This window comes from Bidens hawaiensis, unplaced genomic scaffold, assembly GCF_021521415.1.
Source record: "Bidens hawaiensis isolate Kalapana, Puna unplaced genomic scaffold, B.hawaiensis_p1.1 tig00005944_1, whole genome shotgun sequence".
In the NCBI taxonomy this organism is placed as follows: Eukaryota; Viridiplantae; Streptophyta; class Magnoliopsida; order Asterales; family Asteraceae; genus Bidens; species Bidens hawaiensis.
This window is the reverse complement of record NW_027491393.1, coordinates 92,623-164,711: the sequence shown is the minus strand read 5'-3', so window position 1 is coordinate 164,711 and position 72,089 is coordinate 92,623. Positions and strand designations below refer to the sequence as shown.

Genomic DNA, 72,089 nt, shown 5'->3' with positions numbered 1-72,089 from the left:
GTGATAAAAATGAGAACTTGTTTGGGCAATTTGGAAGGATAAGAATCCCGTGAAAAATTGAGACCGATTTGGGCATTTGGCAAATGGGACCGACCATATTTAAATCAAAAAAACATTGTGTGTTTTGTAAGAACACATGTGTCTTGAAGGTAGTCGTTGGTGTTAGGCCCACCAGAAAAATTATTTATTTTTGAACAAAACTGTATTGATAGATTATTGACGGATCCAATCATTTTCATTTCATCCACATAAGTAAACTCATCATAAATGTATTAAATGAGCTTTATTAAGTTTTGGAGGTTTGGATTCACAAATGTTATTTTGACTTGGATTTTCAGATTGTGAAAGTCGCCCTTAGTTCGAGAATGCAACACTTTGAGCAATTTCTTTGGTAGGTGTTCCCCTTTCACACACCTCATTTAACCTGTTAGTTCCTCACGGGAAGCAACCCTCCAATCCAAATCAACCCTGTAGATCTTTCACATCGGCCGATGGACATTCATGGAGGTCGTGATGGAGATACTCCAAGTAACTTATAAAGGTAATTAAATGCATAATACAAAAATAGTAAATACGAATAATTTGTTTTGCTTTGTAAAATACATACTAAATTTAGATGAACTAAGTAAAACATGGAGTCAAATAAAATGGTAATGTAAATAATATTTCTCAAAGTTGGTTAGAGCACGGTTACTTGTTTGAGAGATCAAATGTGATGTGACCCATTTGACCAGTGATCATGAAGCCTGAAACGTGGCTTAGTAAAACATGATGTCACCACTTTTGGTTAAAAGGGACTACGGACAAATGAACCTATGTTTATCGTTTATAACTTTAATTTTATTTAATAAAATATTAATTTGTATGAAGTTATAAGTCGTGTTTGGTGTGTCTAGATTAGAGTATTCTCGGTCCTTTTTTTTTTAAAATATGTGAAAGAGATTTGTAAATTATAAGGTATGGTTATGAGTGATTGTGAGTAGAAGATAGATAAAATGTTATATGAGAAAGTTAAATTTTGGGTTTCACCGTTCATACCGTATAATTTTTTAATATTTTCTAAAAACGGTTGTGAGTGGAGGAAAGAGAAAAGATAATGATAAATGTATAAAAAATTATTATTTAATTAAACAGCAAAAAGAAAAAACAGTAACTTTAGTGTTGTTATATGATATATATATATATAGAGAGAGAGTTGTGAAAACTCTAGAAACTCATTCCCAACCACATGTTTTTAATTAAAGATAAAATCTTGTGGTCCATAATTAAAGTTAATAAAAAAATATTAAAGTTTTCTTACACTTTCTTTCTCCTGAAAACATATATATAAATTACTAAAAAAATATAAAAAAAATAGCAAAACATTTTTTTTATGTTTTCGATATTTTGTATTAAATGTAACAACATATATTACATGTTACGAAAAAAAAAAACCAACGATGTTACATAGGGTTTTCACGGGTTTTCTCAACTCAAAAGGGTTTTCAAACTATACTTCTCATATATATATATATATATATATATATATATATATATATATATGATAGGAAATGGGTTGAGAATGCTCTTAGAGCATGAATCAATAGATTTTCTTTTTTCACTTTTGATGTATCTATAACTTTATTAAAGTTTTTCAGTATTTGTTTTACTTTTAAATTTTAGTTTTGAACTAGCTGATATGTGTCATTATTCGGCTTCAAGCAGGGTTGGACATATAGGCTTAGCAGAGTAGCCTCTGCTACCCCTCAATTTTTCCTCAGTAGTACAATTTTTTATTTTATTTTGTCGGGTTTTGCAATTCGCTACTCTTGAAAAATATAATGTTTCTTCTGTTTGTTTAAAGCCCAACCAAATTAAAAATTCAAACCAACTAAAGCTCAACCAAAGTTTAAAGTCTAAACCAATTAAAACACAATGACCCATTAACCATATTTATTTGTGTTCGTTGTTTAGTTAAAAGTTTAAAATTTATTCTTTTTACCGTACTCATACAATGTAAATGAAACAAAAATTAAAACACGATACTAAATAAATGTATAACACATATGGTGCAGATTTTCCTACTTGGTTAACCACTAGCACAAATATGATTTTTTGAGGTGGTGAAAAAGATTTTATGAGGTGTTTTTTGAACTACCTCATAAAATAACGCCTTATAAAATCCATTTATTTTGAGGCGCTTATTTGAGCTGCTACAAAAAATAAAAAAGACCGCCTCCAAAAGCACTCCAACTAGAGTCACTACTATATTTTAAGGCGGTTTGTGAACCACCTCAATAAATGCATCTTCTTTTGAGGCGTTTTTAAAGACCTTCATAAAATCCTTTTTCATTTAAAAAAATAATAATAAATAACATGAATTCCCAACAAATTTAATTTAATAAATACCTTTTTTCATTGAAAAAATAATAACTAATAAATATCAGGAATTTCCAACAAATTTAATTTAATAAATAGCCATATCCAGTACACCACACGACTTGTCCACAATTTACATTAAATGTCATAAAAACAAAAGTAAACATACTAAACTACAAAAGCTACTGCTCAACGAAACCTAACTAGCTTCTGTTTTAAACTAGTAATGCCTTGATCCACCTGCTCTCGGTCGTTGATCGAGAATTCATCTACAAATAACATAGTGTGACATTATAGAATGGAACTTAAAAGTATCGCATGTGCAAACAATATGAAACTCGAAACCCATAGCCCGTAACCTATAGCACGGGCTCGTAACCCATTATGTCCCGTTGAACATAACCTGTAACCCAATTTGTCCCTTAACTCAACCCTATATTCATTGTTACCGTAATTTGGTAATCGTTTTGATAGTTAGAATCTGTATCCTTATATTTTTCTTAAAACCCGTAACCCATGTTAAAAAATAGGAACACGTTTCAACCGACCGAGTCTAACACATTTAAACTGTTTTGTTTCAACCCATAACCAAGACAATGGATATGTTTACCCTTGTACGCGTAACCCATTTTACATTTGTTTCACATACCTTAGTTCATATCAGGTTAGGAAACATCTTATTAAGAAATTGCAGCATTACATCTAAGGCCAATTCCTTAATTTCTTCTTTTGAAACCCAATCGTTTCGATTCCATAGCTAAAAACAAATTGATAAAAAAATTGATATATATATATATATATATATATATATATGACAAAGTATAAAATGAAAACCCACTTAAGTTGTAAAAACCCTATGTAACATCGTTTTTTTTTGTTACACGTAATATATGTTGTTACATTTAATACAAAACATCGAAAACATAAAAAAAATGTTTACTATTTTTTTTACATTTTTTTACTAATTTTTATTTATGTTTTCATGAGAGAGAAAATGTAAATTATCTTTAACATTTTTTATTAACTTTAATTGTGGAACACAAGATTTAATCTTTAATTAAAAACATGTGGTTGAGAATAAGTTTCTAGAGTTTTCACAACTTAAGTGAGTTTTTATTCTAACCTAACCCAATATATATATATATATATATATATTAACTGGTACATTATTAGACAAAATATATAAAATATATATATACTAAACACTTACAGTCTCGGGAAAAATATGTTGATAAAAATTGATAAACTCTTGCATATGCTTTATCACCATAAACCCACATTCCCAATCTTCTTTTTGTTATTGGCATTGCATTTAAATAACTATATATTTTAAATACAAGAAAATAAACTAATAAAACGTAGAAAACATACCTTTACCACTTGCTAATCAAATGATAACCCAAAGCATTATCAATTGTAAATGAAAGTTTGTATGAACCTTCATGCCATCCTCTATTTATGGAATCAAGAATATATCATTTTCTATTTAAAGGACAAATAATAAATAGCGACCAATGGTTTCTACAAAAAAAGAATATTATAGAATATTTAAGCGTGTAAGTGTATAGGTGTATGTAGGTGAAATAGTATAAATTACCTGGCTACATTTGGTGCAAGAAAAAACTGTTTGTCACAATGACGCAAAAATACGTCTATGATGTGTTGTTGAGCGCGACCAGGATTTGTAATGCACTCCTCACCATTGATACGGGCCGGATTAATGAAAGTGCACTTAGAATTCATGCCCGATTTATAAAAATGCCTTAAATTGTGAAAAAAAATGTTATTGTATCTAAAATATTATTGTAGCATATATAAAAACAACACCTACATAGCAAACCAATGTACGATGCTGATGTCTAGCCAATCATTGCAAAATACTTGTAAAGTCTCCACATATGGAATCGCCGTAACAACTATCTCCCGGTACATCCCAACAGGTGAAGAACTCACAATGGAATGGCGCTCACCCATGCACGTTTGTAACGCTTCAGTCAATTCTTGAATTTCTGGACTCATCATCTTTATTGTTTTCCATGAATTATCTACTTCAAGATCAATAAAACAATCTGGATTCGGTTCAGGAGCGTGTGTAGTTGGCATTACTTGTTGCATCTTCATTAACTAACAAACAACTATGAACACATTAGTACTCATACACACACACACGCATATAAACAAACACACTCGTGGATCATAATTAAAACAAGGTGTTAATTATTACCGTATTAGTAAAACTCGACTGACCACTATCATTGCATGGATCGGCTTCAATAAACTACAATAACAAATAATCTATTATAATATAAACATATCAAACTAACCAAAATATAAATTACACTACGTGTAATGAGCTTGTTGCAAGATAACTGGTGTTTAATTGTGGCGAGATGCGTCCATGCCTTGATGAATTGGAACTCGGAGACTTTCCCGAGGCGCCCACTAACTTGCGAGGTGGCTTTTTGCTAACAAGCTATCATTTAAACAAAATGTTATAGTAACTGTTGTTATAAAAAAAAATAATAATATTGTATCAAATATACCTTTAATGCAAATTTGAGCCACAAAACGAATCCATGAAGCATGTCACCAACTTTTTCAATACTAACGGTTCGTGAAACAGGAAGGATTGACATTTTTTCGAATCCTTCACACACACAATCTACCTTGACTTTGGAATAATCCTTGTTTAATTGTGACAGATGCAATAAGGTTTCTGAAGATGGCTATACTTGACCTTTAGCCACTGTCATATCTAAACTAACATCGTATGGAAATAACATATTACATCTTGCCAATTCCTACAAAAACATACAACATTTTTAATTATATATATGTGAAGAGGTAGGTCCCAGCAGAGCCCAGTTGGACCCGCAAGACTCACCTTAAACAGGGACGTCTGCGCAGAGACCAACTGGATCCGCAGGACCAACCATGCTCAGAGACGTAACGTCCTTACGCGCAGTACGCAAGCTGGTCCCGCAGGAAATGCCTCCCAATGGTGAAGGACTCCGCCTGTCCCCGCAGCCTCGGATACAAGCCATTAGGGAAGGCCACCCGCGCAGCATGGCTACACGCACAAGGCACTTAACTCTCCCCAGTGTCACCTGAAGGAATGAGCAAAGGCGGGAGGGGGAAAACTCCCGCCTAAATGAGCCAGTCCGTATGATGGAGGATCTTTTGTGTGATACCTGACGAGGTACAGACAAAAGATCTGACCAAGAATGCGACAGCTCACTGACAGCAGCATGGCAGGCAGCACGCCACAGCACTGTGACCAATAGCCGCCGCCTACCCACCAACTCCTGCCATACCACGTGCCTAGCCTGTAGTTGGCAGAAGAGGAAGAGTGCACGACACGCCTGCTCTGTGTCAGCCGCTACCTATCCACCACTCACAGGCAGGGCACGTGCATAGGTTACAGTTGGTAGCGTGTTGGGCCGGCTAAACCCCTTGGAAACCTACCTTCGGCTATAAATACCCCAATGGTATGATCATCTTACAACATCTTATCTTATCATATATACCTGATATCTGCTCTAGCAATCTCTTAATATACTTTTATATTTAAAGAGCAATCTAGTCTGATTCTCACGCCGGAGGGTGGTCACAAGGAGGAACCCCCCCCCCCTTCTCAGTGACGAGCTCACGGTGTCTGTTTTGCAGGTTATCAGAAGAACCATCTTCCAAGGGTCTAACCCCTCGTGGGAAACAGCTCTCCAACCCCCAGGTTACCAGTAATCTGCCCGGGGTCTGGTTAGTGTTTCTTCATTGGCGCCATCCGTGCATAAAGCTAGAACTTCATTTTTCTCCAGTTTTTTCAAACTTCTAGAAAGATGGTTAAAGAAACTCCGGTAACCACAACCCCAGCTACTGGAGGGAATACCGGCAACACAGTTTTTACAAACACTACCCCGGTTACCCAAGCCGGGGCAAGTGAAGTAAATTTTACGAACACTACCCCAGTTACCCAAGCTGGGGCAAGTGCAGTAAATAATCGCCCACTGGGATTCACCGATACCCAGTTTGAAAAACGAACAAGACTCCCCCGCCAAACTCTCGATGAAGTTAAGGCATGGGCGGAGGCACGACAAAAGGAATTCCAAGCTGAGTTGGACGAACGCTTGCGTTCCGTCCAACAGGCCGACGAATTCGAAGAATACTTGGACAATGACTCGGAGGAATCCGACTCCGACGCGAACCCTCGCCATAGGGCAAAAGGGAAGCGTAAGGAAACGGACTCCCAACCGAGAAGGCATTTTGGACAAGCCTTCAAACCAAAAAGCACAGGTGGAAGTTCACGAGACTTCTCCAAAACGTTCAGACCGAACGTTGCAAATGCGGGAACGTCCAAATTTGCAAGGGACATTGCGGAAGCAATTGCCCCAAAAAGTGCCAAACAAATGCCCAACATAGGCACTTATGATGGTATGTCCGACCCAGACGACCATTTGAACAGGTTCATAGCAGGGGCAACCGTCAGCAACTGGACGGAACCCACGTGGTGTTACATGTTTCAAATGACGCTGGTGGGGGCTGCTAGGGTTTGGTTTGATCGTTTACCGGTTAACCACATTTACGACTGGGCAGACTTCCAGCAGAAGTTTAGCCAACACTTCAGCCAGCAGCGAAAGTATACCGAGGAGCAATGGACAATCCTCAAATGCATACGGGAAGAAGATGAATCTCTGCCAAACTTCATCACTCGCTTCAACTCAAAGAAGTTAAGTTTGGGCAATATCAGCGAGGATCTTGTTCGCGCGGCCTTCATCCAGGGCGCGCAGGACCCAGAGCTTATCCGCACCCTAACGGGTAAAGATGGAATGCCATCCACATGGGATGGCATCATGACAGCAGCCAAACGCTATGCGGAAACGGAGAAGCAACTGGGTAGAGACCTTCCGCAGAGCACAAACCTTTACACCCAGAGGACGAGAGAGGACAACGTCCTCACCGCCCGATTGAACAAAAAACGGAAGCAAGGCATTTGGCAGTCAAGGGTAAACTTTGACACCTCATCCGGCTTACAGCACCGATTGGGTGAAAGGGATAATGTAAAGCTGCACCGGAACTCCAGATGGACGCCACTTACCAAAAGCGTCACTGACATATTTGCTACTGAAGAGCTCCCATGGCCAAAGCCTCCAGTAATCCGACATCGTCACGATGCTGATCGGAGCAAGTACTGTGACTATCACAGAACAAAAGGCCACAACACTGAAGAATGCATAGACGTAAAAGACATGGTCGAAACATTCGTCAGAGATGGGACGCTCGCACACCTCGTGGCGAAATAAAAGCTAAGCAGGCAGGCAGGTGCGTGTGGAACCATGGCTGGGGTAAACACGAATAAAAAATCAGCTTCAATATGGAGACTACATGCTGCGTAAAGAACGAGATCCCGAAACAGGTGCGTGTCGGCTCGATGGCACTCCTGTCCCAACATGGAAGGGAGTTCAATTACACAGTTTGCATGTAATCAATTCCAATTTGTACAGAAAAGGCCAAAAGCCACTTCTAATGGAAATGATTCTCTTTCAAACGTCGAAGCTGATGATTTACATTTATACTTTTGTACACACTAATATGCCGGTTTTCACCGCATAATTACAAAAAACGTCATTGCATGGGAAGGCGGTCCTACCCGCACGAACCCAAAAAGCATGATAAACCTTCACGCAGGTCAGTTGAAGGGGAAAAAAGTTACCATATGAAAGTGCTGGTCTATCCGCATGAATCATTCGAGGGAACTGCACCAACCTATCAACAACCGCGCGTGGGACGGTTCAAAATTCTTAAGAGGAAAAGGTAAACCTATACGCAGGTCAGATATGGGTAAAGTTATGCCATCCTACTAAGTGCAAGTGACGGGTCTACCCGCACAATCACGAAAGAGGAAGCAAAACTTCACACCTATTATCAGCCACGTTCAAAGGTTAACTTATCCTCAACAGGCAAACCTTCACGCAGGTCAGTTGAAGGAGAAGAGTTCAATTATTCCATTAAATGAAAGTGCCGGTCTATCCGCATGAATCATGAAAGGAAAATGAACACTAACCTATCAACAACCGCGCGTCGAACGGTTAAAACTATCCAACACTGGTGACGGCATTCACATTACGTGAAGTCGTTGCGTGGGAAGGCGGTCTTACCCGCACGAACCCAATAACGTGGCAAACCTTCACGCAGGTCAGTTGAAGGAGAAGAGTTCAATTATTCCATTAAATGAAAGTGCCGGTCTATCCGCATGAATCATGAAAGGAAAATGAACACTAACCTATCGACAACCGCGCGTCGAACGGTTCAAAACAAAATTCTTAAAAAGGTAAGAAAAACCTACACGCAGGTCAGGTATGGGTAAAGTTTTGCCATCCTACTAAGTGCAAGTGACGGTTCTACCCGCGCAATCACGAAAGAGGAAGCAAAACTTCACACCTATTATCAACCACGTTCAAAGGTTAACTTATCCTCAAAAAGTAAGAAAAACCTACACGCAGGTTAGATAAAAGTTAAAGTTTAGCCATCCTACCAAGTGCAAGTGACGGTTCTACCCGCACAATCACGAAGGAGGAAGCGAAACTTTAACCCACTATCAACCACGTTCAAAGGTTCTTATTCTAAACACTTGGAAAATTGCTATTTTAAACTAAGTATGCAAGTCATAAGTTTATAAAGCAAAGAATCCAATGAAAGGAATAACAATCGTATATTTCAATGATATATTACAACAGTGGCCGGGTAACTACCCGCCTAAAAGAAATCTATACAAAGCTAAGTCTATCCTAGCAGTGGGAAGGGATCTTCAGGATCAGGCTTCAGGGCCACCTCCGCTTGGACCAGCACCGTCAGAGAGCGGCTGCCCAAGGAAAGCCTTAAGGATGTTTAGCCCATCATCAGCAGCAGCAGCTTCATTCACCTTCTCCACCACTGGATGCGGGAAGGCAGCGTACTGGTTCACAGCTTGGTCATAAGCAGCTTCAGTATTAACATTGAATAAAGGGAAGTTGGAGGGCGGAAAGCCTCTCTCAGCAAACCCTAGACCAAGCAGGAAGCCAGTCTTCTCCCCATCCTCATGAGAAGCGTTGAGGGCTGCGCTCATCGCATCGTCATAAGAGGTCTCTGAAAGGACCCGACGCACAACCTACAAAAGAATACAAGTTAGAACATTTTCTAATTACGAGCGGAAAGCGTAAAGAAAAAGATAAAGATACCTGAGGCAACGCTTCTCGAAGCAGCCATTGGAGGGTAGCTTGACTTTCTTTGTAAGCACGTTCAGCTCCGCTTTTATCAAGGTTGGCAAGTTGAACTTCCTTGGCGGCAGCCTCTTCGACGCTTTTGAGTTTCCTTTCAGTGCGGTCAAGCACCCCCCTCTGGTCAAGGATCTCCTGCAGCTTCTTGGCATCTTCCATTGCCAAGGCGTCATGAGCATGCTGAAGAGCCTTTAATTTGCATTTAAGCTGCTCAATCTCTTCGCGAAGCGGCTCAGCAACAGCTTCAGCCTTGGCAGCCCTCTCAGTTGAGTTTCGCGCAGTCTCCTTAGCCAGCCGAAGCTGTTCATTCACAGCTTGGGCAGCCTTGGAGCGGGCCTCGAGTCGCGCCTGGACTTCAACCTCGAGGGCCTTGAATGCTCTCTCCTTCTCGGCGGCGGCAGCGGCCAACTGCCGGTTCTCCTCCCGCAGAGCCCGCGTCTCAGATATTTCTTTGGCGCGAGCTGCTTTTAACTTGTCGTTTTCACGACAAAGCAGCTCGACGCGGGGCTGCATCCGGGCTTGGAGAACCCGAAGCTCATTGGTTAGCCTACCCTCCTGGTAGCTAGCCATGGCTTCCCCCAACGCACCATGAGGAGCAGCGTGGCGAGCCCAATCCACGCACTCCACAGGGGTGCGAAGGGTTGTTCCTCGGCGTATGTTCCATCTTGGAACATACACTTCATTGGAATCCGACACTGCAAAAGAAACAAAGGCAGTTAGGAAAAGATGACAAAAATATACAAAGGAAAAAGAACCCTACGTACCTGTAGGGTCAATAACAGGCCGATAGCCGCCAAACCCATCACCTGAACCTAAAGGAAATCCATCCAACAGGTCAGGCAGATGGGAAGGTGGCATAGATCGGCGGGAAGCCCGGCGCGTACCTGATGGTCCGGCCGTCGGTGCCGGTGGCGCAGGTATAGTGGCAGCCGCTGTGGTAGCCATTGTTGGCGTCGCCTCCTCAGCAACAGTAACCGCCGGCTCCGTGAAAGATGCTGTAAAAATTGCACTCACGGCCGGCGGAGACACCTTCTCAGCTGGAACAGCCTCAGGAAGGCTGGAACCAACGGAAGCAGGCGCAGACGCCTGGGTCGACGCCTCGGGAAGGCTGACCGAGCCTTCCCTCATTGGCGGAAGAATACTTGCTCCAACTCCACCCTGGAATGCGTCAACATCCACACCTGCACAAGCAAAAGTGTTAGAAAAATTTATTTGAAACAACAAATCTAGACAAGAATTATGGGGGTACTTACGGGGTTTCTTGAGCTTGAACGTACGGACGAGCGGGGGCGAACCCGATGGAGCCGGCCTCTTGACACCGGTAACCGTCGTCGTCGCTGCCTCCCCGGAGGTAACAGCTACAGCCTCCGGAGCGGTGGTCTCCTCACCACCGGGCTTCCCCGCCACCTCTGCACTATCTGACTCCGAGTCAGATAGGACTACCGGGTCGGTCGTAGAGGCCACCTTCTCCTTGCCTTTCCCGACGGCAGCCTTTTTCTTCCGCACCAGTGGAGGACCTTCTGCGGATTCCTCAGAAGAAGAAATGTCAACTCCAGCAGCAGGCACAGCATTGAGAGGTTCAGGGTAGAAGATAGGCTTACCTGGCCGTCGGTGGCTCAGGATCTCTTGGCCTGGCGGATAAACCTCCACGAACCGACCCGCGGTCTGCTCTAAGATGGGCAACTCGTTCTCGTCCAGAGCACGAGTACCCATCCGCGCGGGACCATCTTCCTCCCGCGGGTTCAGGAGCGACTGAAGATCGTTCCCCTCTGAAATCAACAAGAAAGTTAGAAAAAATCGAAGTCAGCAAAATGAAACAAGACGTACCATAAGGGACAGAGTTCGAACCATATTCAAGGACGATCGGAACCTTATCCGCATTCGCCGCCTTCCACACCCGGCTCATCCCCAGCATCACCATCGCCGACTCCGGAAAACGGAAAACCGGGGACTGGACCCGGGATATCTTCGAGAACCATTCCGCCTCCTCGTAGTTGAGGGCGGGAAGGTTCGGAAGCGCCTGGCCATTCTTGAACTTCATGGCGATGGGGATGGCGCGAGCGGATATGAAGAAGAACTCTCTTCTCCATGAGCGAAGACTCCGCTCGGTGGTACAAATCTTTAAACCCTTGATACGGGTTGTAAGAGTGTACCACCCCTGGATGCACCTCCAAGTGTAGAAGGTCATCAGACGGTCAACGAGGGGCTCAAGGCCCAGTATCCGGCACACCCACTCAAAGTGCCGGACCTTGGCAATGGCCATGGGGTGCACCTCTGTCAGGTGCACACTGTGCCTCTCCAGGACACGGTACACAAACTTTGTCAACGGAAACCTAAGGTTTCCGTAGACAAAGAATGCAGCATAAACCCCGATCTTGCCACTAGGGGCATCGTACACAGTATGGTGGGGTTCAGGAAACTCAGGCTCGAGAGACTCGAGCATGAACTTCCTGACGATATACTGGTACAGATCGACAGGAAGAGAGCACTGGCATTCGCCAGCAGTCTTCTGGTCATCAGCATCATGAGAAGACATGGTGGAAGAAAGATGAAAAGAGATTTCAGAGTAATGCTTTACCGAAAAAGAGAAATTCGCCGGAAATTACTTGAGAAGAAGAGATGAAAGTGAAAAGTGTGAATTGCAAATAACCCTCTCCCCCTTTATATAGTAATCGCAATTAATGCGATGAATTTAATACGGAAGAGAGAGAAATCAAAGGTGCAATGAAACTATGACGCGTGGCAAAAGCAAGCTGGCAACATCTGTCACAAGGACGTATGCCAGAGATTTCGCGGCTACGCGCCCGAAATCCCGTGCCCACGCGCCTGAAAAAGCAACTGGAATGACCATGTTCTGTCACGTCACCATAACTCCCTGCACGTCCTGACACAGTCAGAAGAAACCGTCGCACGACGTTTCAGAGGTTTGGACTTATCTTTTCACCAACTCTTCGAATTTCAAAATTCAAAATTCGAAAATATTAAAAAGTAAGCGGGAAAATACCCCTTACCCCTTGGCAAGCAAGTAACCGTAAGACGGATGCGGGTACAGTGTAAAGGCAAAACCCTTCACATACCTAGCACCCGCAGGGAATTGAAGCCAAATAAACCTTGGCAAACAAATAACCGTAAGACGGCTGTGGGTACAGTGTTAAGGCAAAACCCTTCACATACCTAACACCCGCAGGGAATTGAAGCCAAGAAAACCTTGGTGAACAAGTAACCGTAAGACGGATGCGGGTACAGTGTAAAGGCAAAACCCTTCACATACCTAGCACCCGCAGGGAATTGAAGCCAAGTACCTCGGCAACCAAGTAACTATAAGACGGGTGCGGGTACAGTGTAAAGGCAAAACCCTTCACATACCTAGCACCCGCAGGGAATTGACGCCAGGAATACCTTGGAAGTAAAGTAACCGTAAGACGAGCACAGGTACAGTGTTAAGGCAAAACCCTTCACATACCTAGCGCTCCGCTGGGAATTGAAACCAAGAAGGATCTTCTGGGCAATGCTTGCGGAAACGGAAATAACATCCCCGCATAGCGGGAACGTCGAGAACTACGTTGTTTGAAGCTCCAAGATGGAATTGGTGGTCTTAACATAATTGATCACTATGTTCAAAACTACCAAAACCTCATGGAAAATACATACAACTGGGACTCAATGCTCCTGACTTGCGAGGAGGTTACAGACCTACCCGCATCATACCCAAAGACCAAGCAGGAAACTCGGGCATTTCTGCAAGTGACAAGGACTTCCGCGGAAAGAATCCCCATGGAAAACCTTACAAAACCCTTTTCAAAACCCTTTGCTCAAGTCCAAAAGTTCACCTCATTTTATTAAACACTCATGAGAAGAACATTGGACTGGGGGGACTTGAAGAGGTAGGTCCCAGCAGAGCCCAGTTGGACCCGCAAGACTCACCTTAAACAGGGACGTCTGCGCAGAGACCAACTGGATCCGCAGGACCAACCATGCTCAGAGACGTAACGTCCTTACGCGCAGTACGCAAGCTGGTCCCGCAGGAAATGCCTCCCAATGGTGAAGGACTCCGCCTGTCCCCGCAGCCTCGGATACAAGCCATTAGGGAAGGCCACCCGCGCAGCATGGCTACACGCACAAGGCACTTAACTCTCCCCAGTGTCACCTGAAGGAATGAGCAAAGGCGGGAGGGGGAAAACTCCCGCCTAAATGAGCCAGTCCGTATGATGGAGGATCTTTTGTGTGATACCTGACGAGGTACAGACAAAAGATCTGACCAAGAATGCGACAGCTCACTGACAGCAGCATGGCAGGCAGCACGCCACAGCACTGTGACCAATAGCCGCCGCCTACCCACCAACTCCTGCCATACCACGTGCCTAGCCTGTAGTTGGCAGAAGAGGAAGAGTGCACGACACGCCTGCTCTGTGTCAGCCGCTACCTATCCACCACTCACAGGCAGGGCACGTGCATAGGTTACAGTTGGTAGCGTGTTGGGCCGGCTAAACCCCTTGGAAACCTACCTTCGGCTATAAATACCCCAATGGTATGATCATCTTACAACATCTTATCTTATCATATATACCTGATATCTGCTCTAGCAATCTCTTAATATACTTTTATATTTAAAGAGCAATCTAGTCTGATTCTCACGCCGGAGGTTGGTCACAAGGAGGAACCCCCCCCTTCTCAGTGACGAGCTCACGGTGTCTGTTTTGCAGGTTATCAGAAGAACCATCTTCCAAGGGTCTAACCCCTCGTGGGAAACAGCTCTCCAACCCCCAGGTTACCAGTAATCTGCCCGGGGTCTGGTTAGTGTTTCTTCAATATGTGTGTGTACGCGCATGCATAAAAATAAATATATTTTGTCAATTACCTCGATAACTGGATAGTTGATAGATGAACTGCCAGACGAATAACAAGAGCCAGAAAAACCTGGGCTAGCGTCCACCCTTGGTACCGAGAATCTCTCCTGGTTAACAAGCACTCCACGAACTTTTGTTGATCCTATAAACTCAAAATCCAAAACTATATCAATATAAGTACAAATATTGAAAAAATTCATGTATATTAACATCATTACCTATGACATTGGAAACTGTACTTGTTCGACCCATGTGTTTAGGTGCCAAAACTCTAACTAGAGGATAATCGTTTCCCTCATGATAAGTGCCATTATCTATCATTTTCTACTTAGTACAGGCCTATACAAAAATAAGGGTTTAACCAATCAACTATAGTTATATAAATTTATTTAATTAAATAGATATGTATATTTATTTACCTTTCATGAGCCTATAGTGGAAGTTCATATGAGTTAGTTCCTTTGACTTTTTTGGCTCTGGCTATTACATATGATTTAGTTCGTTCATCTTATAAAATTTTGGTAACTGATCGTTCAGTTTCTATTCCATTGAGGAAGAAAAGAGTACAGCCAAAATAAAATATGGAGTACACGATAATCATTCCTAAAATTGAGCTCTATAAATGGCAGGTTACTAAAATATAAATATGAAGAGATATGACTAAATAATGCCGGGGCGTGATCCGATTGCTCACAGCTCGAAGATACTATCATATATAAAATGTGACAATATCTAATTAATTATTTACAAATATTACACACATTATCCAAATATACAAAACTCAAGTACACAAATATGAGTTCATATTACGATTATCTTGATTATATCCTAAGGTCTTGTCTACGTGTCCAACTTCAATCTTCAATACAAGCACCCTGCATATGCGTAGAAAATAGAGTTTTGTCAACAAACATGTTGAGTGAGTTTACCACCAAGTTTTGACACCAAAATAATGTTAATATGATAAATAAGCAAAACGTAATAAATGCGGCAATGAAATCAAACCATAAGCAAGTAAGTTGTCGACTAAACCATTGCCAAGCGAATCGGGCGCCGGTAAATCAACTATGAGCAAATAATGAGAATAAGGCCGTTGCCAAGCGAATCGGGCGATGGTCAATGAGAATGAGAACCCAATACATGGGGATATGTCAAGCGAATCAATACAATAACACATAAGCATATAACAAGTAGATCTGATTTATCACACACAATTACACGTTTGCTATTTTTGATATGTATGTATATATAGATATGTATATATAGTATTATATACGCATATGTAAAACGTTTATAAAAATTGAGTAAAATAGGGGAATGATAAAACCCTCACCTTAGATTAAAGGCAAGTGAGTATAATTAAGAATAAACAAGTCAACGGATAATCGAGTCGTCCAACACGCGTCAAACGAGATAACTGATTAGAATCTGAAACTTTGTGATATGAAATTATAAATAAAAACGAACTTAATGCCGCTGGAATCAATCCAAACGGATGAGTAGAACTCTAGTTATGTTGAATTAAACGTTTAAGCGAGCTGGTACTGACCAGAATCCGAACAGCGAGTCGGAAGTTGGGTTTTGGGCAGTAGCCTTAAAATTTCGTTACGAGAATAAAAATCTTCTGGACTGAACGTTGAATCCGACCAGAAGCATGAGAAAACGCAAAGTCAAACTTGTTGACTGTTTTACCCTTTATCGGGTTTTAAAGCAATTGACCAGTCAACACCCTTCAACCACTGAAATTGATTGAAGTTTATTAACTAGGGAATATGTATGAACGATTTTACAGTTTACAACTTACCCGGTGCATAAGCAAAGTCAACCGTTTATGAGTGTATCTTCAACAATAATGCAAAAACCAAAGAAGATGATGAAGGTTGGAGGTAGGTGAAGGCTAGGAATTGTGAATTAGGATTTGGGGATGATTTGTGGTAGAGAAATAATGATATGTTTATATAGGATACACTAAATCGAACTAAATATGGTAACTTACTCGTTTTAGAACTAGATGGGCCTTTAATGATCAAATCAACATTATAACCAGTAAATTTCGTTCTTGATCAAGGGTTAATGAGTATGGACATATATCTAAGCTATATTAGTCTTCTTGGGTCTTAAAACACTCGATTATGTCCTAAAATAAGCGATTTCGGGCCAAAAACGAACTAATTATGGGCTTTTAGCCCGTTTAGGTAAGAATATAGGATTTAAGGAAAGAATGAACGATTTATTCATAAAGATCTGATCTTGGACAAAGGAAAACGAATTAGGAATGGTATTTTAGTTGTATGATGTTTACTTGGACCTTAATTCACTCAAACATGCCTAAAATAAACGATTTTATACCTTAAACGAACTAGAAAACGAACTAAAACATAAACGATCTGTCCAGGTGCACCAAGGCGGCACACGACGGGGGGTGGGGATCTGCCTGTGCGGCGCTCCGGCCCCTATGGTGGAGTTTCACTAATTGGCAGATTTGGTCCCTATAGTTTGATTCTTGGTTATTAAATGAACTTTTTAATGATTTGAACATGATTTAAAGTACAAGGGTTTAAAGTGAATTATTAGAAACCTAATTACTTTTAAATATTTGATTTTGATTACTATTAAAGATCTAAAAATGTTTCGGGTCGGGTTATACGCAAACAAATACGGGTTTGAAATTCCGAAATGTACAACACTCCCCCTCAAGTTGGAGCGTGTAGGTTACAAACGCCTAACTTGCCAAGAAGGAAGATCAACTGTTGCGAACCCAAAAGCCTTGGTGAATAAATCAGCGATCTGTAGTTTAGTGTCAATACTTTTCGGCTGAATTTCCTTTGACTCAACCCGTTCTCTAACAAAGAAACAATCCATCTCTACGTGCTTTGTATGCTCATGATAAACCGGGTTGTTTGCAATGTGTCTAGCGGCTTGATTGCCACAAAAAAGTGGTGTCGATTGACTTTGATGTAGACCAAGTTCACTTAATAACCAACGCATCCATAACACTTCACTCACTGTGGTCGCCATGGCACGGTATTCTGCCTCGGCCGAGGAACGAGAGACCACATATTGTTTCTTGGATTTCCATGAAATGGGTGCACCCCCCAAGAGAAGCAAATAACCTGTTCTTGACCTTCTTGAATCTGGACATCCAAGCTAGTCCGAATCACTATATGCCATGAGATCCGATCCACCATATTTTGGTAACAAGATTCCTTGTCCCGGAGTGTCTTTTAAGTATCTGAGAATTCTTGTGGCTGCTTCCATGTGACTTTGTCGCGGTAAGGAGACGAATTGGCTTAACACATTTACGGAGTAAACAATGTTTGGTCGGGTGGCTTGCAAATAAAGTTGCCTCCCTATGAGCCGTCTGTATTGGCAAGCATCCACTCTCGGTTCTTCATCACATTTTCCCAACTTCAAGTTTTGTTCCATAGGAAACGCACTCGGCTGACAGCCTAAGACCCCACAATCTTCAAGTATGTCAAGCGTGTATTTGCGTTGGCTAAGAGCTAAGCCTTACTTTGTCTGGGCCACTTCAATTCCTAGGAAGTATTTTAGATTCCCTAGGTCTTGATGCTAAATCTCTTATCAAGGTAGTCTTTCATCTCATTGATTTTTGGTGGATTGTTTCCCGCAACAATAACATCATCGACATATATAAGGGCTGCTACAAAAATAGTTCCTTTTTTGTAAATGAAAAGAGAATGGTCGGCCTTGGATTGCTTGAAGCCGAGCATTAAGAGAGCCGAAGTGAATTTTTTGTACCAGTTTCGAGAAGCTTGTTTTAGACCGTATAGTGACTTCCTTAATCTAAAAACTTGGTTTTCTTTTCCTTTATTGAAACCTTGTGGGATATTCATGTATACCTCTTCATTGAGATCTCCATGTATAAAGGCATTGTTCACGTCTAGTAGATGGATAAGCCAATCTTTCTTGACTGCCAAGGCTAAAAGGGCACAGACTGTAACAAGCTTGGCAACAGGAGCAAAGGTGTCATGAAAGTCTACTCCTTCCAGTTGCGTGAATCCTTTAGCTACAGCCTCGCCTTGTACCTTTCCACCTCTCCATTAGCCTTGAATTTCACTTTTTAGACCCATTTAGAGTTTATGGCTCGCTTTCCCTCTGGTAAGGTTTCGAGAGTCCATGTTCCATTTTCTTTTAAAGCTCATATTTCTTTTTGCATAGCTTTTGGCCAATTTTCATCCTGTGCAGCTTGTTTAAAAATCTTTGGCTCGTCGATCAAGCCGATGGCCGCCAAGAAGGCTTTATAAGTGTCAGAAAATTGTTTATAAGAAATAAAATTTGCTATGGGATGTACCGTTGAGTGTTCTTGATCAACAGTGGGTAATGCATTATCGATGGATGGTGGGAGATCAACCACGAAATCGTCTAACCGTTTTGGCTGAGTTCGATTTCTTTGTTGTCGTACTGGTTCAGACTCCTCATGGATTGTATCATCCATGTTTTTGGTTTAAAGATTTTGTTGTGTGCTAGATCAACTGTTAATACTAGACTCATGTAGTCCAACTTCATTTTCATTTTCATTTTCAGTCTAGTGGCTTTGGTATGTGGGAAGTTCATTGGTAATAGGAAGCCCATTTTTATTCTGATCAGGCCCATTTTCATTTTCAAGTTGGGATGTCTCACTTGAATTTAACATTTATGGGCGACCTTCTCGTAATTCGCTCACGTTTGTGCTTCCACCTTGGCTTGTTGTTATCTCAAATGTTCCCTCGGTGGCTGCATAATACCAAGGGGAAAAACTAAAAAGTTTGTTATTTTCTTCTTTGTCAATAGGCTTAGAGTTACCATAGGGAAATGTACTTTCAACAAAGGATACGTTCCTTGACACCATTATTTTATCATGAACCGTGTCATATATTTTGTACCCTTTCGTTCCTGGTGGGTAACCCAAGAATACTCCTGGTCTCCCCCTTAATTCAAATTTATCTCCTTTGGTGTCGGTATTTAGGAAATAGGCGAGACATCCAAAAACCTTCATGTGCTCATAATCAGGTTTTTGTTCGTATAGGATCTCAAACGGGGTCTTGTTGTCGATGGTCTTTGAAGGAAGTCGATTAATTATATAAGTCGCGGTCATGACGCACTCGCCCCAAAATCTTGTCGGCAAATTTGCCTCAAATCTAAGGGCTCTTGCGATCTCAAGTAGGTGCCCGTGCTTGCGTTCCACAACACCATTCTGTTGTGGCGTGTGGGGGCAAGTCGTTTCAACAATCATTCCCTTTTTGGCATAAAAATTGTTCATTCGATTTGAATTAAATTCTCCCCCGTTGTCACAACGAATCCTTCTAATTAACTTTCTAAATTGGGTCTCAACCATTTTGTGAAATCTTATGATGCAGTCACCTGCTTCAAACTTATGTTTTAAAAGAAAAACCCAAAAGGATCAACGATAGTCGTCCACGATTGTTAAAAATAGCTTGCCCCCGTAAGTAGACTGATGTCTATTCCTCCCCCATATGTCATAATGAATCAATTCAAAGCATTCCTTGCTTTTAATAGAGCTTATTTGAAAGGGTAATCGGGTATGCTTAGCCTTAGCACACGAGTCACAATCCACTGTTTTAAAAGAAACATTCTTAACAAAATCAAAATGAGAGAGTTTGTTACTAGAGGTATGACCTAGTCTTGTGCCATATGTCAATTGTGGACATCATTGCCTTCCTTTGGTTATCTACCATTCCGATCCGATATAACCCGTGTTTGCATTTACCCACTCCAATCACTTCCCTCGAACGCAAGTCTTGCATGTAACAAAACTCGGGAAAAAAAGTTATGGAACACATGGGTCGAACAAGTACTGTTTCCAATGTCTTAGGTAATGATATTAATATACATGAATTTTTTCGATATTTGTATTTATATTGATATAGTTTTGGATATTGAGTTTATAGGATCAACAAAAGTTCATGGAGTGCTTGTTAACCAAGAGAGATTCTCGGTACCAAGGGTGGACACTAGCCCAGGTTTTTCTGGCTTTAGTTATTCGTCTGGCTGTTCATCTATCGACTATCCAATTATCGAGGTATTGACAAAATATATTTATTTTTATGTGCACGCGTGCGCGCGCGCGCACACACATACACATATATATATATAATTAAAAATGTTGTTTGTTTTTGCAGGAATTGGCAAGATGTAATCTCTTATTTTCATACGATGTTAGTTTGGATATGACAGTGGCTAAAGGGCAAGTATGGCCATCTTCAGAAACCTTATTGCATCTGTCGCAATTAAACAAGGATTGTGCCAAAGTCCAGGTAGATTGTGTGTGTGAAGGATTCGAAAAAATGTCAATCCTTCCTGTTTCACAAACCATTAGTATTGAAAAAGTTGGTGGCATGCTTCATAGATTCGTTATGTGGCCCAAGTTTGCGTTAAAGGTATATTTGTTTTAATATTATTATTTTTTTTTATAACAACAGTTACTATAAATTTTTTTTTAAATGATAGCTTGTTAGCAAAGAGCCACCTCGCAAGTTAGTGGGCGCCTCGGGAAAGACTCCGAGTTCCAATTCATCAAGTCATGGATGCATCTCGCCACAATTAAACACCAGTTATCTTGCAACGAGCTCATTACATGTAGTGTAGTTTATATTTTGGTTAGTTTGATATGTTTATATTATAACAGATTATTTGTTATTGTAGTTTATTGAAGCCGATCCATGCAATGATAGTGGTCAGCCGAGTTTTACTAATACGGTAATAACTAACACCTTGTTTTAATTATGATCCACGAGTGTGTTTGTTTATATGCGTGTGTGTGTGTGTATGAGTACTAATGTGTTCATAGTTGTTTGTTAGTTAATAAAGATGCAACAAGTAATGTCAACTACACACGCTCCTTAATCAAATCCAGATTGTTTTATTGATCCTGAAGTAGATAATTCATGGAAAACAATAAAGATGATGAGTCCAGAAATTCAAGAATTGGCTAAAGCATTACAAACGTGCATGGGTGAGCGCCATTCCATTGTGAGCTCTTCACCTGTTGGGATGTACCGGGAGACAGTTGTTACGGCGATTCCATATGTGGAGACTTAACAAGTATTATGCAATGATTGGCTTGACATCAGCATCGTACATTAGTTTGCTATGAAGGTGTTGTTTTTATATATGCTACAATAATATTTTAGATACAATAACATTTTTTTCTCAATTTAAGGCATTTTTATAAATCGGGCATTAATTCTAAGTGTGTTTTCTTTAATCCGGCTAGTATCAATGGTGAGGAGTGCATTACAAATCCTGATCGCGCTCAACAACACATCATAGACGTATTTTTGCATCATTGTGACAAACAGTTTTTTCTTGCACCATATGTGGCCAGGTAATTTATACTATTTCACTTACATGCACCTATATACTTACACGCTTAAATATTCTATAATATTATTTTTTTTGTAGAAACCATTGGTCCCTATTTATTATTTGTCCTTTGAATAGAAAATGATATATCCTTGATTCCATAAATAGAGGATGGCATGAAGGTTCATACAAACTTTCATCTACAATTGAGAATGCTTTGGGGTTATCATTTGATTGGGAAATGGTAAAGGTAAGTTTTCTACGTTTTATTAGTTTATTTTCTTGTATTTAAAATATATAGTTATTTAAATGTGGTGCCAACAACAAAAAGAAGATTGGAAATGCGGGTTTATGGTGATAAAGCATATACAAGAGTTTGTCAATTTTTATTAACATATTTTTCCTGAGACTGTAAGAGTTTGTCAATTTTTATTAACATATTTTTCCTGAGACTGTAAGTGTTTAGTGTATATATATTTTATATATTTTGTCTAATAATGCACTAGCAATTATATATACATATAGGGGATGGATCATACGAAAAGTGTTATTAGAGCGAGAAACGCGAAAAGTGTTATTAGAGCTAGTTAGGTTTCGTTGAGCAGTAGCTTTTGTAGTTTAGTATGTTTACTTTTGTTTTTATATTTAATGTAAATTGTGGACAAGTCGTGTGGTGTACTGGATATGGCTATTTATTAAATTAAATTTGTTGGAAATTCCTGATATTTATTAGTTATTATTTTTTCAATGAAAAAGGGTATTTATTAAATTAAATTTGTTGGAAATTCATGATATTTTCTATTATTTTTTTAAATGAAAAAAGGATTTTAAGGCGGTCTTTAAAAAGCCTCAAAAGAAGATGCATTTTTTGAGGTGGTTCACAAACCGCTTTAAAAACTAGTAGTGACTCTAGCTGGAGTGCTTTTTTGAGGCGGTCTTTTTATTTTTTGTAGCGGTTCAGATTAGCGCCTCAAAAGAAAAGGATTTTATAAGGCGCTATTTTATGAGGTGATTCAAAAACCATCTCATAAAATCTTTTTCACCACCTCAAAAAATCATATTTGTACTAGTGATTGAAAGCTTAAAATCGAGCCATTACAACCTCTTCTTTGACTTTATCAAATGTTTCTCTTTCGACCGCAGAAATTCAAGCATTGTTCGAATACTCATCACCTATTCTATTGTGCAAATCCGTCTTGATAAGTTTCATATTCGAAAAACACTTTTCAGCGGTTGCGGTTGCAACCGGTAAAACCAACGCTAGCTTCAATATAGATAAACCAAAGGAAAAGTGGCGTCATTTCCTGTTTACCGAATATTGAAGCTAGCATTGATATTACCAGTTGCAACCGCAACCGTTAATATTGTTTTTCTAAAATGAAGCTTATCGTGACGGATTTGTGTAATAGAATGGGTGTGTATTTAAACAACATTTTAATTTGTGCGGTCAAAATAGAAACGTTTGTTAAAGTAAAAGAAAATGTTGTAATGGCTCGATTTCTAGCTTCCAAAAATTGAAGATGAGAAATCTGCAACCCATATGTTTAAATTTATTTATTATCATATTTCTATTTTTGTTTCGTTTACATTTAATGAAACAATTACCCACGAGAATTTCAAATCATTACTGAATGTTGATCGAGCAAGCCCACAACGTCAATCAATTGGGCTAAATGGGTGGTCCAAATGGAGAGCCAGTAAATGGAGTTAAAAATGAAACCACATCAGCCCACATGAGGATTAACGTCGAAAGTTCGTAAGAGAGCTGTGCCTGTACCGGCTGTACGAGGAGATGCTTCGATGGAGCAATTTACAATAATAATCCCCTCATCTATATATATGTTCCGCTAGTTTTCTACAACGATTGATATATGGACCCGGGTACTTTATTGTGTAACTTTGATGTGCGGTATTCTTATTAGACACTTTGAAGTAATCGGTTTGTGACAAATTGAGTTAGCACTTATTCTTTTGTTGTTTGTTGGTGTTAATTGTAAGACATGGTGCGGTCTCACCCTAGTTAATGTAGTTAGGAGATGTCCGGTTGGTGGTTTTTTTGCTATCACTCTAACCAATCAACATAAGTTATGTCTATGTAGCCAATCGAATATTTATATCACGCGTCTAGTTAAAAAGTAGCAAGTCAACTTTACTGTTATGAACTAATGTTTAAGCATTTGAATCATCATACTCATGTGCTTGTGTTATTGATTCGTGTCCTAATATTTGGAAGAGGGCTTATTGCTACTTACATTGCTGTGCCATCTCACAATAGTTAGTGTATGGTGTGACGAGTGAGAATTATACGATTGTGCCATTCCACTATAGTTAGAATAGTTTCGTTGGTGTGGTTTGACATATACTGTGCCTATGGTTAATCTAGAGTCAGTATACACTATATCTATGTACTAGATTAAAAGTTGTTTCATCACATTTGAAGTATTGAAACTAAGTAACCAATATTGAAACCGGAAATGATATACATATATTGTGCTTTTGTGTTCATTGCCATTCAGTTGTTTCTTAGTTTGATCTTCAACTTAGTTTTAGTTTATTCTTTTCTATCAATCTAAATCAACGAACTTATTTTTCTAATTATCAAATGGAACGTGTTTTACTAACCATGAGCTTCTTACCTGGCCTATCAAGTTTATTTTGTTTCTATTTTCATTTTCTCATCATGTAAACTGCTAGAAATCATCCATACAAAACTAACAAAACATCAATTACACAGGAACAAACTAAAAACCAAATTACAATCCTAACGTGATTCCATCCTAGGAGGAATTGGAGTTTTGATCACTTGTAATATCTGAACAACTTCCGCCATTGATGGCCTGCTTGAAGGTATCTGAGAAGTACACACCAATGCCAATTTAAGAACAGGCAACACTTCGTCTTCCGGGTATTCGCCCATACTCTCCTCAACACACTCCAACACGTTCCCTTCTTCCAACATAATCTTCACTTGTTCATTGAGTATCAACACATTATCTTCACCATACTCAATCGGTCGCCTCCCGGTCACTATCTCCAAAATCAAGACCCCAAACCCATAAACATCACACTTCTCATTCACCCTTAAGCTCTGGCATGCAAGCTCAGGCGCCACGTAGCCTAGCGCACTTTGAAACCGATTATTCATAACATGCTTGTCTAGCTTTGATAAAATTCGGGTCAGCCCAAAATCAGAAATCTTGGGGTTCAAATTTTCGTCTAGAAGAATATTATTAGGCTTGATGTTGTAGTGCATGATTGGTGGGCGGAACGAATGGTGCAAGTACGCAAGTCCTTTTGCGGTTCCTTGAAGAATCTTGAACCGATTCCGCCATGAAAGAGGTGGAGTGGAAGGTGGCCGTTCATGAAGTTTGGAATGTAAGCTACCATTTGGAACATAATCAGTCAACAAAAGCTGTAACTTTGGAGTCCAGTAGTACCCTTTTAACGACACGAGATTCGGGTGTCTAACTTTCCCCAAAACACTAACCTCTCGATCGAAATCTTCCGGATATGGAATCATATTCGATACCACAAGATTCTTGATCGCTAATGCATTATTATCATCTCCCACAGAAGCTTTATAGACAGTACCAAACACCCCAACGCCAATTTCATTCGCCTTATTTATAAAAGATTCAGGGTTAACAATGCAATAATCATCAGGGTTTGTTTTCGAATCAAACCAGACAATCTTCCCCATAGATACACTTGCATTTGATCTAGAAGAACTTGAACAACTCTCGAGTGCATTATCGACAAAAGCGAGTCGTCGTCTAGAGTTGATATTGAGCAAAAGTGTTATCAAAACTCCTATAAAGATGGCTCCAGCTGCTAAGATCACGATGATGGAGGAAACACTTAGGAGTCGATGGTGTTTGAATCTTTTTGAAGATTCATCTCCTCCATGTCTTCCATTTTGATTACCGTATGCAAACGGATTAAGATAAAGCGGTTTGGGTACGTTCATCTTACATGGTCCTTGCAATAATGGGGAGCAAATACCTAAATTTCCTTCCAAAGAACTTTTTCCTAAGCTTTGAAATACACCACCAGATGGAAGTCTTCCTTGCAGTCTGTTGTAAGATATGTTTACAGACAGAAGGTTTTCGAGTTGGCTGAGCTCCGGTGGTATCTCTCCGGTTAGTTGGTTGTGTTCTAACTTCAAAATCTTGAGCTTTTTAAGCTGTGAGATTGATCTTGGAATGGAGTCATTCAAGCTGTTGTGAGACATACTCCTGCATATTCATGTAGATTATAAACATATTACTTGGAATTGCAATAATACTCTTATAAAATGTTAGAAATGTCATTGCAAATAATTATATGCTATTTAGAAACGCTTTTTCTCCATGTCTGTTAGTTAGAGTTGAAAACAATTTGACCTAAAATGATCACGTTGACCGAGACCAAACTAGACAGTTTTACAATTAACAAACAAACAGTCTTAGATATTTTTCTGCTGGCTTAACTGATTTCTACTCTGGTAAAGCAGAGTTATGCATGACACACTGCTGCACCAGGGCCACAAAACTTTTTTTTTGTTTTTTCATTTAATTATTCCTAATACTTCATAAAAATATGCATTTTAGTTATTTTTATATATTTAATAATTTTGTTTAATTTAAAAGTTATATTATGTAAAATAAAAAAAATTAAGTGTATGTAAATATGTAATAAAGAAATAAATCAAGAAAGATAAAAAACATTGAAAAATAGTAACAAATATAAATATAACTTATATTTTTTAAATTTTATTGTTGTATAAATAAAAGTTAATAATTTTTCTACCAAAAAAGTTAAATAATAATCTGATAAATGGAAAGGCCAACAACCATTATTATCAATTAGTCTCAAAATGGCTAGTTTTGGATCTTTTTCATAGAAGTTAAGGAAATGAAAGTTACTTTTGAAAGAAAATAGTCACAAGTTTTGAGTTTTATATTTCTAGTTTGAAATGATCTTTTTTCCTATAGTTACAAGCATGAATATGTGTACTAGTTTTTATACTTACAGTAAGTAGAGGGAAGTACAGTTTCCAATCTCATCAGGTATTGCTCCTGTGAAGGAATTCCAATCCAGCTGAAGGATTCCAAGCCGACCCGAATCACAAAGATTATCCGGAATCGACCCTAGAAATGTACCATTTCTGAGATCTAACACAGTTAGATTCTGGAAGTACCCTAACTCTGGAAGCATTCTTGTCTGAAAATTGTTCCATGACAAATTCAAGTATCTTAACTTAGACATTAATTTGAACGGGATATCTCCGGTGAGGTGGTTGCCCGAAAGATCTAGCGACTGAAGAGACTCGAAAAGTTTACTCGAGCCCAATGGGATCGAACCTGTGAGTTCGTTCCTAGACAAGTCAATCTTGTCAAACCCGAGTTCGAACAAACCATCTGGAATGCTACCATTGAGGTTATTATCAGAAACACTTATGTAAGTTAATGATGTTAATCCTTCCAATGTTTCGGGTAGGGTTCCGGTCAATCCATTGCCGGAAAGGTCCAAATGTTCCATACTTGTCAAGCTTCCAATCCATTTTGGGAATTCACCGGTTAACATGTTGTTAGCTAGACCCAAATAACTTAAAGAAGAAAGAGTACTTAAAGATTCAGGAACTGTTTCTGTGAACATATTATTGCTAAAATCTAGCTTCTTTAAATGTGGGCACAAATTAAGATCAGAAGGTAAAGCTCCAGTGAAGTGATTATTATTCAAACATAGCTCTTTTAAATCATGTAAACCGATCACACCATTCGATATGGATCCGGATAACAAATTGTGGGAAAGATCCAATGTTCGGATCCGGGACATTAACCAAATACCCGAATCAAAATCTGGATTACCGGAGAAACCATTTCCGGAAAGATTAAGATGGTTTAGGGTTGTGCAGTTTGAAAGTGAGCTAGGAATAGGACCTTCAAGATTATTTGAAGATAAAGAAAGTGATCTGAGTGATAAACAGTTGATGAACAGCTCTTCCGGGACCGGTCCGGATATCAAGTTTTCGGACAAATCAAGAAACTTTATGGTTCCGAAGTTCATTAAGGAACCCGGGATTCGATCAGAAAAACCATTTCGACTTAGATTAAGGTGTTCCAGATTGGCTAGAAGTGATAAATCCGGGTTAATGTTTCCTGTGAAGTTGTTATCAGCTAGTGATAGTACCTTGAGGTTTTGCAACTTCTCGAGCCCTTCACCAACCTTCCCGGAAAGATTTAACCCGTTGAGAGCGATTCCCGTGACCTTACCGGTCACGGGGTTGCAAGTTATGAACTTCCAAGAACATGGGGTGTTATCATCTTGGTTCCATGAGGAAAGATGTGATGAAGGGTCGGTAATGAATGATTTAAAGAGTGTTAGACCTAAAACCTCTTCATTTAGGTTGATGGATTCATTGGCATTGATGGATATTGAAACAAGAAAGATGAACACAAAGATGAAAAGATGAGGACGAAGAAGGTACCTCATTGAAATGGGAAAATAGGGTTTTTAGTGAATATTGAAATGGAAATGTGGGAAAGAATGTTTTGGGGAAGCAGGAACAATCAAGAAATCAAGTATAGTATAAAATAATATGAATTTGTGGACCCACTTCACCACATGCATACCCTTTAATGTCCAAAGGAACCCGTGATCAGAGTTTGGATCTTCTTCTATTGTCATCCTAATTATTGCATCTTTTTCCGTGTTTGTTGTCCCCCTTGTAAATTCTGACAGAATCTTTGCAAAGCCCGGTTCAGACTTACCAAACCGGTCAAAATATTCCAGACCGGTCCAAAACCGGCCCCGGTATGCAAGAGGTGGTCCAGTCTTTGGTTCTACAATTTAGAGAAAATTCGTATTTGATTCGGTTCGGTTTGGTTCAATTGCGACTCATGAGAGCCCTACCATATGTAATTGCTATTAGAATTTTTCATGGGTTCTTAATGTTTAAAATGTATATAATTTAAGGGTTAGGTTATAATAAGAAATATAGTTTTTGTAGGAAGGATAAGAAGTAATCTTGGCCATTGATTTTGAACATGGAAGGTTAAGATTAGTTTATGGAGAAATCAAGTGTGAACATAAGGGGAAGGGTATAAAAGGAATAACACATTTGTTGTCTTTCTCTCTCCACATGCAAGGCACATGCCAAATTCCCCAATCATTTTAAAACGTTCATAATTTTTTTTTACTACGTTTTTTTTGAAAAACAAATTCACCATAATAACGAGTGTCTTTTTATCTTTAATATGAGTACCATATTGTAATATAAAAATAAAAAAAAATTATTGGGTTTTTTACAAATTGTGTTTTACCAAATTGTGTTTTACAAAATTGTATTATATAATAGTATTTTTCATTGTGTTTTTTTCTTTGTGTCATGCAATTATGTTTTTTATTGTGTTTTTATCATTGTGTGTTTTTTCATAGTGTTTTTTTCTATTGTGTTTTTTCCATTATGTTTTTCATAGTATTTTCCATTGTGTTTTTTCGGACTTTTCCGACGAGGTGGTGGCGGTGGGTGACGGGTATGGTGGCGGTGGGCGGTAGAGTGGTGGTGGATGTAGGAGATGAGTGAAGATGTAAGTGGGTTTTATGTAAGTGGGTTTTTGGAATTAAGTTAAGTGGGTTTTGATATAAAAGTGTTAAGACAAAAATACCCTCCTTCTTAGCCTTTTTAGAAAAATCAAACTTTTTATTTGAACCTAACCCTATAATTTAAAATAGAGGTGGCTTATATGTTGAATAAATATTATATGCTCATATGTACTTTAAAAAAATAAATTATGGACAACTATGATTATTTGTCATGTGCTAGATTTTATGGATTCTGGCATTAAATTTTATCAAAGGTATTCGTTTAAAGACAAGACACTTATATATATATATATATATATATATATATATATAGGGTTAGGTTCAAATAAGAAGTTTAATTTTTCTAAAAAGCCTAGGAAGAAGGGTATTTTAGTCTAACACCTTAATATCAAAACCCACTTACTTTAAACTCAAAACCCACTTACATTAATTTCAAAAACCCACTTACATAAAACCCAATTACATCTTCACTCAACTCCTACAACCACCACCACTCCACCGCCCACCGCCACCACAACCGTCACCCACCGCCACCACCTCGCCGGAAAAGTCCGAAAAAACACAATGGAAAACACTATGAAAAACACAATGGAAAAAAACACTATAAAAAAACACAATGATAAAAACACAATAAAAAAATACAATTGTATGACTCAATGGAAAAAAACACAATGAAAAATACTATTGTATAACACAATTTGGTAAAAAACACAATTTGTAAAAAACCCGTTAATTTTTTTTTTTAATTTTTATATTACAATATGGTACTCATATAAAAGATAAAAAGACACTCGTTATTATGGTGAATTTGTTTTTCAATAAAACCGTCGTAAAAAAAAGTTATGGACGTTTAAAAATGATATGGGAATTTGGCATGTGTCTTGCATGTGGAGAGAGAAAGTCAACAAATGTGTTATTCCTTTTATGTCATTTACCTTTTGTTCACACTTGATTCCCCCCTAAACTAATCTCAACCCTTCATGTTCAAAATCAATGGACAAAATTACCTTTTATCCTTCCTACAAAAACTATACTTCCTATTATAACCTAACCCTATATATATATACTAGTAGGTGAACCCACACGTTGCAGCGGGGACACAATAAGGATTCGGTTGGTACAAGTATCATTTTCTATCTTGTCCCTCGTATCATAGTACCATAGCCCATTATTCTTAAAACTTAAAGGGGTTCTCATTTGAAATCTCTCATATACATATATATATATATGTGTGTGTGTGTGTTTATGACTGTTGGCACTTCTTCCTGTCGTTTAAGCCTAATGTCTAATACTAAGACGTTTTATTTTAAATCCACTAGCCCATTATTAAATATCCAAACAATAAAATAAGCAAATATATATGAGATGGACTAACGTTAAATCATTAATTAAGGAATATAACAAACACGAGACACTGATAAACCCTACAAACCGGACAGTTTTGAATTCACGGTGAAACAAGATAGAATAATTTCAGCAAAAGATGATTCTTGGAAAGTCCGTGGTGAAAGAGGGGGCTGTCTATAATCGCCATAGTCCATCAAAATAACCTTTTGGGAAGCGAACTTATTGATGGTAATTATAAACAGACTTTTTCAATGGATCAATGACGGATGCTGTCCGCTAAAGATTACCCATACATTTTAATGGCAATTCACGGGATGTCACCATAGGATCACAGACAAATTCTATCAAGACATATTACCGTGTGAATTAACTGATAGCTCACAGACTAATATACATCACAAGGGATCACAGACAAATACTTCACCACGGGATAACTAGTATAGGTAAACCAACAAATTATGAAAAAATAATTAAAATATGCCATTGGTTTCTATAAATGGGAGTAACATGTAGGGCTGAGCACGGTTCGGTTTTTAGATGAAACCGAAAAATCGGTTTTTCAAATACACAAACCGTTCGGTTTTCAGTTTTTTGGTTTTTCAGTTTTCAGTTTTTTTAGGTTTTGGTTATAATCGTTTTTTTAGGCATTGCAAAAAAATTCCAAAAAAATGAAAATGCATATTATATTCAAAACACAAAAATAGGTATTTGTTATATAGAACCAAACGAATATAAACTTACAAGAGTACTAGAGTTTAAAATTCAACAAAGTTTTTAATAAAAAAACACTAAAAGTTTAGTTCCAATCTTCATTCTTCATCTTATTCATCTTCAAAGTTTACTTCCAATGTTCATCGTCTTCATAATCTTCATCGCCATCAATGGTAGATGCTTTTGGTGTTGTGTTTCCGGTCATAACATCTAAAACGCACACATATAATTGTATTAATATTTAAGTAAAAACATATATCGGTTCGGTTTTGTTTTTTTCGGTTTTCAAAAATGGAAAACCAAACCGAAACCGAAAATTTGATTTTTCAAAAAAACAAAAAATTAACCGCCAGTTAATGCTTCGGTTTGGTTTTTTCTGTTAATTCGGTTTCGGTTCGATTAATTTGGTTTTCTGCTCACCCCTACTAACATATACCAAATAATTAAAAAACAGTACGTGATGCGGAATTGGTAACTCGAATGAGTGACTTGTATGTGAACTAGTGGAAAAATGGTAGACGAGCGGAAAAAAAAAACAAAACAAAACTCGATGCATAAACTCACAAAATAATCTATCATAAAAACCTTTTTAATAATATGGAAAATTGGATTTTAATAATCTCACCTTTCTGTTATTGGCCGATAATAATCCCAACTTAGTTTATTCCTACCAGTTGTCCCAAATTTAAAAAAATTGGCTCTCAATGGTCCCTCGTTAAAAAAAATCTAACGGCATTAAGTTTTTTCCGAGTGTCAAACGGATTTTTTAGGGCTTTTGATTGGAAGAATGATACGAGTCGATTGATGTAAAACTTAGCTCGGAACGATACTTCAAACAACTTAATTTGTTAATTTTAAATTCAAACACTCGATTTGAAGCACTAATCAAGCCATTTGAAGCATCCTTTCGAGCTAAGTTTTACGTTAGTCGACTCGTATCCTCCTTCCGATCAAAAGCCCTAATAAATCAGTTTGAAATTTGGAAAAACAACTTAACGCGTTAGGTTTTTTTAACGAGGGACCATTGAGAGCTATCTTTTTAAAATTTGGGACCACTGATGGAAATAAATAAAGTTGAGATTATTATTGGCCAATAACAGAAAGTTAGGATTATTAAAATCCAATTTTCCTAATAATATAGGGTTTTTTATTGCCTCTATAAGTTATTATGGTTTGACAAAATTTAATATTTAGGCTAGTTGTAAATAAAGACTCATTTTTTTATGTTTTGGACAACTTTTGATATATGAATATATGTTTCTCTTATTTGAGTAGTGTTGTGAAAATCAGTTTAGGTGGCCGAGTAATTCTTGAGTGCTCCCCGTTTAGGTTGGGTACTCGGTAAGTAATTCCCGAGTACTCCCAGACTAGACTAGGCAGAGTGCTAACAACTCCCCAGTCGAATAACCTTGCAGCGCCTAATAACTCATGCAACCATGAATTTGGGTTCTTTATGCATTTGTTAGAAAGTATCTTGCACTTAACTTGCTTCCCTCCCGTGCCAGTGCCATAGATCAAAAGTGTTCTCATTACATATGAACCATAATAAGATGTTTGTACATTAACAAACTACCTAAGTAGGAACGGAGAAAAGTTATTGGAGAAAAGTTATCGGAGAAAAGTACATTAACAAACTACCCAGAAAAGTTATTGGGAATGCTTCTACCCAGCATCCAGGGTAATAGTTCATAGAAATGCTTTCATCCATCATCCAGAGTAGCGTTGATAGAGAAGTTCTTGGAAATGCCTTCGCATTTAGTAGTTTTTGAAAATGCTTCCACTCAGCCTCCAACTTTGCACTCATCGTCATTTTGTGCAGGAAAGTGAGAAGGTTTTTCTGACAAAAAAGTTTTTGACAGAAAATTGTCGCTAGTTCTCTACGCATTTCTGATGAGTTGCTAATTGTTGTTTTCTACGCGTTTCTGATGAATAGCCGTTGGAAATGCTCCAGTTAATTTCTAGTGGTTTCAGGAAATTTGATATCACAATATACAAATTTATTAAATATATACTAAATACTTTGTATCTAACATTCAAGTATTTTTTTTTCTTTTATAACCTAAAATTAAAATTTAGTCGTTTCAAGTTCGTTCCATAAAAACTGAGGATGTGTTTGTACATTGTACGTCAATATTACTCGCCACCAAGTACAAGGTAAACACAATACAACATGCTATTGCATGTTTGTGTACGCACACATACCAAAAAGAAATCAAAATAACGGGAAGATAACGTGGCATTTGGCTCATTGTCTTGTAACCAAGCGTGCTTCTTTCTTTGGGCACTTGTGTCACAGAACCATAACCGGACCCATATGCTAGTGACACTACACAACCGGTGTTTGAAACATAGCCAACGACCCAACGACCCATCAGTAAGTACTTTTGGATTCTATCAAGAATAGATTACAATCAGTCCTAAATCATCAAACGGGCTCAATATCATGCACACATTAGACCGTGCGTAGTGGGGCGCTTCCCCCACCAAAACGCCAGGGAACGCCACCCCCCCCCCCCCCGGGGCGCTTTGGGGGGGGGAGCACTTCCCACAAAGCACCGGAAGGAGGAAGAGGTGGAAGGTGATTGGTGGTTTCCTTATTTGTTTTTTTATAAAAGATAATAATAAAATAATAATGATGTAATGATTGAAAGCGTATCCATCTACAACATTCCTTTTAGCCAGAAAAACCCTATAGTGACATGGCGCCACATGGGACAAAACACCACTATAGGAACTCCATCCATTACGCACGATATTAGCGGCTTACAATACAAGCGACAAAATGAATAAACCAATAGTCTTCTGGATGGGTCTCTTTACTTGGTTTGGACCATAACTTTTCATTAAGTCAGCAACTCCAAAATCGGATGCCACCCGTGAACCAAATTCTACTAAAAATGAACCAACCATGACCTTATATTATATCCTATGGCTGTTGTGGGTGGACCTAAAACTGTTGTGGGTGGACCTAAAACACAATCTTGATCATGCTTCGAGCAGGCTTTTCCCGGGATATTTTATTATTTTGTATTCATGTTCTGGTGAAAAGGTTTTTAAAATATAATAATAACTAGATTATGTTAAATTCGTGCGTTGCAACGGGACACAATGGGAAAAGGGTCGGTATTATTTTGTTATGGTAATTTCTTGATGAATTTAATTATTATTAATTTCTTGGTTGATTATTATTCTTATTAATTAAATACTTAATTCAAGTTGAGAAGGATGAGATTTAGGACTGTTAACCCTAAGGATCTGAAATTGCCAAATGAGCAAAGTTGTACAACAAAACAGGGATTAAAACGACCCTAGGGGAAATCGAAGCCAAGTCAAAGCTTTGCCAAACCTTAAATATATAAAGCACTCCTAACCACTTCATCAACTTATTGCTTTCGTTATTTATTAGTTTTCATTTGTATATGTGTAAAAGCTGGTGATAACAATGAGACAAACTCCAAATTACGATATAATGGAACTTTTCTAACGATGGAATCATTAAAACCCAAGCAAGAAGCTTGAGGAAAGAGCACACGCAAGGGAAAAAGAAATAAAAAAGTGATATTTATAACCAGGAAGTCGCATGTAATTGAAACTCAATTTTTACAGAACTAATATTGTTTAAGAAATTCTCTTTACAACTAACCATGGGTTTAAAAATTTTTCAAAATTAATGCAATCTCCATTAGTAATGGCAACTTGAAGAAATCCTATAGGGTTAGTCAGGTAATGTAAGGGACTGTAAGACTTAAATTATTGGGAATGTATAACTTGCCGTTCGGCAACTTCTGCCATGTTTTTTGTCAAGTTGCCATAACTAATGGCAACTTCTGAAAAGTTGTCATTAGTAATGGAAACCTATGAAAGGTTGCCGTTAGCAATGAAAACTTATGACAGGTTGCCATTAGCAATGGAAACTTCTGATAATGTGCCGTTAGTAATGGCAACTTCTGCCAAGTTGCCATTAGTAATGGCAACTTCTGATATCACTTCTTTGCTTTAATTCACGGGTGTTTGTTTGAAATAATAAATAAGTGTTTGTATTATTGTCGTTACTATTGGCGATTCGCTATACTGCTAGGCCCTTAAACAACGATTTGTTGCTTCTTAGGATGGCGGGTTATATTTTCTCCGATCCTTCAAAAATAGAAGATGGTGGGTTATTAAGAGTCAGAAGGGGTACCGAGAAGCTTTGGCGTTTCATTCGTGAAAATCCCATTCCATTAAAAGTTATGGAATACATGACTTTGGCCGCTTTATTGGTAAAACAAATGCACGCATAGTATTTATTATGACATTTATCTTACTTATTGTTTCAAACCAACATCCGTGAATTAAAGCAAAGAAGGGATAACAGAAGTTGCCATTAATAATGGCAACTTGGCAGAAACATCAACGTGCAAGTCATCTAAACAATTTCATGGTTTTGCTTTTTATACAAACCGCTGCGATTTATCTTTTTTATTTTATTCGTTGTGACATTCTTCTTTTCATTTAAAGTTCTATAAATGGTTATTAGCCACTCTTATTATACATCATTACCACATAAATTTTAATTGAAACATAAACGTACAAGTCATCTAATATACTTCGCGGTTTTGTTTTTCTTTTTTTATATATAAAGTTTCACGATTTATCCTTTTTTATTTTATTCTTGCAGTGTTCTTCATTTTGACATGTCAACAGGGACCATTGTATATTTCTCCGGATTCTCCCACCATAACTTGTTAAATACATATTTACCCGCCCCTAAATATTGCCCTTTTAAGCATTAAAACGTACCCTCATGTAAAAGAACTTGAATAATCGTCCGACAATCCAGACACGATCGTCCGTCACGCCCACCAGCAGAATTCCGTCTCACCATTTGTTGTTCAAAGTAGGGTTGGTCCAGAACTCGTTTGGCAATTGGCATTCTCTCTGGTTTCGTTCAGTGTTTAATTTTGATACCAATTATTGGCATGTGAATTAGTATCCAAATCGTGTTAAAAATAATATGTGAATTAGGAAAGTACCTTAACTGGTGGTGTTGGGCGACGGCTATCCCGAAATGAAAATTTATAAACATTGCTTAAGGTTTATTTTTTATTTACTTTTATTATTAGGGGTGTAATTCCAATTTCTATTAGAAAACATCGGGGATTTCTTATAGCCAGGGCCGTCCAAACCGTTCGTCGTTCACTCGGAAATTGTACGAAAAATGCTCGCTCGGTTTTTCGCTCAATTGTAAACGAGTCGCCCTGCTCGGTTTGGTTTGTAAACGAGCCAAACAACAAGCAAAGGTCTGTCCGGTTTCGTTCGGCTCGAATATTTTTAATTTATTTTATATATGAACAAATATATAAATGTATAGACAACACACATAAATGTAAGTATACAATTTTCTAATTAAAAATTTTCCAATTCTATCAGTCTTATAGTTTTATTTGTTCGCTTCAAGTTTTCATAATACCAAAAGTTTTTTAGCATGTTCATTATATCTTAGTCCAAATATATTTCTCATAAAAATTTACAGCATATTACACGTTTGTCTAAAAACTACTAATTTGTTTATAAAATATATTATTTACAACATTCAAACTTGTTTTTCATTGAAAATTTTAAAGTGAAAAATAAATATATAATGCTCGAAAATAGCTCGATATTCGATCAAAAAAATGCTCGATTCGATTTTGGCTCGTTTTGAATTTCGCTCGGTTCGAATTTCAACCGTTCAGTTTGGTTCGATTGTAAACGAGCCAAGCAATGAGCAAGCCTTTATTCGGTTCAGCTCGGCAACAGCCCTGGTTATAACATATTTATTGTTTATCTAAATAAAATTGAAAAAATGAATAAAAAGAATAAATGATTAGTGAAATGTAAAAAATATATTATGGTAAAAACGCAATTAAAGGATAAAACACCCAAACAAAAAATATTAAAATGTGTAAATAAGAATTCGTTAGTCTTAGTAAAAGCAAGGGTATAACGGTCACTCTCTAAACTATTTATAATAAAATAAATTAAAATAGGTATATTTGCAGTTTTTGTAAATAACGAATGGGAAATATACATTTAACAAATTAGGGAGGGGGAATATGCAATTGTACCTAATTTTATTTTAAATTGAGTTATTGCAAATATTGCCAAATGAATAGCCCGCCACAACACGTGTATTTTACTTCTACTAGTTGAGACGTTGAGTTATATTAAGGAACCCAATTATCCAATCATATTTGATTAATTACTTTTCTTATCAAACTCCTTAAGCATAACCCATACTTTGATTTAGGTTATAGTATTGATCTCAACAACAGCTATATTAGTCCACCTGCAGTATTGATACTAGATAATTTGTATCATCCGTTTAAGAAAAAGAAAAAGATAATTTGTATCATGTCTGTCAAGAGAAGCTTTTATCAGGAAGAAATGTAAAGTCGTTGTGTTAACACGGAGACTACATGCTATTTGTTGGTCATGGTCACTTACCACTCGTACGTAGAAGCTTGGGGAAGGAAGTTGTAAAAAACCTTGATTTATTATTTCAAACAATCGATTGAGGCTTACAGAGACAAATCGAGGGTTACAAATAGAAAAACAATCAAAGAAGCTAATAATATAGCTTTTGCAGATTGAACAAAGAAAGATGTAACACGGTGATTCTGTAGCTAATCGAGTCGAATGCTTGGATGAGATTAAATAGCAATTGTGATGAAAAATGGTGAATGGCTTCGTTCTTTCAATCTGCAGTGAGCCATAACTTAAATACCAAAACTAAGAATGAAAGACAGCACATATCCAGCCCTTTTAATTTCCTTGAATGCAGCAACGGTCCTATCTTTCCTTTATTGCCCAAGTCAACCTTCAACTTTCCTTATTATTAAACCTCACAAAAAAGGAAAAGCAATATAAAAAAGAATTAGAACATTTCATAATTTTAACACCCCTCCTCACTTTGATTCCCAAAGTGGTCTTTTAATCCCAGTTTCCCACATACCAGGTTATGTTGGGCAACACCTAATCCTTTGGTAAATATGTCGGCAGGTTGTTGAGAGGTGTCAATTTTGTTTATTTTGAAGACTCCTGCCATGACTTTTTCCCTTAAACCGAAAAGATCAATTTCAAAATGTTTAGTACGTTCGTGAAAAACTGGATTTGCAGATATTAGAATTGCAGAATTGTTATCACAGTATATTGGCACGGGAAGGGTGTAACTGACCTTCAAGTCTTCTAAGAGTTTAAGAACCCAAATAACTTCACCTCCGGTGATATACATTGCTCTAAATTCTGCCTCGGTAGAGGATCTAGAGACTGTACTCTGCCTCTTACTTTTCCAAGAGATTAGACAGTCTCCTAGATATAAACAGTAACCTGTAACACACCTTCGTGTAACCAAACATTTTCCCCAATCTGAGTGGGAGTAGGCTTTTAGGGAGAAGTTTGGTGACTTTTTAACCCTTAACCCTTTTCCAGGAGAACCTTTTAGATATCTTGGAAGTCTTAAGGCAATTTGAAGATGAGAGTTTAAGGGTTTGTGTAGAATTGACTTAGACATTGAACGGTGTAGAAGTTATCAGGTCTGGTAAGGGTTAGATAAATTAATTTACCAATCAAGATTTGGTATTGTGTGATGTTTTTTAATTCAAAATCGTTTTTTTCACAATTAGTACTGTCATGCAGACTGATGTTTTGTTCCAAAGGATTCCCTACGGGTTTGCTTGCAAGGAGACCAAATTCATGAATTAGATCAAGGCAATATTTCCGTTGTGACATATACATTTCATTCCCATTTTCATAAACCTCAATCCCAAGAAAATATTTTAGTTTTCCCAAGTCCTTAATTTGAAAACACTAACTTAGCTTTTGTTTAATGTTATTTATTTCTAAGTCATTGTTACCGGTTATGATTATGTCATCTACATAGACAAGAAGAAAAACAGAGGTTTCTCCGGTTATTTTCATAAATAAGGATGGGTCATTTTTGCTTTGTAAAAAACCGATGTTGGTAAGGGTTGAGGTTAGTTTTTTGTTCCACTTCCGGGGGGCTTATTTTAGTCCATATAGGGACTTAACAAGTTTACATACCTTGCCAAGTGTGATGTCTGAATTATTACCATACCCTTCGGGTATGTTCATGTAGACATCTAGGAAAGCATTGTTAACATCAAGTTGAAACACATTCCAATTATTTTGAATAGATAGGGAAAGTAAAGCACGTATGGTAACCATTTTGACAACGGGAGAAAATGTTTCGTCGAAGTCAAAGCCCTCACGTTGATTGTACCCTTTAGCAACTAGTCTTGCCTTATATCTCTCAATCTCTCCATTTGACTTATATTTTATTTTATAGATCCATTTACACCCTATTGTTTTTTTATTAGGGGGTAAGTCAGTGATGATCCAAGTTTTGTTTCTGTTTAAGGCTTCCATTTCTTGATTCATAGAATTTACCCAGGTAATATCCTTAGATGCATCAAAATAAGTTTTCGGTTCAATGCTTTTGTCAAGAAGAGAAACAAAACATTTATTGTTATAGGATAGATTAGAGTAATTAACAGATTTTTCTATACCATATTTAACTTTTCTGTTTAGCATGAAGTCGGTGTATCTTTTTGGAATATTGCTAACTCTACTTGATTTACGAGTGCTTTCATTAGGGTCGGTTGAGGTGCCCTCAGGGAAGTTAGCATCAGCTATTTCCTCATTACAATTTTCAACCTCAACTGGTTGCCGAGTGGGAAGAGTGTTGTCAATATAAACATCGGCTTCCAACAGGTCCGCGTCAATATCTAGGGTAACGGCTTCCTGGCTGCTGCCTAAGTTATCAACAGGACTTTGTTGGTTCCCAGAATTGTCATTGTGACTACACCCATTTTCAGTCGAGCCATCCAAGTTTAGGTTGTCATCTTTGGTTTCCCTCCCCTCATCATCGGGCCTTTTAATCTCAGTATCATTTGGTTCAAAACAAAAGTCAAAAAAATTCAAGTGATTTACTCCATTTTCTTCAGGTAAAGTTTCTTTTTTATCTTTTAAAGGAAAATAGGTTTCGTAAAACTTTACGTCACGCGAATAAAAAACAGTTTTGTCGTCAAGAGAGAGTAGTTTGTAGCCTTTTTTATCGAAAGAGTAACCAATTAGAACACATTTGAGGCTCTACTGTCAAATTTAGTTTTTGGGTTTAGATTTGTTGCAAAACACAAACAACCAAATGATCTGAGATGTAGCAGAGAGGGTTTTTTATTTACTAGCAACTCATAAGGGGACTTTCCGTTTAACACGGATGATGGAGTCCTGTTAATCAAGTAGGTAGCTGTTAGAATACACTCAGGCCACATGTATAAGGGAATGCCACTTTGAAAAAGTAAAGATCTAGCAATATTTAAAAGGTGTCGATGCTTTCTCTCTACTATCCCGTTTTGTTGTGGGTATACACACAAGTCGTTTGATGAAGGATACCATTAGTTTTAAAATAGGTTTCGAACCGAGTGTTAACAAATTCAGTACCGTTGTCGATTCTAAAACATTTAACTTGTTTGCCAAACTGAGTTTTAATTAACATTAGAAAATTCATGATGTTTTGAAACACTTCATCTTTTGACTTGAGAAGGTATACCCACTTAGCCCTAGAATAATCATCCACCACAGTCAAGAAGAATCTAAAACCATCTAAACTTGTTATTTTAAAAGGTCCCTATAAGTCTAGGTGAACGAATTCACCTACCGTTTGGGTTTTATGTTCGCTTAGAGGAAAGGGGCTTCTAGTTTGTTTTGCCCGGTGACATATTTCACATGGAACATTTGAGTCATGGTTTTTAAGATTTAGTTCGGGTTTTAAGACGAATAAAACTTGATGTGAGGGATGACCAAGTCTAGAATGCCACAATTTCAAAGTATCATTAACGGGCCAAATAACGTTGTCACAAACGAACACACCTGGAGGAACATCCCCAAAGTAATACAGGCCATTGACCTGTTTACCAGTCAGAAGTGTCGTCTTGCGAGTTAGGTCCTGAATTAAGCATTCAAATTCATTACACCAAGAACCAAGTTTGTTGTCTTTTGCAAGTTTGTAGACAGACAAGAGATTAACACAATACTCAGGAACAACCAAGACATCAACAAGAACAACATTTTTTCCAAGTCTAAGTTTCCCAATTGATGTTATTTTTGCATTAGTCCCGTTGGGGTGACCAACAGTCATGTTGTAGCTTGACACGTCGACAAGGTCAAACATGTTTTTACTAGACAAGACCATATGTTGGTTAGCACCCGAGTCTATTACCCAACCCCTATAATTTCCTTCTTTAGGTGGAGAAGCACAAGTAAAAATTGGGAATGTACACGCGGATTGAAAGTTACCTGCCATATGTGAAGAGTTTTGATCCGAAGCCATAGATCCATTTAGCATGGTCATGAGTTTAGAGTATTGTTCAGGAGTCAACTGACACAAGACTTCACCAGCAGTTTTTGTCTCAGACACAGCATTGTTGCTTGTTGTGGCTTTTAACTTGGTCTTATAATTTGTTGGATACCCAACCAATTCATAACACTTTTCAACCACGTGACCATTTTTGTTACAATGGGTGCATTTCAGTGGACTTCTAGGTTTCTTGTAATTAGAAGTTTTAGATGCAAATGCAGTAGGCTGAGATTTGTTAGATAATGTTATTGTCCTGTGAGATTCCTCTCTAGATATAATGGCAAAGGCACCCTTTACCGTAGGTAAAGGATCTTTAGTTAAAATGGAGGTTCTCACAGATTGATAAGCATCGTATAACCTCATTAAAAATTGCATCAGTCTCATATTTTGATTAAATTTACTTGTTTCATTAGCTGCATTACACGTACATAAAGGCAATTCAAACAGTGAGTCAAATTGTCTCCACATAGATGTAAGTTGATGATAATATTCAGAAATAGGGCAGCCATTTTGTTTAAACAAAGAAATTTTTTGATGAAGGTTATACATTATAGAACCGTCAACTTTTGTATAGGTTTCTTTCAGTTCCTCCCAAACAACTGATGCAATTTTAGAAAATACTTGACCCATAAATAGTTCTTCAGAAATAGAGTTTAAAATCCAAGACAACACAACCGCATTGCATCTATCCCATTGTTTACCTAGGTGTTCATTTGTAATGGGCCTATTACATGTTTTGCCTATAAAACCTAATTTGTTTTTTACATTTAAAGATAGTTCCATAGAATTGGCCCACATGCTATAATTTTCTGTCCCTTTTAGCTTAATATTAACAATGGTCAAATTGTTGGTGTCAGAAGCATGAAGATAAAGCGGATCACCAAAATCAAGGTTACTCATTTGATTATTGTTATTATTAGTGTTAACAATATGTGAATTTGAATTAGTCATGCTGAATTCACAAAACTCACAGAAGCACTAACAAAAAATAATGATAGTAGTAATAATAAGCAGCGGAAATGAAAGCAATAGGGAGATCACACACTTCCTAAAAAGCTTAAATGCACACAAAAAAGCACTCCCTGTTAACAAAGTCAATTACTAGTACTCCTTACCCACCCAAAAAAGGGTGTCTAATGCAATACTAAAAAGACAAAGAAAGGAGTGATGGAAAGATCTTACAGTAAGAAAGCAGGGAGACCTTTTACTTTTCTTTCCTTTTTCTCCTTTTTTTTTAATTATTGAAAAGATGCACAGCAACTTAATATTAGAAGCCTAAGGTAGCAGCCCAATAAAGTTTCTGTTGACCAAATGAGAAGCCTATTGTTTGAGGTCAGTAATTTCTATAATTGAGCCCATTCCTTAGGCCCAATAACATGACTGACCGTTGGTACTATTAAAGCAGTTGCAGAGGCGACTTGAAACCCTAAACCAAGTTCCTCCAGAAGGCCATCTCCGGGACGGTACCGCCGTCTGTGCGTAACCACCACCGTCTCGGAACGCTGTCTTCCATTAAGGTAGATCTTGGAGGAACACATATCAATCAACAGAGGCACCTCAGAAAGCCATTGCTCTGTCTCTATCAGCTTATGGCTCGCTATGGTGCCCACATCTAATCTTATTTCACACACAACACAATACAGTATTAATAACAACTTTATTAAAGTTTCTATCATTGAATTGCTGACTCGTTAGCCGGTTACTGTTGTTGAAACGGCTAGTCGGGTGGGATCAAGGTTGTAAAAGTTGCTAGTCGGGCGGTTGGGTGAGGGATAGTGATTAATTGGATTTAATCAGGATTAATTGAATCGGACTTTATAATTTTCAGTTTTATATATACACATTTTTTACTTGTAGATTTCAGTTTATTTATAAACATACACACTTTGGCTGGAAAGCGCTAATTTTTGCTGGAATCTTGTTAGAAACCGCTGATTTTGGCTGGAAACTCGTCATAGAAGACCAACTATGTTAGATTAGTCCTGATTTTAGCTAGATTTGACCATTGACTGAATAGTTGACTGACTTTCCTAAAATTAATTAGCAAGGTTTTTACAACACTGGTAGGGATTAGTACTTAATCAGGAGATTAGTAGGATTAATTGGATTTGAATTTATATGTAGTTTTTGAAATATATGTATTTATACCAAGTTTTATTTATAAAATTTTCTATTTTAACTTATCTTGACCAAATAGTGATTAATCGGCAACTAGTTGATGGGATACCGACTAATGATTAATTGGGGATTAATTGATGCTTAGTTGGGAATTTTAAAACCATGTTTTTGTTAGCTATTTAGGACACAGATCTCATTTTTCAATACATATTTTTGTTCACATAATCATGAATATATGAATTGAAACAAAATTAGATCTACAACAAAACAGATAAGAATCACTTAAGTTTGGATCATTGTTGCAGAAATGATACAAATATGTATTTAAGTGTTTCTGGTTGGGGATAATAGTGGTGGGTTGTTCTCTGATTGTGCAGCCATTGCATGTTCAAACTGTTTGAGTGAAATAGAAGGAAATGAATGTATTTCCGGTGTTTCTATATTCTCCCAGTTTTTCATTGGGTTTGTGGTCATGGATCCATCATATCCTATGTGTGTCACATGCTTCACATCTGTTGGGTATCCAATTTCCAGCTCTTTTTCCATCTCTATTTCCTCCACATCGCTGTATTCTGAAACAATTTGTAACACCAAAATCAACCATAGTTTCCATCTGTGTGTCATAAGTTAGAGCTGTAAATGAGCCAAGCCTAGGCTTGGCTTGTTTTGAGCTCTTTTCTAAAGCTTGAGCTTGGCTTGTGAGTATAGGTGCACAAACAGGTTAACCGGTTAGTGGTCAATGGTCAAATTACCTGGTTTTGAGTCAAGAAACCTCTACGTGGTATAACCGGATTCAGTTATAACTGAACCGGTTAACTGTTAAATAATGGAAAAAACCAGTTTTAAAAAAATAATAATAATAAACCAAATAACTGGTTTGTAACCGGTTTCGGAGATCAATACTATAAACCGGTTTCTAACCGTCGGGTTGAATCGGGTACTAACCAGTTGTTTTGGACCAGGTACTAACGGGTTAGTGAATCGTGTATAAACTGGTTAGTTTGTGCACCTCTACTTGTGATTTGGTTTTTTAATCTTGGTTTTGGCGCATTTATTATTTGTTAATTAAATGTGAATACATTTTTTCTTAATATTGTTATATATTTTGTAAAAAAATTCGTGATAAGCCGAAGTGTGACTCCGTGTAGCACATTAAACGAGCCAAAGCTTGGCTCGCGGTTGGCTGTGTAATGTGAAATTAATACATAGAAGTCTAAGTTAGTTCAAACTTGAAAATACACTAAATAAGCTTTATTCAAGACTCGGGCTCGGTTTAACCTATTTTGAGCCTTTTATCAATCCGGCTTAGATAGTGTCACTTACTTAGAATTCTTGTAAAGCTTTTGAATGTCTCCAAGATTAGCCTTTGGATCCCTCTTGAAATGGTAGATCTGCTTACAATTCCCCAAGATTTCTTGGATTTCATATTGGATGACCTTTTTCCATCTGGTTGGTATCCATGAGAAAACAAGTTAACTCCAACACAATATAAGCTTACAATGAAATGATGTTTAGAGAGAGAGATGTATATAATAATACATGTTACATGATGTTTTGGAGTGTTTTGTGCCTTGCATTTGTTTGATTCAATTGCACCTGTGGTTGACTTTGAGATGCATCCCATAGAAATTGGAAGAACAAGAAACCTTTCCATGACTTTGAATCTAAGATGAAACAACTAACCACCACTGACATTTAAGAGGTTTTTGGTTGAATGTAATAGGGTAGGTCTTCCTAACTTGGGTTGCAAGCTATAATCATGGTACATGTTACAACTGTAATATAACATTTGTAGAAAGTTGATTATGCTGTTGGGTTGGGTTTGGTGTGGTTAGTAGGTAGGTTAAGCTGTACAACTCAACCTACCATGTAAATGATTGATGGGGTAATTGTGGATTGAGTTCTTATTATGAGCCCACCAACCAAACTGTTTGTTGTTGAGCTTTTGGTGTCTCTGACTTTGCATCTAGTTCATCATTTGGGCATATATTATATATCTCATTACATTGGTTTTGACTATATTATTCTAAACAAGTCAATTTGACCCTAGTGGTATTTTAAACTAAATTGAACTTTTCTTTAAGATGCAAGGAGCCTGAGCTTGTTTGTTGTTAAGGCTCGGGACGTGGTCAAATATAGTTGTAGCTTGCTAAAGTTATGGCGTAGGCTCGACCCGTCTCGGCTCACATAAACAAGTAGAACAAAATTACAAGTCACCACAAATAAATGCTATGGGCAATCAAGTACAAATGCTTTAAATCAAATCATTCTATAATAATTTGTTTAAATCAACATACTTTTTGCTTGAAACTCACAAATCCATAGATTAGTCAACAATTATTCTGGGATGCATCACGTATTCACATGAACCACAAAAGACAGAATAAGATAAAAAAGTTAAAAAGCTATTGACTATAGGTCTTATCATTTGATTGGGATCATTAACTTACAATTTTAGGGTTGGACCGTGGCATGATCATGTACCATCTTTCTTTAATTTGTTTAATTTTTGAAAGACTATTCAAGGACATTCCACCGCTAGGGGCGTCGTCAGTTCGTTAAAGATTTAATCGATTTGTTCAAATTAATTTGTTTGGACTTGATCCCATATCCAAAACCAAATTCATCAATGGGCCAAATCGAATTAAAGCAAACACCTTTGCCAAGATTTAATTTATGTTGGTGTTTAAGACAACCATTTTGGTTCAGTGTACCGCATCAAAATATTCAAACAAACACAACATATCCTAAACCAAAAGTTTACAACCATAACAAAAACATTCAAACAAGAAAATAGTCATAAAACGTACAAAAGCATAATAAAACATCCAAACCAGATAAGAAACTTAACATACTAAACCATAATAAAGCATCCAAACTAGATAAGTCTTAACATACTAAACCATAATAAAACATTCAAACTGGATAATAGTCTTAAACATCCGAACTTGACTAGACAAACATGGGCTATTTTGATGAAGATCGGACTGAATCATAAAAATAATTAATAAAGGCCCATTTTTAAACAAAATCCGGTTAAACCGAATGAATCATACAAATCGCATTAAAAAAATACCCAATCCAAAAACCGAATTCCGAATTCAGGTTCGGTTGTTAATGACTCAAAAAACTGAATCCCCAATTTGAATTCAGTTTTTGGGTTATGGATACGATTCGATTTTTGATTTTTTTTGGCGCCTGTATCCATCAGTCGACTGTAGGGCTTCAATGTAAATTCCAAAAATCTTTCTTTTATCCCCACCTTTATGTTGTTTTCATACTGTGTTTTATTATGATATCAAAGAGTAAATATAAGTAACATTTTTTAATAGCTAATATTTCATCATGTTTCAATTGAAACTAGAACCCATAATTCTTTGGTTAAAAGTCATACACATTTGTCCCTAGACACGTCACATGCTTTTACTTTTAACATAAAAAAAGACTAATTTCCCAAAATAACCTATTTTGACCATGGCTTTCCATAAATAGCCTAAGACCAAACAAAACCAAAATTAGCCTAAAAATCCTGTTGGATCCGACGGAAACCGTTTCTGATCCGACGAAATTTCAACACCGTCCGATGGAATTTTTGAACCTTTAAAAATCATGTCACGTGTCAACGTATTAATAGATACGACGGAATTTCTTAAAAAAATCGTCGGATCCGGCGGAATTTTAGCGAGTCCGACGGAATTCTTCATCTTCTACCTCTCAAGCCCTAAACCTCCGTAATCAACCTCTATCTCCATTTTTCTCAATTCTACACAAAATCAAGCAAATCAATAGTACAAATCGCTTAATTTTTTGAGGAGAACACAACCATCGTGTTTAATTTCACTTTATAACTCAAAATCAAAACCCCCCCCCCCCCCCCCGAATTGAAAAATCGGGTTTGTCGGACAAATTAAACAGTCGGGTCCGACGGAAGCATGAACTGAACCGTCAGATCCGACTGTTTATTATTACATTGGTTTGTTTCATTAATCCATCAGACAAAACGGTAAACCGCCGGAGCCGACGGAATAGTATGCTTCGTGGGATGTCCTGATAGGCCCATTAATCCGTCGGATTAGAAACGAAACGGTTGACGGGATTTTTAGGCTAGTTTGGTTTCTTGGTTCTTGGTTTTTTTTTTTTAGGCTATATATGGAAAACCATGATCAAAATAGGGTATTTTGGGAAATTTCCCTAAAAAAATCTATATATGTAAATATTGATCCATGCACAGGGACGGATATACCTGGGTTACCCCTCAATTTCGTTGCGTAGTGCAAAATTTTATTTTTTTTAATAGTTTGAAACATCGGCACCCCTGAGCGAAGATTAGGTTACCCCTGAGCAAACATTATATATATAAAAAACGTAAAACGTTTCATCGGAAAAAATTTTCAATGATATATAGTTGCAGAAAGAAAAGTGGAAGAGGAGGATAAAGGTAGAAGATGGGGTTTTTTTTTAAGTTATCGAGGGAAAATGAAAATAAAAACTGAAAAGTTTCTTTCATATCATTTCGTTTGATTTTTTTATTAAATTAAAAATATAATATATATTTTAAAATGATAACTGAAAGTTCCATCTGGATTTCTTCTATTAAAAAAAAAAGTAAAATTTTGGATTTCTACTTGTTATGTATTTATACATTTATCGGTAACTTGGTATATTTAATTTAGTTGATCCTGTTTGTTTTATTTTTTTTAATTTTATTAACGACTAATGAATAAAGACCCGTTACCCGAGGTAATACAATAGCAAAATGCGATCTCATACGCATGCGATGGAAGACAACATTGGGTAGCCCGAACCAATCATCTTATGTTACGACGTGCTTATTTTTATCTACGTATTGATATAAATTTTTTATTCACAACAATCCAGTCTATGTTTCGAGGTAAATTTTATTCAACACGAGTTGGGTCAAACATTATGTTATATAAACAACTAGGTTCGTTAGACGTTAAACCCAATTTAAAATTTGGAAAATAAAAAAATAGGGGCTCGCTGTTACACCCGTACAGGACCTCGAGGGATTTTTTGAATTCTCATAGACGATCCTATATGAATGTACGGTAAAAAAAAAAAATAGGTTACCCCTGAATTTTTTTTCTAGATTCGCCAATGTCCATGCATGCACCCAGTGGTTGGTTTAAACAAACTATTGGAGAAATTTGAGGATGTGTTATAATCACCCACGGGTTGTCGCCTCATCATGATTGTGATTACAAGATACTCAAGGATGAGAGCATGCATGATAATCAGTCAGAAAACCAAGCTGCCCCAAAAGGATGTTATTCTACAGACAGTTGAATAATTGGTTAAGACTGCAGGTGTTATACAGGATAGCTCAGCCACTTTCTACTGCTCCAGCAATTGGCGTCTATGAAGTTAAATGATGTTGCTATTAAAAATGGTGTCCCAATTCCACCAGAAGAAATTGGGGAGCTTTGATATTTTATAAACTAGGTGTGAGATCCAGGCACCAGATTCGAATGAACTCTGCTGATGTTCCAAACACGGCATTCCAAACCCATCAAGGCCACTATGAGACCATGCAACCATTATCAATTCCAGAACTTATATTCTCAGACATCTACCACAAAAAGCATCCCCCAAACAATGCAAGAGCAATCAATATATGAACTTTGTTTCAAATAAAATCATATTATAAAAAACATAATTTGTTTCAACCAACATATTTTTTATGTTTTAAAATTCACAAACTCAAAACTATATTATTCTAGATGCACCACATGAGCTACATAACAGAATCTTAAATTGAAAAAAAGAAAGAAAAAAAAAACTTAAAAAGCAATTCACTACACCATTTGCTTGCGCTGATCAACACTCACTTTTGTTCTTAATCTCTTTGAGTAGTTTAACAACATCAAGCATAGTCGGCCTCTTCTGCGGTTGATCACTCGTGCACGCTTGTGCGATAGCAAGCACATCCAGCATTTGATCCTTCCACTTCCACGAACCATAAAAGCACGGGTCTAGCACCTCAGACTCCTTCCTTTTTGCCACCTTGGCTCGAACCCACCCAACAAGATTCTCACCCTCACCATCCGAGGGTCCAGTCGGTTCTTTCCCAGTTACCAGTTCCAACATCACCACCCCGAAGCTATAAACATCCCCCTTTGTAGTCGCCATCATTTTCTGACCATATTCTGGTGGGATATATCCAAACGTGCCCGCAAGCATTGTACTCACATGACTTTCACATGCACTGATTATCCTAGCCAGCCCAAAATCAGACACCCGTGGCTCGAGCTTGCTGTCCAGCAAGATGTTACTCGACTTAATGTCTCGGTGAATGATATGTGGAACGACTTCATGATGTAAAAAGGCTAGCCCACGAGCCGAACCGAGACAGATTTTGAAACGGGCAGGCCAGTCAAGTGCTTCAACCGCATCTGCGCGGTTTCTCAACCAAACATCAAGACTTCCATTTGCCATATATTCATAAATCAAAAACCTTTCATCTTCAAACACACAGTATCCCAACAACTGGACCAAGTTTTCATGTTTAACTTTTCCAATCGTTTCCATCTCGGCGAAAAACTCACGTTCACCGTGCGTTCGACCACCGTGCAGTCGTTTGACCGCAATGGTTTTACCTTCTGGAAGTAATGCTCTGTAAACCGTGCCAAAACCACCGTCACCTATAATGTAGGCCTTGCTAAAATTCTCTGTGGCAGTTAATACATCCTTAAGATTCAACCTTAACAAAGACTGCTCAAATGTTGCAATGTTGATGCTTAAAGGTTCTTTTGGTCTTTTCATTAACAGCCCGTATTTTGAATTTGTGTCAGTTGGTGGAATCTCAGTTTTACCCCTCTCAAGAACTTCAGATTCTTTTTTAAACATCTTTTGTCTCATAATAGCAATGAACACGACCATGAAAACGAATGTGGCACCAAGTGAAATCCCCAAAACATAGGCATGAGTTAACGTGTGTGCTGACGTGTACACACGTTCAGAAGGATATGGGCTACCAGGGCTGCTAGTGTTTGGTTTGTTACAAGAATCAGGAACCGGGCCCGTGAATTGGTTGCCATAGAAGCTAACAAATGTTAACCCTTCTATATCACAAATGCTGTAAGGGAAAGAGCTTTGGAAATTATTTCTTGAAAAGTCGAGATAAGTTAATGCAGCATGGTTGGAGAGAGAAGGGAAACTACCATTGATGATGTTGTTATGAATGTCCAAAATGGTCAAGGCAGTCAGATTTGAAACAGAAGGGTCAAGAGCACCAGAAAAGTGGTTATTACTTGCATTTAATGAAAAAAGTGAGGTGCTGCTGATATGGCCAAAGGAGAGTTGACCAGAAAAACGGTTCATGCTAACATCAACATATTGTAAATCATTGATACTGAACATAGATGAAGGCAAAGAGCCACTGAAACAGTTGTTTGATAAGTCTAGTTTAACTAAACTTGGCATCATTGATCCAAAATTATCAGGAATTGAGCCCGTCACCTGGTTATGTGAAATTATCAAGCCCTGAAGATTTCTCATGGAGAAGAAGTTTGGAACAACCGGGCCAGTAAGACGATTAAAAGACAGATCAAGTGAAGTCAAGTTGGTTAATCCAGATATTTCATATGGAATGGGCCCATCAAGTTGGTTCCTTGATAATATAAGTTGATTCACAATGATGCATTTCTCGATTGTAACAGGAATGGGCCCGGAAAGCCTGTTGTTGGAAAGATCAAACATGCCATAATGCTGCATATATTCAGAATCGGACAGCGTGACTTTCTGAAAACCCGTACAGATCTCGTTTGGTATCGGCCCCGAGAGCTGGTTGTTGGATAAAACAAGGTTGTCAAGCAGTTCCAGTTGAGATATGGCTTTTGGTATCCGACCCGTTAACTTGTTTGATCCGAGATCCAAAGAGACCAGACTTACACAGCTGAAAAGCTCCAATGGGATGCCACCGGTCAACTTGTTACCATTAAGTGACAAATTGGTCAAATTTTTTAGTTGACCGATTGATCTTGGAATAGTTCCTTCAAAGAGATTATTATCCATAAACAAACTTCGAATTGTGGAAACTTTTGCAATTGCATCTGGGATATGACCTTCAAGCAAGTTACCACCGACTGAGATCCCCATTAACGTTTTCGACTCCCAAAGCTGACTAGGAATCGTTCCAGTGAATCGGTTAGATGATAAGTCCAATGTTGTTAATTGTAGTTCTCCTAAATAAGCAGGTAATTCACCATACAACTTGTTTGCAGAGAGTTTCAAATCTGTGAGAACAGAACAATTCTTGAAACTGCTGCCTATAGTACCATTGAATTCATTATAAGATAACACTAATATCTCCAATGCATTGTTTTCACAAATGCCAGTTGGCAGCTCACCAGAAAGCTTGTTGGAAGTGAGGTCAACAACGGTCAAGGATGGGAGGTCGAGTGGTGGCAGACGCCCAGTAAATTGGTTCTTTGACAATGTTAGTGATGATACACATTTCCAGTTTGAAAGCCACTCTGGCAACGGGCCGGACAGGTGGTTTGCGCCCACAGAAAACGACTCTATTGCTTCAAGATTAGCAAGACTATCAGGTAACGAGCCGGATAATGTGTTGAATGAAAGATTAATTACCTTCAACCTTTTGCAGTTTCCCAATGAGGATGGGATTGACCCGTTTAGTCCTGCATTGTTGCCAAGAAAGTAAGTAAGATTAGCCATCTCCCCTATTGTAGAAGGTAATCCACCTTCAAAGAAGTTATATGATATTTCCAGTGAGCTCAAACGAGTCATCTTTGTAATCTGAGCCGGGATGATTCCCGTAATCGAGCAGTTTATGAGGTTGAGAACCGTGAGAGCTGTCAGATCACCAATGGTTTCTGGTATAGGACCAGTTAACGAGTTTTTAGCAAGATCAAGTCCCTGAAGCATCTTCAAATTCCCAATTTCTTGAAATATTGGTCCTGTGAAGCGGTTAACACTAGCATCCAAGAACAACAGATTCGTAAGATTACTTAACTCTGAAGGAAGTGATCCAGAGAAGAAGTTATTACTGAGATCAAGAGACTTCAACTTCTTTAAATTCCCAACTTGATATGGAACACTACCCGAGAACGAGTTTGATCCAACCGAGAGCTCGGTCAGGTGTTTAAGCTGCCCGATTGTCGATGGCAGGTTTCCTGAAAAGCCATTGCTATCAAGTATAAGAACTTCGAGGTTTTTCAGATTCGAAATCGTTGATGGCAGCTCACCTGATAACCTGTTATTACTCAGGTCAAGCGTCTGCAAGTGTTCTAGAGTAAACAGTTCTGAGTCAATATGGCCACTGAAACCGCAATCGCTAACATCGAGATGCTTTAAAGTCTTGAACTCTGTTAAAACCTTGGGGAATTGAAGACTTATAGGTGATGATGTGCACGATAGAGATATATGGTGAACTACTGAATTCTCACACTGTATGCCAGTCCAGTTACATGGAGGCATATTTGAATCAAACCAGGTGGATTTAACATCCTTTCTTTGCAGAAGCAAGTTTCTAAGTGCAATCAATGATGATGTGTCAGTTGAGTAACACAATTGCACAAGACAGAGGAATAGTAGGACGAGGGCATCAAATGGTTTCAATCTTGAAATTGAGTTTGTCATTATACACTAAACCAGATGATTAAGTTACTCTGCAAGTAAGGAAAGCAAAAGATGTTTAATTTAAGAACATTAATAATAATAACAATAGTATTGAATGTGTAGAAACAACAACTTTGGAAACTATATAACAAATTATGGTAAAAAAAAAAGCAGTCTTGACTCTATGAAATCAAACTTGTTTGATGCAAGAATGGTGTTGTCCTTGTGAATGATACTATGATACAAAAGCCAGTAAAGCTACTAGCTTTCTCACAAAAAGAAGTAATTATGCAACTTAAGTTAAAATGCCTTTATAATGAAAACCTGAACCAGATGCTGATTACATAACGATGAATTAAAAAAAATGGCACTTTTGTTACTGATTACACAATGATGAATAAAAAAAGGCACTTTTGGGAAATCAATGGGCTCAAGAAACATTCATAATAATCATATGGTTAAAAAATAAAAAATCTAATAACTTGTTTATGGCCTGTAACATAAAAAGTTTTGAGTATGAAATTAATTCATACATCTCCTTTGTGTCACGGCCACTTAAAAATGGAATCAAAGCTAGCTACCAATTGTTGTATAACCTCCCTAATTAAGCTACCAAAATCCATTTTTTCTATAATAATAAAAAAAATGTTATATCAGGTTTTCAATCCTGGAAATTAAAAATGAAAATGAAAACCTAATTTATCGAAAGATGAAGCAAAATTACTAAAAATAGAAAGTTTACTGTTGGATTTGGATCAATGTCCACCGAAACTCAACAATTTTCAACGCAACAAAACCTAGTGAAATATGCAGGCAGCAGCAAATGATTTGATGATCGGAGTCACAAAAACACACACATTGATTTAAACAAACAGATACAGATACAGACGCTGCTTTAATAATAATAATAATACCTAAAAGTTGTGAAGAAAACAAAGAGCGTCCGTCTGCTACGTGCTTCAACGCTAAAGCTTTCTTCCCGTACGATCGATGTGCTTTTATAATTAAACACAGACAGAGAGTTCTCTCCCTAGAAACTGATGATGAGTTTTCAGTTTTCTCTCTCTAGAAATGTCATAATATCTTTGTGACAGACAAGGGGAGGTGATACTGTACGTCGTCGTTTCGGTAGGGTGGCTGGCGGTACTACTGGTGGCAAGGAAGGTGTGACTTGTGACTGAGTTTTAAGTTTTTTTTCCGTTTACATGCAAATAAAGATATTATATAATCAGTCCGTTAGGATTTCATTCACGCGCCGTTAACTTTTCCGTTAAGGATTGTGTCTTGATTGACGGCGCGTGGTTGGGTATGCGAGTGGTGTCTGATGATGGTACGCTGGGTAAGAATGAGGATATACATTTGACCGGAATGTATTTGTTTTATTTATGTTAAAAATGGTAATTTATTACTTTGTTAGTAGTTGGATCATTAATAGGATGATTTCATGAAATTATTTTGTTGTATAATAAATAAAGATAATTAAATTCTGAGTTGTCATACGCAGACAAGCCACCTAGTTGTGTAAATTTCTAGTCATGTCTTCTTTAATTTCTTCGGTCTGGTTGGTGTTTATCGAAGGTAGATATATCTTGGGCGGGACCGTAAGCAAATGATGCTTTTCAAGATCGATTTTAAGAAAGCTTGTGATACGTTAAGCTAGGAGTTTCTCTTATATGGGTGTTGGAAGGTATGGGTTAACGGTAAGCCTGTGAAGAAATACTAGCTGGTTGAATAAAGGGATTAGACGGGGCGACCTGCTCACCCCTTTCTTGTTCGTCATTGCTGTGGAGACTCTCCAAACAGTAAGGAGAGGGTGAGAAATGTAGGGCCCTTTTCCGCAGACTCTTTGGCTTTAAGAACGCTAGTTTTAAGAATGAGTGGATGGAAGGAGCATTCAAGACTCTCGAGGTTGGACAAAGGCGCCTCTTCTCAGTCGTGAGTGAGTTGTGAAGATCTCCGAAATCAGTTTACCTAATAACTAATGAAGGACTTTCCATTTCACACATGTGTTTTGCTGATGATTTGATATTCGTAAAAATCTTAACTGAATGGTTACTGGACCGTTTACTAAGATGCTTCTTCCTTCTATATGGCTTAAAAATCAATTTTTGTGTTAAGGATAAGGAGCTTAGTAGGAGGGAGGAGGTGGTACAATACAGTGCCAGCGAATTTCGGCTTACCTATCTAGGGCTTCCGATTGTTGTGAATATGAAGCGAACAAGATTTTGGGGCTGCCTTGATGTGCTTTTATTCGTTCATTATAAAAAAATTATGACAATAATAATTTCAATTAACACTTTTAGTCTAGTAGAAAAGTGAAAGCAACGTATATTTATGTTTAGTACAACTTCGCACAACCTCTACATTATTTATTTTTTCTTTTACCACCGGTCGTGTGTCATTCATGAATTAATTTCTATTTAGTCCAACCTTGCCATGGGCATAGGAGACCAATCTCCGTTTCAGTCCAACCGTGACGCTTGTTAAATAAATATACATTTAATTACTTTTTATGTAACAATCATTGCATTATCTTTATAATACGTGTTGGTATGCCATTCGAAGAAAAAAGGTAAACATGTTAATACTCGTTGGATGTAAGACTTCAAATTTAGGGGTGTTTGGGATTGCTTATTTTCATCCGCTTATGACTTATTAACTTTTTAAAAAGTTAAAAGGTGTTTAGGATTGCTTATGTGTGAGGGAAAAGTTCTATAAGTTACAACTTTATAACTTATGACTTATGGAAAAGTCATAAGGAGGCCAAAATAAGGAATCCCACACACCCCTTTAATAAGTTTTTACATGTAAAACGGTAAATTAAAATATAAAAAGCCTAATTCATAAATTAATTATTATTTAGTCATTTACACTACTTTTTCTAAAATAAAATTTTAGCTTTTTTGTTATAAGTTGTGTGTTTGAATAGCAAATCAAATTGTTTAGTCAAATTCCAAGGTTTTAGCTATCAAATATAGGGATCCAATAAAAAGCTGATTTTGTTCAATTAGGCTAAGAAACCATATTGTCTAAGGTAAGTGAAACCAATAGTTGAGATAAGATGAAGAAATAAAGAGAGAAATACTATTTAGGTATAACCGTTTTGTTAAACTTTTCTTAAATATATGCATTTTTTAAACGTACCATCAATTTTTCATACGATATTATTTTTTAAAAAAATACACATGACCATTGATTTTACTTAAAACAAAAACATCAATTTTTCATACGATGTTATTTAAAAAAATTACACATGACCATTGATTTTACTTAAAACAAAAACACGGGTGCATAGTTGTAAATACATGAAAAAATATGGGGCGCATGATTATTTTATAACTTGCGTAATTATTTTACTTCATCCGGAATGATTTTCTTCATGCGTAATTATTTTACTTCATGCATAATGATTTTCTTTATGTGTAATTATTCTACTTCATGAGTATACATGATGTAGAAGAACTTTGAATTCTTTGTACGTTAGGCATTCTTTGCATGGGGTCTTTCACCATAAAAAAAAAGACAAAGAAATACAAAATGTGGGTTTTATTTCTATGTTGTATTTCGTTTTTGTAATATATTTTTGCGTTGGATTTTTTTTTTTTTTTTGTGAATTTTTTGTGTTGAACTTTTTGTACTACATTTTTTAAAGATAAATATTTTAAATTAATTTTTTTGTGATGAAACTTTTGTAGATTTTTCGTGTTCGAATTTTTGTGTTTTATCTTTAGAAAACAAAAGGATAATGGTTCGTGTTTTAGGACTAAAATGTCTCTTAATCCCAATGAAGTGGAATATAACTTGTTTCTTAGGTTACTTAGGCAAAACAACATTTTTATAGGATCCTCACCTACCAAATCCAATAGTTATTTTTCACTTCATATTATATATTATACAATTAGCAACTTACTTGGCTTATTGAGTTCTACGCGCTGCTTATTGGGTTGTACACTCTGATCATAAAGTTGTACCACCACAATCGCTTTATCACCTATTTGTCACCAGTTTCTTTCTTTCTTTCTCATCTTTAACCTTTATATGATATTGATGGCGACGGCGGTAGTATGGTCGTTGTCGTGTTCTTTTTTTTTCAGTTGTTATCGCAACGATAGTTGAGGTGGTTTGATTCGATTCGCCATCATTGTCAGGTTCGATTTCAAAATCCCAGACAACGGCTGAGGTCGTTTGGATCCATTTTTGCCATCGTTGCTGGCTTCGATTTCAAAACCCTTGGTGAGGGTGGAGGTCGTTTGGTTCCATTTCTCATCGTTGAGGGGTTCGATTTCAAAACCGTAGGTAGTGGTGGTTGTTTTAATGTCGATGGTGGAGGTCGTTTGGTTTGATTCACCATTATTGTCAAGTTCGATTTCAAAACCTCAGATGACGGCGGAGGTTCGATTATCCATCGCTGGCAGGTTCGATTTCAAAATCATAAGTGACGTGGCAGCCAATTGGTTCCATTTTTTCGATTTCAAAACCCTAGGTGGCGGCGGTCATACTGCTTTGTTGAGGCATGAATGATATTCAAGACCATATTTGGGTTTCGTTTTGCACCTTTGGTTTGTTTTTATCTGTTTATGTTACGATGATGGTTTTAAACTGATATGAACATCGAAGCTTCAACAATGTTCAAGACCATAATTGGGTTCATTTTGCGCCTTTGATTTATTTAAATTGTTGGTGCTATGATGATGGTTTGAAACCGATTTGAGCCTTGGTATGGACATTGAGGCTTGAATGATGTTAAAGATCACAATTTGATTCATTTTGCACCTTTAATCTATTTTAATGTGTTTGTGCTATGATAATAGCATGAAACCAATCTGAGCATAGAGTTTCAATAAGATCATTGTAAAAGGGATATTATGTTGCCATTAATGTTTTCGAAGCTGATTCGTAACTCGTCATGAAGCATGGTTTGCTTAATCTTACATTCTTACATATAATAATAATAATAATAATAATAAGTAATAAAAAAAAAACCCCTAATGCCATAAGACAACTTCTAACATCTCTCTATTCTACGTGTCACTTCAAAAGACTTTCTAATTCTCTACTTTACCAAGTGTGCACTAATAAATAAAAATAAATAATAAATACTCATAATTAATAAATATTAATAATAACAATGAAATAAAAATAATACTATTATTACTAATATTATTTATATCATCATTATTACTGTTATAAGTAGTCTTTTAGTAATAAAAAAGAGGTGTGAAAAAGAAACAAAGTAGCTAAAAAAACAAGAATCGATCAACAGAATTTTATAAGTTCTGAGTATAAAAGAGTATTTTGTCATAGCCAATTTTTTACAGTAGATTAGTTAAAACTGAATCAAGTGTTTTGGACAATATGGAAAAAAAAAATAGATTTCAGGTTATAATCTCTAGCAAGGGCGGTTTAGAAACAACGTGTTTTTACTACAAAATATTATTAATCGATTCCAAAATTGATACAGGTTAAAAGCATTTTCATCTAAAAAGAGTTAATGGGTCAAAGTATGTTTCAACTTTCAGTCATGACTTTGGTGACAAATCTTTAGGGTCATGACTTTGGTGACAGATTAAAAGATTGATTTTGGAAATTTAAAATTTGGTTTCGGGTTATATTCAAATTCAATATTATTTGTTATATATTTTTTATTTGATAGAAGTCAAATTTTAAAAATAACATTTTACGCATCTTGGTTTCTTTTAAACTATTAATGGGTCAAAGAAGAATTAAATCGTGTAGAAGTTTGAAGAGGTACATATGGTACTCTATTTGGATTATATGCTAACCCATAATAATATCTCATTGTATTTGTAATTTGTCTAAGTTGTTAAAATTTGTGACATGACATGATGATATAGGCCACAAAAAAAAATTAATAATGTCATCTATTTATAGAAATTTGAAATGATTTATGGTTCAAATGTAATTTGAGGATATACATGTTTATTAAACATTTCATATATGTTGAGTTATTTTATTACTTACATAATTTAAATTGTTAAACCCGTGTAATACACGGGTAGCTAAGCTAGTAATTTAATATAGGGATTACTCTATAAAATATTATCAAGTTTTGAAATTGTTTTAATTAAGTTACTTGTAAAATATTTTATTTCAATCAGATCACTAAAATTTTCTTTTTGTTCCAATCCTAGATATTTCACTTGAATAATAGTTTATCTAGTTTTTTTTTTAAATATTATGATATTACATAATATTTTTTAAAAAATTGAAAAATTTAGTAAAAATTAGGAAAAATAATTTTAAATTGTGAAATGGCAAAAAAAAGGTAGAAAAATTTAAGTTATTATTTTTTTTTGTAAGAAACCACCATTTTTTTAGAAAAATTTCAAAAAGATAATTAGGTGATATTAAAATATTTAATAGCACAATTATTAATTGTCTTCGATACAAAAAAATATATATATGAACATATTAATTATATTGTAATTTTTCACAATTTGCATTTTTTTCAATTTTTTTAGTTTATTTTTTATTTTTGCAATTTTTCGCACATTAAAAATTATTTTACTCAATTTTTACTGTTTTGTTCAATTTTAAAAAAAATATTATGCAATGCCAAACTATTTAAAAATAAAAAAAAAACTATATAACCTGCTATACAGGCTAGGATTTGAACAAAATTAAACTTTAGTGAACTGATTGAAATAAAATATTTTATGAGTGATCTGTTTGGAACAATTTCAAAACTTGATTACTATTCTATAGAGTAATCCTTTTTGATATATTATCAATCACTAAAGTAAAGAAGACATGTAATTAATGAAACAAGTGTTTTATAGACCGCATAAGTTACTCCATCTCCTATTGTTATGACAATAAGCATTCTAAACCATTTCTAACATCGTGGTAAAAATAATTAAAATATTTATGACTCTTACGTAAATAAGGAGCTACGAACTCAGAATTATCTATCATTTTAAGACCTAATTTGTATCCATGTGCTTCATGTTCATACGGAGTTCGTTCCGGAAGCTCACCATATAATAAGAGGTATACATGTTTTAAAAATGTATACAACCAGACGGGTAACTTTCTCCCTATCTACATTTAACCTTTTTTTTAAAGAAAAATAGAATTTGTTATTGTTTTTCCTATTTAAACATCTAAAATAAATTATACGTTAAAAAATTTCAAACACGAGGTTACTAAATAATTGTGCTACAAAATATATAAAGTAGATTGAATATTTATTGTTTAAAACAAACACAACAAAATTTTAATTATGAAATTCAATCAACACTTTATATTTGTTAAAGATTCTTCACTTAGTATCATAACACAACGTGAAAATTACACATGAAAATAGTGATATGATAACATTGTTGACGATTTGGAGTGAAGTGCTCGTTCACATGAGTCATTACTAGTTCTCAAAACAATTGAAGAAAAACTTTTGATTCCTCACCTTGTTATCTTTTTATTTTAACGACTAAATGTTGCAATCTATATCGATCAAACTCTTAACCTTTTATTCTACACCCTAACCGCCCTGTCAAAATGGGAATGAACTCACCTGGTTACTACTCGACCCTTTCTTTTTTTATTTATTTTATCTTATTACTATTCTCTTATTTAACAATTAGGGGTGCAAACGAGTCGAACTGCTCGGAAGTTATTCGAGATCGGCTCATAAAAGAGATCAATCAAGCCGTGCTTAAATAAGACCGAGCTCAAGCCTAAAAATAAGTAAGCTCGTTTAATAAACGAGCCCGAACCTGGCATTCACTTATCGAGCTCGAGCTGGCTTGCAAAATTAAACGAGCATGCTTATATAATTTTTATAATTTATAATATATATATATATATATTAATAAAAATAATAAACTATTTGATATATATATATACATACATATATAATGTAATGAAAAGAAAATGAGCAAATATTTAATACATATTATGTTATATATTTACCTGTAATTGAAAATAGGATATATCAAAATAATTATAAATATATAAAAGTTAATTAATAAATAGTAAAGGAGCTGAACGCGAGCTTTATAAATAGAGATCAAAATGAGTCGAGCTCGGCCTCTGCTTGACTCGTTTGCACCACTATTAACAATTAGTATGTTATTTATTCAACACTAATTGAAGTGGTTTGCCTTACAATTTGTGGACTCTTTGATGTCTAAGAAACAATATCGTTTTTTCGTCGAACAAGGTTAGATGTATAGAAAGATTTTTGAGAATATTTTTTATTATTCTTTTATATGGTACACTAGTAGAAATTGTGAAGTTAGATTTGCTTGGATGAGTGAATCAAAAACCCTTTTCCATTGATGTAAATGCTTTTTTCGGCTTCGTCTGGTTCGAAACCTGACTACTTTATCCCAAAACAAAATTAAAAGAAAAACACACTATAATTAGATAGTCACGTGACGTGGTTTAAGTTTTTTAGAGCTATAAGCTCATCTCTATACTATAAATAACTAGGGTAATAACTCGTGTTACACACGGATGGAAAACATATCAACAAACAATATAAAATATAAACTACGTATTCAGTCAACACAATTATTTGACATAAGTTTTTTACCCTCAAATGTCTAAAAGATGTTAAACTATGTCTATAACATAAAAAGAAAACACTTTATAAATAAACAATGCAATGAATAAGAAATGATATAACATAAATAAACCATTAGACCTGAAAAAAATAAAAAAACACATATTAGTAAAAGATTTTGTAATGTTAATTGAAAACTATGTTTACAAATAGAAAAAATTACAAATTTTGTCCTTTTGAATTATTCAAATTATGGAATGGGTCATTTTTGAAAATGAGTTTCACTCTTTATCCTTTATTTGCATATTTGCCTCTGTTTTAATCCTTTACACTAACGACTGTTAAGTTTTTCAGTTAACTAATCTCATTTGCTAGGCACTTGAGGGTATTTTCGTCCTTTTACCTTTGAGGGGATATTTGTGTAATTAACATTACTATTTGTTTTATTATTATTAATTTTATTTATTAGTATTACATTTATTTATTATTCATTTAAAAGCCCATATTAAATATAGAAATCCATATTCCAATCTCACCTCAACTTACATCATCGCCATTTCTGTTCAACCTAGTTACATACTTAAATAGCTCACATTCACACCTAAATAAATCACCATACCAGTTTCGGTCACACCTAGACTACCATCTATGCACCTAGTTCACCATCACCCTTTAACACAAATCACCATTTCTATTTAACCTATATCGTCACCAACACCAGCTACTTCCGGCGAAACTGCACCGTTTGTTGCCATAACTAACAATAGTACATCTAACTTTGGGGGTTTAGGTAAAATCGTACCTAATTTGGGGTTTATCAACGGAACATGCCCTAATTCTTTTTGCAAAATCATTCGGCGATATCATATATTTCGACAATCATACCTCGTAATAGGTCATCTTCTTGGAAAAATCAACCCCGATTCTCCGACGACCAGCCGACCATCAGATGTGGTGGTTCTTGATGAATACAATGGTGGGGGAAAGCATTACATGAGATGGTGGGTGGTTATGAATTCGGTGGTTGGTGCCTGATTATCAGGTCTCTCTACACACAACCCTAGATCTAAAATTGTCTGATTCGGATTTGGTGCAAACTTGAGTTTGGCGTCTGGTTATCAGATTTTGATTCTCAAACAGAGAAGGGAGAGGGAGCGGTGATGCAATTGGTGGTTGTGATGGTCGTGAAGAATGATGGATGGTCTGCCAATGGTGGCTGTGTTCACGCGGTAATGCGAGGGGGGGGGAGAAGAAAAAGGCTACGTTTTGTCCTGATGACAGTGTTGGTGTGCCGGCCGGAAAAGTGAACATTATGGTGGTGATTGGAAACAGGTGGTTATGTAGGGGGAATGTGGTGGGTCCTACTTACCAAAGGTTACATAAATAGTCCTTATAAATGGTTTAATATGTTACAATCTGACTCTTAATTTTATTAATGTTATAAAAATAGCCCCTCAAGGGTATAGGACGAAAATACCCTCAAGTGCCTGGCAAATGAGATGAGTTAACTGAAAAACTTAACAGTCGTTAGTGTAAAAGACTAAAACAGAGGCAAATATGCAAATAAAGGATAAAGAGTGAAACTCATTTTCGAAAAGGACCCATTTCATAATTTGAGTAATTCAAAAGGACAAAATTTGTAATTTTTTCTTACAAACACATACCAGTTTAAAACCGTATCATATTAAGTTTCCGAAAATCTCTTTGTAAACAACGTTTGTTGTTTTATTTGTAAGCTGTGATTATTTGTCGAGTATGACTAACTTAACACCGGCTCTACTCTTCACTCTTGACAAAGCTATATAAAGTTGACCATGTGAAAAGACTGGATCTTTTAAGTATAAGCCAACTCTAGATAATGATTGACCTTGACTTTTGTTGATGGTCATGGCAAAACAAAGTGCAATAGGAAATTGTCTTCTTTTTAACTTGAAAGGAAGTTTCTTATCCGATGGATTCAGACTGATTTAATTTTTCAACAACTTTTTTCTTTTAACAATTTGTTCGTCAACTTAAAAAGAAAAACTAAATACGTGATTATGGTTATTTTTGTTCTCAGCTTCCTAATATAGTTACTATATATAGTAAATGAGAAGTTTGGTGCCGCTAAACCCTTATTGGGCCAAGTGGCGGCACCAAACTTGTCTATACACCATTTTGATTTTTTTTAGTATTGGTAGCATAACGAACATAACGAAAGCCGATCGGACGTCAATTTTTACGTGATGGAAACCAACTGAGTTCGCTTAAACTCATCGCATCAACATTCGGGATGACAAGGCTCGGGTTTTGACGCTATTTGTTTTTTTTTCGTTTTAGTTCCGGCACTATAACGAATGTAACGAAAACCGACCAGATGCCGATTTTGTTTTAGTTCCACTACCGTAACAAACGTGAAAGAGACCGATAAAATTCTCGTAGAGTCACTGCGTTTTGTTTTAGTTCCGGTACCGTAACGAAACCGACCGAATTCGCGTCCGCTAACAGTTTCAACGTCCGAAACCAACACCGCTTGAGTTTTATCATCATCCGAATTTTACCGACCTATCCCGGCAACACGCCGGGTAACATCCTAGTTTATATTAAAAACGAAGCGTTATTCGAAATATCACATTTTTTAGTATCGTAAACTATAAACTATACTGAGTGTCGGTACTATGACATACTAAACAAATACCAATCAACCCAACAACATTGGTAATGGTGCCGGCATAATCAGAACCGATATTGTTATTCATTTATGGTTTTCATTTTGATTTCCTTTTGGACACATTACTAATTTATTTCACAGATTACGCGAGACAACTCTAGCATACTTTTTATAGTTTTTGTTTCGATACGGTAAATTTACACTATCGATACATAAGCGCTAAATTGTTATTTTATTTGATTAGATTGCTTAATATATATGTGTGTGTGTGAGAGAGTGAGTGAAGTTATCGTACAATAATCCTTAACGTACAAAAATGTGCGAGAATTACGCTCAAGCCAAAAACAAAACGCTCAAAGCCAAAACACAAGAAAAGCCCAATTGAATTCCAAACCCTAATAAGCTAAAAAAAACCAGCTACACTCAGGTCAAAAATTGATTCAGTTGAAGATCCAGATGTGTTTGTTTGGATAAATTGATGATAAATTTGATCAATTTCAAAGTTTAATTGATCAATTGCTAAAACAATTGCTTAAAAAAAACCCGAGAACAAAAAGAAAGGTTTAGTTATCGACGCCAATGATGATGATTGAGGAGTGTCTGATGCCGACGATTGGTTGACCTGTGGTGATGGAGATGGCTTGGCGAAGTGGTGGATCAGTGGCGGTGGAGATCGCTGAGCGTATTTGTGATTTAGGGTTTTCTTTATATTAGAGGTTGTGGGAGCGCGTACGATAATGTACAATAAGAATTATTGCATTCTATCTTTTATCTATATGTGTGTGTGTATGCTTAAGTTCACTCGAGAAATGATCTTAGTGCGAGAAATGCGAAAAATAATTTTACCCAATCAAAACTTTTCTTTTTATTTGTGTATTTAATTAATTAGAAGGATGTATGTCTCAACATTTCAGCTTTTTTTAACAAATAAATAGTTTAAAGGTTTCAAATTATATTTGTGTTCTTTTCTTCAATTTCATATTATTTTAATTCTTATTATTCATCACCATTTTATATTTCCATATTCCTGATTTATTCGTTAAAATATTGACGCAATATCAAGTAGCATCAAATGTCAAATTGCCATAACTTTTTCTGATACGCAATTACGCATACATCAAAATCGTCGTTAACTTATTGGTCATATTTTTTTAATCCATATCACACCTTTTTTAATTATTTAAATCGATATTTTATCCAAATCTTATTTTTGTATTTTATTTAATTATTTTTTAATCGATCTTTTATCGAAAAGTTATATATATTTTTCTATTATTATATTAAATTTTTAATCAATTTTATGTGTAAGCAAATACGAGTTATGTATAAGTGAAATTAATTATTAACTAACAATTTATGTATGCGAATATAAGTTATGTGTAGGTTGATATTAGTTACGTTTTTGCTGAAAATTAGATGAACTAGCAATATGTATAGAAAAGTTGTAAACTTACACACAATTAACAATCTCTATAAGCAATTTGTAATATCACCTACGCAATACATTTATAAGCCTACACGTAACAAAAGAAATTATTTTTTTATTATTTTAACATAAGACTAAATATAATATAGGACAAAAATATCAATAACCTACATTCGTAACATTTCCATATATACATTCATAGCCACCAACACACTAGATGAATTTGTGTAGGCAATACATTAATCTATGTAGGATATACATGGATCTAGTATTTGACGCATTTTTTTAATTATAAATGAAAATATTATTGTATTTAATTTATAAAATTTATTATTAGAATAAACTAATAAAAATAAAATCTAAACAAATTGATTTCTAACTTTAAGTTAATTGGTAATAAATGTCAATTAAATGCTATTGATAACTCCATTTTAATTTTAAAAACCTTCAAGACAAAACTACTCTTTACATTAAAATCCTGGTCAATAATATTCTTGTTAATTATAAGTTTGTCATTTTAGTTTTGGACCATTGATTACAATTAATCAATGTCTAAGATCTATTTCTCGCACTTCTTGAACCAATATCATTTCTTGCCTAAACCATCCCCTATATATATACATATATATGTTGAGTATTATAACTTTTAAATTATTCAAGAACTTTTAAAAAACTCTTAATAACTAACTTTTTTTTGTAAAATTTTTGTATGCCAATATTAGTTTTTACACAAATTAATGTTTTTCTACATATATGTAAATTTGTTATTATATAAATTTTACATACGTGTAAACTTGTTATTTATATATGCATCAAAAAATTATTTTAAAAATATGATAAAACTACTCTTCAATAATGTTAATATATAAAAATAATAGTTTAAAAAAATGTTTGGTTGTTAACAGTTCTCAAGATTTTTAACTTTTCTGGAGTTCTTAAAGGAACGTAGGAAACCAGTCATATATATATATATAGAGAGAGAGAGAGAGAGAGTTAAGTTCAAAATGGAACTCCAAAAAAGTGGGAAACTGGGGCACATCCTTCCCAACACATGATCATTTTCACGCATCGTTATGATACACCCTCAATCACCCACGCCACATGAATTTTGTAAGGAAAAAAGCCTTAAAAAAATTCAAAAAAATTACAAAACCAACAAAGTAAAAAAAGTAAAAAAAACTAAAATGTTTATCTAGCATCCCCCGTTCAAAAAAAAAATCACTGTGTAGCCTTCTGGTTTAGATTATAACTTTTAGGGGTTTAGGTTTTTTCAGCCGGGTTTGGGGAGGGGGCCGACGGGGGCTAGGTTTTTTCAGCCTGTGTAGCCTTCGGGTTTAGATTAACTTTTAGGAGTTTAGTTTTTTTTTTCAGCTGGTAGGGTGGGGGGAGGGGGGATAAAACATTTCATTAACATTTAACGTAAAATAACAGACCTCATTAATATTTTACATACAAAACTACAGTTTTTTAAGATTTTTCATGTAAAATAACATTTTTCATTAACATTTTATACGTAAAACAACAAATCGTATAAACATTTTACATGTAAAACAATAGTTCTTTAATATTTTACATGTAAAACAGTAGTTTTTTAAGATTTACATGTAAAACAACATGTTTCGTTATAATTTTAATATAAATTCAATAATTATATATATATATATATATATATATATATATATTAAAAACCAACCTACGGTTATTTCACGAAATTTAGTGTTCATGAACATCGACAAGTTATGGTTTTACGCGTGTACAAGACAATGCGAGTTTCAATGTGGCGGTTATAATTTATTTATAAAATTTTCTTTTCTTGTTGTCTTTCCACCATCACGTGTACAGGAAAAGCCCCCACCCCCAACCCCGCCCCCACTTAAAAAAACTAACCCCCTTTTTACCCGGTAAACCTAAACCCCTAAAAACCTATCTCTAAAAGCTAAACTATACTCAAAATCTAAACCGAGATTTTTTTTTGGAACGGGGGATGGTAGATAAATATTTTGGTTTTTTTACTTTTTTCATTTTTTTGGTTTTCTTATTTTTTTAATTATTTTTTTGGAAGGTTTTTTTCCCTTACAAAATGGTGTGATGTAGGTGATTGAGGGTGTACCACAAAGATGTGGGGAAATGATCAAGAGGCGGGAAGGGGGTTCCCTAGTTCCTCATTTTTATGGAGTTCCCCAATGAACTCACCATTATATATTAAAGTATGGCAAATTGGAAATAGATAATCCCACCTTTTGTATATTGACCGATAATAATTCCATCTTTAAAAATCTCTGTCAACGGTCTAATCTTTCGCTTATTTTTCTCTTAATGGACATCCATTAAAAAACACTTAACGCCATTAAGTGTTTTTCCGAATTTCAAACCGATGTTTTAGGGTTTGTGATCGGAATAAAGATAAAATTCGGCTGATGTAAAACTTATCTCGAAATGGTGATTCAAATGACTTGACTTTTGTTAATTGAAAATTCAAACACCCGAATTGAGAAACTGCTTCGTCATTTGGATTACCATTTCAAGATAAGTTTTACATAAGTCGACTCTTATCATTCTTCCGATCAAGGGCCCTAAAATATCGGCTTGAAATTCGAAAATAAAATTTAACGATGCTAAGTGTTTTATAACCCAGTTTCATCACCCTTACACCAAAGGTACAAGACCCGCAGAAAATTGAGGAATACAGACCAGTTAATCTCATCAGGTGCATTCCAAAAATGATCTCAAAAATTTAGCAAATCGGCTGAAAAAAGTGATGGGTTCAATTATTGGGGAGGAACAATCAGCATATGCTTTCGAGAGAAACATTACCGAGAGAGTGCTTATTCTAAATGAGATTGTGTCCTGGTGTAAAAAAAACTAACCAGCAAGCGATGGTTCTCAAAATTGACATCGAAAAAGCGTTTGATTCGGTACATTGGCGGTTCCTTGATTCAATTACGGCTCAAATGAGATTCCCGGATAAATGGCGTCTTTAGGTTCGAGGGACGTTTCTTTCGGCTAGGTCTTCGATTTTGGTAAATGGGTCACCAACAGAAGAATTTGACATTAAAAGAGGAGTTCAAGGAGATGCTCTTTCCCCGTTACTATTTAAAATGGATTGTTCTGAAGGTTTATTTAAAGGCATTAAAACACCGAGAAATGCCCCCACTTAGATCACATTTGTTCTATGCGGATGATGCAGTTTTTATAGGAGAATGGTGCTTGAATTTTCTGAATCTAAGTCGTATTTTACGAAGCTTTTACATTTCCTCTGGTCTTAAAGTTAACTTGAAAAAAAACAATTTATTTGAGGTAAATATGCATGTCTCAATTGTGGAAAGGTGTGTGTTGGCATTGAATTGTAAATTTGGTAAACTATCTTTTCTACATCTTGGTCTTCCGATAGGGGCTAATATGGGTTTGAGTCGGAATTGGCAACCTATTTTGGGCAAGTTTGACATTAAACTATCAAGATGGAAAGCAAAATCACTATTGTTTGGGGCCCGATTAACTCTTATAAAATAAGTGTTGGGTAGCTTGGGGATGTATTACTCCTCTATTTTTAAGGCCCATGTAAAGGTTCTAAAATTACTCGAAACGAAAAGAAGAAGATTCCTATGGGGAGGCTCAGAGGAAAAAGAAAAAATTAGTTGGGTATCGTAGAGTAAAATGATTTTGGACAAGGAACTTGGTGGTTTTAGGTGTTGGGTCGTTGAAAGCAGCAACAAGGCTGTGTTAGCTAAGTGGGCTCGGTATAAAAACGATAATACATCTCTTTGGGTAAAGGTTATCACAGCGGTTCATAGAGGATCACATAAATGGGAGTCGTTACCGATTAAAAATCCATAGGAGGTACATGGAGATGTATTGGCAGTATGGATCAGGAGGTAGAAATCAGTAACTTGAATGTATTGGATAGATTAAAAGTACAGATAGGTATTGGTGATAAAATCCTTTTTTAGGCTTGATTGTTAGGCTTGATTGTTAGGCTTGTTCTCAATCGTTGAAGCAGTTATTTCCTTCATTATTTTTGTTAGAATGTAGAAAGGATGTGAAGCTTGTAGAGTGTTATGTTCAGACCGGTAATGATCGATATCACATGGACCTGGCAGTGGCGGAGGAATCCGACCTTGGTTCAGAACGTTGATGAATTGTGCAGGTGCCTTGATTTGATTTCTAAGATCTTACTTACAGATGGTCCGGGTAAATGGTTATGGTATGGTTTTGATGGTGAGTTATCTCCTTTCTCGATTAAAACTTTGAGATGGGAAATAGATAACGGGGAGCATCAAGTTGTTGGGTCTTCTTTTTGGTTGAAATGGTCCCCATTAAAGTTAATTGCTTTATATGGAAGCTATTAATGGATCGCATTGCAACGAAATCAGCACTGTCATACAGGGGCATTGTTTTCGAGGATCAGAATTGTAAGTTTTGTGGAGTATTTGCGGAATCATCGGAACATCTTTTTTTTACTGTAGGGCAACAAAATGGGTATGGTCAATCACATATGATTGGGTTAAGCTACCGAATTTGACCAACTTTGATTCATAAAGGAGTTGTTTGATTTCCCGAGTAAGCATAAACTTAATAAAGCAGAGTGTCTAGCAGTTAAATCCATCTTAGCGGTTACGTGCTGGATGATTTGGAAATCAAGGAATGATCTCATTTTTTATGGTGTCCCCTTCTCGGTATCTAAAGTGGTGAACGATATAAAAGCGGCTTCATTTTTATGGGTAAAGTATGGAAGCAAAAGTTCCGGTCTCGACTGCGAAAAGTGGTGTAAGTTTAATTTTGTTAATTTCCATTGTAATTGTTCTTTTATATTGTATACTAGATTTTATCCCCCGTATTACGGGGGTTATTTTACATTATTCGTTTTTAATATTTATATATGTATATTTGGATTTTAATTTTATTTATTGTAAGAAAGTTAATAATTAATATACTTGAGATTTGATGATGAAATGGTTTCACAAATAAATGATATGTTATAATCCGGTTTAAAAGCTATCTGGGTTTGGTGATACCAATTACCCGTTTATTTTCTTTATTATAAAATTGTTTCTTAATTATAAATAATATCGTTTTTAAAAATTAAAATAGGATATTAATTTTTAGTATATTCCTATTTTATAGAATTTTTATATCAAATATTTAATGAGATTATTTTTTAATATAATGGGATGTTATAACCCGTTTAAGAGCTATCTGGGTTTGGTGAGACCTTTACCAGTGAATTCGGGTCAAATGCGTGAGAAGCCTTCATTTACAAATAAAGTAATCTGATGGCTTGAGAGAATGGTTGTTTTACATTTTTCGTTTTTTAATATTTATTTTTTGGATTTTAATTTTCGTTATTGTAAGAAAGTTAATAATATACTTAGGGTTTGATGATGAAAGGGTTTCATAAATAAATGATATGTTATAACCCGTTTAAAAGTTATCTGGATTTGGTGACCCATGACCCGCTTATGTTTTTTACTATAAAATTGTTTATTAATTATAAATAATATCTTTTTCTTTTTAAATTGGATATTAAATTTTAGTATATTCCTATTTTGTAGGATTTTCATATCAAATAATTGGTAAGATTAATTTTTAATTTAATGAGATGTTATAACCCGTTTAAGAGCCATCTGGTTTTGGTAAGACCCATACCCATGAATTTGGGTTAAATCGATGAGACGCCTCCATTTAAAAATCAAGAAATCTGGTGGCTTCCATAAAAGAGGGGAGCGACCACATCGCGACACATAGGATTTTTGGGTTTTCGTTTATATATATTATAAATAGATTTGTATTCCTTGTATGTCTTGGGCATTTGCTTGTTGTAATGGTCCTTCTGATTTTTATTGATATTGGCTTTAAAAAAAAATTATAACAGAGGTCCATTAAGAGAAAACTTGTTGCAAAATTGGACCGTTGGCAAAGATTTTTAAAGACAGGATTATTGTCAACCAATAC

General features: G+C 36.2%; 4 protein-coding genes across 4 annotated transcripts; all 4 read right to left on the bottom strand.

The window, feature by feature from the left end:
- Positions 1-24,479: 24,479 nt before the first annotated feature.
- LOC143631154 (probably inactive leucine-rich repeat receptor-like protein kinase At3g28040) lies at positions 24,480-28,252 on the bottom strand. Its single transcript, XM_077100001.1, has 2 exons — positions 26,790-28,252; positions 24,480-26,013 (listed from the first exon to the last, which is right to left on the bottom strand). Exons 1-2 carry the CDS (start codon positions 28,250-28,252, stop codon positions 24,540-24,542), a joined length of 2,937 nt encoding a protein of 978 aa, XP_076956116.1. The 3' UTR covers positions 24,480-24,539.
- Positions 28,253-38,336: 10,084 nt separating this feature from the next.
- On the bottom strand, positions 38,337-43,775 carry LOC143631114 (uncharacterized). The gene is made up of 5 exons (XM_077099963.1): positions 43,705-43,775; positions 43,205-43,436; positions 41,333-42,797; positions 39,485-40,509; positions 38,337-38,945 (listed from the first exon to the last, which is right to left on the bottom strand). The coding sequence occupies exons 1-5, from the start codon at positions 43,773-43,775 to the stop codon at positions 38,337-38,339; spliced, it is 3,402 nt and encodes a 1,133-aa protein (XP_076956078.1).
- A 467-nt stretch (positions 43,776-44,242) lies between these two features.
- Positions 44,243-45,591, bottom strand: LOC143631138 (CRIB domain-containing protein RIC4-like). The gene is made up of 3 exons (XM_077099985.1): positions 45,477-45,591; positions 45,261-45,383; positions 44,243-44,509 (listed from the first exon to the last, which is right to left on the bottom strand). Exons 1-3 carry the CDS (start codon positions 45,589-45,591, stop codon positions 44,262-44,264), a joined length of 486 nt encoding a protein of 161 aa, XP_076956100.1. The 3' UTR covers positions 44,243-44,261.
- Positions 45,592-49,775: 4,184 nt separating this feature from the next.
- Positions 49,776-53,607, bottom strand: LOC143631113 (leucine-rich repeat receptor protein kinase MSP1-like). The gene has a single exon (XM_077099962.1). The coding sequence runs from the start codon at positions 53,556-53,558 to the stop codon at positions 49,776-49,778; it is 3,783 nt and encodes a 1,260-aa protein (XP_076956077.1). The 5' UTR covers positions 53,559-53,607.
- Positions 53,608-72,089: the final 18,482 nt, after the last annotated feature.

Bases quoted from the DNA above. Each gene is read 5' to 3' on its own strand.
- LOC143631154 (XM_077100001.1), bottom strand. From the start codon at position 28,252: ATGAGGTACCTTCTTCGTCCTCATCTTTTCATCTTTGTGTTCATCTTT. The intron at 26,014-26,789 runs GTAAGTATAAAA...ATGAATATGCAG, and splicing joins TGTACTTCCCTCTACTTACT to GAGTATGTCTCACAACAGCT.
- LOC143631114 (XM_077099963.1), bottom strand. From the start codon at position 43,775: ATGACGAGTTTCCAGCCAAAATCAGCGGTTTCTAACAAGATTCCAGCA. The intron at 42,798-43,204 runs GTCAGTCATGTT...ATTTTTTGTTAG, and splicing joins CTGCTTTAATAGTACCAACG to TGCTTCTGTGAGTTTTGTGA. The intron at 38,946-39,484 runs GTATGTAAACTT...TCAATGTCTAAG, and splicing joins CAGACATCACACTTGGCAAG to TCAATTCTACACAAACCCTT.
- LOC143631138 (XM_077099985.1), bottom strand. From the start codon at position 45,591: ATGGAAAGGTTTCTTGTTCTTCCAATTTCTATGGGATGCATCTCAAAG. The intron at 45,384-45,476 runs GTATTATTATAT...GATACCAACCAG, and splicing joins TCCAAAACATCATGTAACAT to ATGGAAAAAGGTCATCCAAT. The intron at 44,510-45,260 runs GTAAGTGACACT...AAATTGTTTCAG, and splicing joins AAGCTTTACAAGAATTCTAA to AATACAGCGATGTGGAGGAA.
- LOC143631113 (XM_077099962.1), bottom strand. From the start codon at position 53,558: ATGACAAACTCAATTTCAAGATTGAAACCATTTGATGCCCTCGTCCTA.